Source organism: Pan troglodytes, chromosome 1 (assembly GCF_028858775.2).
Source record: "Pan troglodytes isolate AG18354 chromosome 1, NHGRI_mPanTro3-v2.0_pri, whole genome shotgun sequence".
Classification (NCBI taxonomy): Eukaryota; Metazoa; Chordata; class Mammalia; order Primates; family Hominidae; genus Pan; species Pan troglodytes.
The window spans coordinates 215,126,563-215,186,669 of NC_072398.2; the positions used below are offsets into that span (position 1 = coordinate 215,126,563).

Sequence of the window (60,107 nt, forward strand, 5' to 3'; positions counted from 1 at the left end):
CTCTTGTCTCAGCCCCCAGAGTAGCTGGGATTACAGGTGCATGTCACCACGCTGGCTATTTTTTTTTTTTTTTTGTATCTTTAGTAGAGACTGAGTTTTGCCATGTTGGCCAGGCTGGTCTCGAACTCCTGACCTCAGGTGATCCGCCCACCTCGGCCTCCTAAAGTGCTGGGATTACAGGCATGAGCCACCGTGCCCAGCCCGGAACACCTCTTTACCCATCAGGCTGAAAGCTCCCAGGGAGGGGGCTGGTCTCACCTCAGTGTCCCCATGCCCAGCACAGTGGCCGTGTCTCTTCTGTCAGACTTGGAGCTCCCTGAGGGCTCTGTCTCCCCCATCAGACTGAGAGCTTACCCTTCTCTCTCTTTCCCTAGTCCAGCTGGTTGCCTGGGGGTGAGGCAGGGAGATGACCTGACACCCAACTCCAGCCAGCAGCCCCCAGTCCTGAGCCTGGAGCTGAAAGTGGGCCCATTCTGAGGTCAGCCTGTGGCCTTCTTTCTCAGCCTCCACCAAAAGGCCCCAAGTCCTGGCCCCTGGAACCCCCCAGGCAGGGCCAAACCTCCAGAGAAAGCAGGGAATTCTCCTGGAAACTCATGTGCACCTCCATCTCACCGAGAATGAATGGAGGGGGGTTTGGTTCACAGATGAGGAAACAAGAGATGTGCTTTGGACAAAGACCAGATTCCACTGTGAGGCCCTGCAGGAGCTGCCACCTCTATCCTCCTCCCGGGACCTGGTCCCTCCCTCCCACCTCCGGACCGTGGCCATGGCCTAGCCTCTCTGCCCAGCCCCTCTGCCTTGGAGGCCCTCCCCTCTCTCTGCCTAGCTAAATCCCACCCATCCATCAGCTGTGGGCTCTGTCACTGTCATTTCTCTGGATGTGCCTTTCATGCCTGGGACCAGATGAAGTCCTCTTCTTCACTCTCAAGGGCTCCTTTCTGAGCGCTTCCAGGGCCGTGATTCTAAATGTATCTGGGTCATTATTGAATTAACACCTGCCTCCCCCACCAGAACCATAAGCTCCAATGAGCGGGGCCCTTGTCCGTCTCATTCATGCCGTAATCTCGGCACAGACTGCGCTTGTCACACAGCAGGTGCTCAGTGAGCAATTGCTGGATGAATGAAAGGTTGAATCAGTCCTGGCTGATTGAACCAGTCCCACGTTCTAGATGTGGGACCTTGGGCAAGTCTCACTTTCTCGCATTCATTCAGCAAATACTTATTGAGCATGAATCTACTGCATGTTGGTTTTGGCACAGGATTCAAACACAGATCTGGCTGGCTTCCGATGCTGTTCTCTTTCTGCTTTTCAAGCTCTGCCCTTCTTGCGATGTTTGGGGCCTGGGGAAGGGGTCCAGCCCCACCCTCTCCCACTGGTCCCTGGATGTCATATATGCCAGTCTGCTGTGGCCCCCTGCCTCCAAACCTTTGTGCACACAGAGCCTTCTACCACCCACAGCCCACTCGACCTTCAAAATCCGCTTCTAGGGTCACGATCACCTGAAAGCCATCCCCACAGCCCTTGGCAGAAGTGACTCTCCTGTCACACACTTGGCTGGCATGGAGATGCAGCACTGTCCACCCTGACCCAGCGCTATTTATGCACGTGGCTCCTGCAGCGTCCCCGCCCCACCCCCAGGGCTGCCAGGGCAGGGCCTGGTCTGATTCATCGCTGTAATGGTTGGCCTTGATTAATCTTTCTCTGATCAAACCCTGCAGCAGCTCCTCTTCACGCTCCAGTGCCCAGCCAATCAGGGCCAGGCACTCAGGGCTGATGCATGCTCAGAGCAAGGCCACCGGAGTGGGGGTTCTGCCTGGATCCCCGAAATCATGGCAAGAGAATGGGCTGCTAGGTGTGAAGGGCACAGCCTGGACACTCTCTCCTCTCCACTCTAGCCCAGCAGTGGCATGGCAAAGAGGGCCCTGGGGGCGAGCAGTGGAAGGTCACAGGGCAGATGGGCTATGGGGTGAACTGGGAAAGGACAGTGTGGCCCCAGGGAGGACAACCACACAGCTCAGAGCTGTCTGGACATCGTCCACTTCAGCAGAATTCCAAGGTGAATGTGAGCGTGCAAGGAGAGCCACCGGCCCTGCGTGGCCTGGTCTCAGGCTGGTGCCAGGGCTGGGCTGAGAGGCAGGAGACCTGGGTTCTAGTCCCCACTCTACCACTGATTTGCTGTGTGACCTTGGGCAAGCCCCTGCCCCTCTCTGAGTGCCAATGTGTACAAGGAGAGGATTGAGTCAATGTGGAACTGACCAGCATGAACACCAGAGGCTGGAGAGCCAGATCTCCAGCCCAGCCACATCTCTGAGTGGGTCAGCAAGGGACCCTAGGTGAGGCCACTGCCTTGCCCTGCCCTCCTGTCCCTGGCTTAGGCTAAATGGGGCACAGTGGGGTGACCAGGCATCCTCTCCCCTGTGAGCTGCCCTGTCGTCTTCTCAAGTGTCCTCCCTGTCCCATCTACCCCCAAAGCTGTCAGGCTGCCAGCAGGGAGCATCAGCTGCCATGACGGAGCATCCTGCGTCATAGTGAGTCAGAGCCCTCCTTCCAAGCCAGATCCAGTCACTCCGTGACAGGAAGAAGAGAAGGACACCACTGCCTTTCCAAGCCCAGGCCACACAGGACGGGACCCCAGAGCCTGGCACAGGCAGATCCGCCTTTCCTTCTCCACACAAGGGCAGGCACACACCTGGCACCAGGGCATCCAAGGTGATAGCAGGCTGTCCTTTCTGAGCCACCCTCTCCAAGGCCAGACCTGGAGGGTACAGTTGGGGGGCTCTGAGCAACTGTGAATGAATACAGCGCTGACTCAAGGATTGGCACATTTGTCTTGTTCACACTGGCACACAGTAGGTGCTTTATATGCATCTGTTGAACGGAAGTTCTCAGACTTCCCTGTGGCTGTTGGGAAGCTGTGGTGGAGTAATAACACATCATACCTGTTTGTGTTCACTATCACTATTATTTATTTTTAGTCCTAAGTTGAGTACCTACTACGTGCCAGTCATTTTGCATATATTCATTTCATCAGCCCTCACAGCAATCCCACGAGGTGAGATTTTTACCCTAAGTTAACAGATGAAAAATCTGAGACTCAGAGAGGCGAAGCAACTTACCCAAGGTCGCACAGCTTGTGTGAGCTAAGCCCTCATTCACCCAGGTCTGCTGACACCAGGGCCAGGCACAGAACCTCTCTCCACCCGGACTTTACTTGGCAGACAGCACCTAGCTTAGAGAAAGAGAAAGAAGTCAGCACCCACTCCCTGGCTCAGCTGCTCTGGCAGTGCGCCCTGGCCCAGATCCTGCCCCTTGAGAGGCCTCCAGCCCTATCCCACGCTGCTGCCTCAAACCTTATTCATTCTTTTTTTTTTTTTTGAAACAGAGTCTCACTCTGCCACCCAGGCTGGAGTGTAGTGGCACGATTTCGGCTCACTGCAACCTCCACTTTCCCGGGTTCAAGCAATTCTCCTGCCTCAGCCTCCCGAGTAGCTGGAATTACAGGCTTGTGCCACCACACCTAGCTTTTTATTTATTTATTTATTTATTTATTTATTTTGAGACGGAGTTTCTCTCTTGTAGCCCAGGCTGGAGTGCAGTGGCATGGTCTTGGCTCACTGTACCCTGGGTTCAAGCAACTCTCCTGCCTCAGCCTCCTGAGTAGCTGGGATTACAGGCGCCCACCACCACCATGCCTGGCTAATTTTTGTATTTTTAGTAGAGACGGGGTTTCACCATGTTGGCTAGGCTGGTCTCAAACTCCTGACCTCAGGTGATCCGCCCACCTCGGCCTCCCAAAGTGCTGTGATTACAGGCATGAACTACTTTGCCAAGCCCACACCCAGCTAATTTTTTATATTTTTGGTAGAGACGGAGTTTCACCATGTTGGCCAGGCTGGTCTCGAACTCCTGACCTCAAGTGATCTGCCTGCCTTGGCCTCCCAAAGTGCTGGGATTACAGGCGTGGGCCACCGCGCCTGGCCCCTCCTTATTCATTCTTCAAAACACTTCTCTGCTGCCACCAGTGAACCTGGCTGCCTCAACTGGAAAACAGACACAAGAGTGCCTGCCCTGCCTGATGCACAGGTGGGCATGAAGGAGAGAGCGAGATGCTATGTGTGAGTGAGGGTCTCAGACACTGACATTGAGTGCTATGTGCATGGGAAATTTTGCTAAAGGATCTTCACACCTCAGGAGCTGGGATGTGTGTGTGTGTGTGTGTGTGTAAATGCAAGCGTGCTTCAATGTGAGTGTATAACTGCCATTGTGTGGGTGTGAGTGGGTATGTACACATGGGAGACTGTGTATTCATGTGTAGGTATGTGAGTGTGTGTGCGTGTATGTAAATGCAAGTGTGCATATATATGTGTGTGTATGACCATCAGTGTGTGAATGAGGGGTATGTACACATGGGAGAGTGTGTGTGTAGGTACGTGCGAGTGAGTGTGAATGACTACAGAGGCCGTCCAGGGCTGGGGAAAAAAACCCGTGCCTCAGTTTACGCTGCCCTAGACAAGCCCTGAGAGGCAGCCTTGCCCCCCTCTTCAACCATCGCTGGAGACCCTTCATCCCGCCGCCAGGCCACCAGCGCACTATCTACCCGCACTCTCTCTACCCCACCTCTGGGCATATATTATTTTGCATATGTTAATTTCAATAGCTCTGAATGAGGCGCTGACAGTCAAAAGTCGCTGAATTCACAGCTTAGGGCTCTCAGGCAAGGCCTCTAACTTCTGCGAGCCTCACTTTCATCCTCTGCAAAATAGGCCCAATGAACCTGTTGTTCTTGCGCGCACCCCTCCTCGCTCCCAAGCCTTCGTGCCCAGTCGTCGTTGTTGTGGTTAAATTCATGTTGTTTACTTTGTGCCCCAAATGCCAGGAGTCTCCCCGCCCCCTCCGTCCCCTTCCCTGACCTTCAGCCCTGGCAACCCCGGGAGGTGGGGGAGCCCCGAAGGGACAGAGATGGCCCTCCCGCGCTCTGCGGCCACAGGTGCGCCCAAGCCTCCCGGCTGCGCTCCCCCGGGCCCCGCCCGCCGCGCCCCGCGGTGTCGCCCTCCCCTGGCAGCGGCGGGCACTGCGCGGGAGGCGGCGGCGCGGGAGGCGGCGGCGCGAGGCGAGCCGGGCGCGGCGGCAGCGGGGACGACCCAGGCTGGAGCTGAGGCCGAGCTGAGGGCGCCCGAGCCCCCCGCCCCGCGCGTCCTCTGGCTCCGCAGCGCTCAGCCCCGGGCCCGCGGAGACATGAACGCCCCGCGGCCCCACGCACCCCGGGCGCAGCGGCCCGGCCCCGCGGCCCCGTGATGGGCTCCTGCGTGTCGCGAGGTGAGGGGGCCCGGCCGGGGGCGGGGGGATCGGGTGCCGGGGACCCGCGCAGTCCCCTCGCCGCTCGGAGACCTGGGGGATGGGGCTGGCGACCCGCCCTTCACGGCCCCGCCGCACCCCCGGGGACGCGGCGTCCTGAGGGGGACAGAGCTAGGGACGGTAGGGGGCGGGGGCAGCGCAGAGAGCGCACGTGCAGAGGTCACCGCATCCCCGCCCCAGTTTGCAGCCCCGCAGGTGACACGAAGCAGGGTCCCGTGCCGTGCCGCGCTCTCATCCCTACAGCCACACACCCCCTGCCGGGTGCCTGGGAGGGAAGGGGGCTCTGGTTCTTCCTGGCTTCCCGGAGGAACTGCGGGCACCGGGAGAACTAGCAGACCCTCCCTTTCCCACCCCTCCCCAAGACACAGGTCTTACCAGCTCACCCCCACAGCCCCTTCCCACGTCTTACCGGGTGCCCCCATCTGCAGAGCCCCTGAACCCTGTTGGCAGGAAAGGGTTAATGGTGGGGCACAGGTTATAAAGAAGGTTCCCCTGCCCCCTAATCCTCCTCCCCACCCCCATCCTTGGACAGGGGACAGAAGGGCCAGAGCACAGCTGATGTTCCCAGTTACCCCTGGGCCTTTCTCTCTGTGTCTGACCTGTCACCCTCCACTCTCCCCCACGTGGTACCCAAGGAGGTGGAGGGGACCTGCCCTTGCCTGGGGGCCCAGGGCAGGCCCCAGCCTCTTCTATCTGTGAGTAGGGGACACACAGTCTTGCACAGAGATTGGGGGATGGGCAGTTTGGTCTTTGGAGCCCCCTACCTCTACCTCCACCCCCACCCATCACCACCAGCTTTCCAACAGGCGGTTGGGCAACATTTAGACAAGCGATTGGGCTGAGCCCTTCTCCCACCTTGGTCTGTTCACCCCACAGTGGGATCAGGGGGGTGTGACTGGGAGTGGGGGTGGCTTTGGCCTTGGTTCAGGCTCTGCAGGCTGAGGCCAAACCCACTGACCACCACCACACCCATCACCCCTAGTAGCTTACCCAGAATAGAGGGGACCTTGTCCTGGGGGTATTGAGCAAGGAGCACAGTGACCTTCCCCCATCCTCTGGACTCGAAGGGCTTCTGCTCAGGAGTTCCTGTGGGCATTCAGGTAAGTGGCTCAGGATGTCTCTGGGAGGTATCGGGGTGGAATCCCGGCTGGGGAAGGGGAAGGTACAGGGTCAGGCTGTGTGGGGTTCCTTTACTTATCCATGCATTAAGCTGATATTAACATGATAGCTGCCGTGTGCCAGGCACCGTGTGCATGCTGGGCATCCAGCAGCAAGGAACCCAGCACAGCACCTGGTCCGGGAGGCCTGCAGCCTAGCGGGAGGGGAAGGAAGCTTGAAGAGTGAGGAGTGCTGAGGGTTCTTTAGGAGCACCAGGCTCCAGAAACCCCAAAGGTTCTAGGCAGTCTCTGGCTGGGGCCAGCTCCAGGTGGAGGGGATCTGAGTGTTTCCTCAGTGGCCGTGTCCCTTCCCCTTCACTTGGCCACCCCATGTCAGGCACCTTGGGGTCCCAGCCCAGAGGGACTGGCCTTTGAACTGAGAACCCACTGAGCATGGGACAGAGGCCGGGGAGGAAGAGACGCCTGCTAAGGTCACCCTGAGAGGCTGGGGCCCAGGTCCTCTGACCCCACACCGGGGGCTCCCTCCACCGCCCCCTCTGCCAGGGCTCTTTGGGGCCACAGCAGCCAAGATACGCTCTCTCCACCCTTCCTTCTGCAGCCTGGGCTTCCTCAGCGCCCCCCAGATCTAATTGTATAGTCCAGCCTTGTCCCCCTCCTGAGAGGACGGGGCCCCTGACAGTCTCAACATGCATCCAGGAAAGTTGGGTTGAGGTGAAAGGAATATGGGGAGCCACGTGGGCAGGGGACGGCCAGGGTCCCAGAGACTCTGGGTGGCTGCATCACTGACCCACCCAGCCCTCTCCTCATCACTGATGCTCTCCGAGTGCATACTAGTCTGAAAGTTTTAGGCAGATAAAGCTAGTTTGGGTTATATATGAACACAGTCCCTATCTTACAAGTGGGAAAACTGAGGCAGAGGGCAGTGGAGTGACTTGTCCAGGGCCACACAGCTAGGATAGTATAAGCCAAGATTTAAACCATGGCATGCTGACTCCACAGCCTAGGGCCTCAGTCTCTGCACTCACAGCCAGCCCTCGGCCCTGGTGCCTGCACCTGTCTACTCTCCTGGAGCTGCAGGCTGCTGTGGGCTCCTGAACCCCCCACCTGGCCCCTGCACCAGCAATCAATTGCTAATCATAGCCTCTGAGCGCTCAGTGCCTCCTAGGCCAGGTAGGCACTGCTACAGAAGGAAGGGTGGAGGGAGTGCGTCCACCCTTGGCCAAGGCCAAGGATTGCAGGCCTCAGGCTGATGCCCATACTGAGCCCAGAGCTTGCACCCAGCTGGGGCCACCCAGCCAAACCCCAAAACCAAGGTCAGGCCACACCTGGGAAAATCACCCCATCCCAGCATCGGTAGCAGTTAGCGTCTGCCTACTTGGTAGAGAGGCTAGGAGTGCAGAATACGAAGCAGGGCTCCACCATTTACTAGCTCTGTGACCTCAGCAAGTGACTTGACCTTGTGTGTGTATCTCAGTGTTCCCATCTCTAAAATGGGAATTATAATAGTATTGATGTCATAGGGTTGCTGGGCGGACTAAATGGCTTAATTCATGTAAGGCATTCAGACCAGTACCCAACACATAGTAAGCACTCGTACATATTAGCTATTGCTCTCATTTTTACTTTTACTTTTAATATTGTATATATTATAATAGAGACAGGCTCTCACTATGTTGCCCAGGCTTATCTCGAACTCCTGGCCTCAAGCCACCCTCCCACCTCGGCGTCCCAAAGTGCTGGGATTACAGGTGTGAGCCACTGCACCTGGCCTTTAATTTTTATTACCTGTCTGTGCAGACAGCTAATGCGGGCCTTCATGTCTGGAAGGGGAAACCTACAGAGGTTTTAAGCCACATCCTGCCTCATGGGAAAGGCAGCGGGTGGCAGGCACTCGAGGTGCTGAGGACATTAAGAAAGTGATTGGGACCAGATTAAGGCAACAAACGCTGTTTCCAGGAGCTATTTTGTGTTCATTATCTATTTTTAAGCTACCGTTTGTTGAGCGCTTATCCTGAGCCAGGCTGAGCCTTTGCTCTCCTGACCTAGTTAGTTCTCATTCAACCCTGTGACAAGGGACGTGGGGCTCAGAGAACAGGAGGGTCTTCCCTCAGGTCACATGGCCAGGGCATGGAGAGGCAGGACTTGAATCCAGGTCAATGTGACCCCAGAGCCTGAGTGTGGAAACCCCGTCCTTTGCTTTCTTATGTCCCTATATAGAGAGAGGTGCTATGGCTCACGCTTATAATCTAAATACTGGGAGGCTGAGGCGGGAGGATCGCTTGAGCCCACGAGTTCAAGACCAGCCTGTGCAACATAGTGAGACCTCATCTCTACAAAAAACTTTTAAAAAATTACCTAGGTGTGGTGGTGTGTGCTGGTAGTCCCAGCTATTTAGGAGGCTGAGGCAGGAGGATGGCTTGAACCCAGGAGGTCGAAGCTGCAGTGAGCTGTGATTACTCCACCGCACTCTAGCCTGGGCAACAAAGACCCTGTCTCAGAAACAAAAAGAGGTGCTAAGTATATGGCCAGTGCTTAGAAAAACAACCTCTTGGAACACTTGAATGGTCCCTATTTGTTTGGGGCTCTGCAACCAGTGGCAGTCTGTATGGAACAGAGAGGAATATTTGCCCCCCTTCCCTCCAGTTCCAGGGGCTCAGTACCCGCTCCATGCCCTTGGTGCCATAACCACTCTGCCTCCTCACTCATGCCCCAGCCCTCTCCTCCAGGCCAACTGATCAGCCTCCTGGCCCCACCTTGGGGGTATCCAATGCACTGGGGGCCGGTGGGGTCGGGGGTGAGAGTAGAAATTAGAGACCGAGAATTTTCTTCTGGAAACTCAGACATCTGATCATGTCTGGGTGAAGGCACAAGCTCTAAGGGGGCCGACCAGAGCCACCCATAGTTTCCAAGTCCTGAGCAGTCCTACACCAGGCACTGAGGAAAGGGTAGGTGGGACCTTGCCCTTCGGGAGCTCACAGTCTGATAAGAGAGGTATAGCTTTGCCTGTGGAGTAGCCTAATGGGGGAGGCAGTATGCATGAACCCTTGGAAGGATGCCCCAAGGACCCTGTCTGGAGATCAGCACTGTTTAGTGGTTGGGGCACAAGCTTTGGAGTTTCACAAGGGCCGAAGTGTGACCCTCATCTCTGCTGCTTATTAGCAGGTGACCTTGCATAAGTGATTTATCCTCTCTGAGCCTCCGTTTCCCTATCTGTAAAATGGGCATAACATGTACTTTGCAGGATTGTTGTGTGGGTTAAATGAGAGATCATGGGTGAACAGGCCTAGGACAGACAGTACCTGACACAGTACTGTCACACCTGCTCAGTAAACAGTGGCGGCAAATCACTGCAGGCCAGACTTTGGCCATTAGGACCACAGGTGAGGTACCTAATCCAGCAGAGGCCAATCTGGGCAGGTCGCTTGGGGGAGGTGAGGCTGGAGCAAGATGTTCCCAGAGGCCAGGTCACAGGATGGGAGGGAGCCTGGGGAAGGAAGTGGGGAGGAGCTGGGGTGTGTGGAAGTCCTGGGGAGGAGCCCATTTTCTCTCTCCATCCTTGCACGGGGAGAGAAAGGGACCCCCTTGGATAGCTCTGAGCTGAGCCAACCCACAGATGAGCTATTGTCACGGCTCAGGTGACCTGTAAACAAATGTCCTGGGGAGGAGGGGACACTCAGTCCACTCGAGGCCTGGCCTCTGCCAAGCTCTGTGGCCTGCTCCCCTGGCAGTGACTCAACAGGCAGAGAGGCCAAGGACTCACCCTCAAGGGCTTCCCTCTGCGGAGCCTCCAGAGCCAGCTCCAGCCCTGGGGACAGGAACAGAGGAGTGGCTGACCAAGATGTGTCCCATTGTCCAGAGAGAGACACTGAGGGGAGAGGGGTGGAGCGGCTGCTGCTTACGGACTGCTTGCTGTGGTAGGTGCTTCCTCCTTGCTGCAGCCCTTTCTGGGCTGGTATTATTTCACAGATGAGAATCCAAGGCTCACAGGGGCTAAGTCCCATGCCCACCCCCTGCAGCGGAAAGTGAGAAGCGGGGACTTAAACCCAGCTCAGGGACCGTAAGAGGAATGCCTTGGCCGCTTACGTTCTCTTCAGAGCCAAGGGCAGAGCCCGGCACATCACAGCTGGGCAGTACACACCCGGGCAATGGTTGGCTAGAGGGGCCGCATCGGCTGCAGGTGCCCTGAGAAGCTGAGCAGAGAAGCCCGAGGCTGGCCGGGGAGGAGCATGAGGGGACGCTTTGACCCCAGGCTGCTGCTCAGTTTCTGTGTGGTTTTGAGAGGATATTTACCCTCCCTGGGCTGCTGCAGAGTCAAACACGGTCCCTCTCTGCCCTCTGGGGTGCAGAGCCCTGGGAGGCACTCTTGGGGTAGATGGCAACCATGGTGACTAATGGGTTGGGACACGGAGCCCCAAAGAACAGCTTAAAGGAGTTGGAAGGCCCTGAAGCAGACGAGAGGAGCCTGAGGGGTTGTGCTGCAGACTCACCCAAGGATCAAGTAGAGAAGACCAACCAGTATGGGAACTGCAACAAGAGGGGTTTAGGCTAGACATCAGGAGGAACTGTCTGGGAGGTTAGACTCTAAAGAAGATTGAAGAGGAGCTGGCATAGGAAGGCAGGAAGCACCCTCAAGATGCAGAGGAGAAGCTCTGGTTGAAGACAGAGGGATGAAGGAGACATCGGGTTGACACCCTCTCCTTGAAAAATCAAGATGGCCCTCTCCAGGTTGCCATGGCAGCCAGAAGCCTGTCACTTTTGTGGACAGAGGAGGTGGGGGAGGGAGCAGGTCTGAGAAGGGAATTCTGACCTTGAGGTCAGGAGAGTAGGGTGTGGACTGAAAGAAAGGGGGTGTCCTTCTGGGAGAGGGAGCCACAGGAGCAGGTGCTAGCGGTCCCTTCGGGCTGCCTCCCAGCCCCCACCCCACATGACACTCTGTGTTTTTCCAGTTGCCAGTGGTGACGTGGCCACCAGTCCCAGCTGGGCGAAGAACAGCCTGTGATTTCACCCTGGGCTGGTTCATTACCTGACGTCCCCATGGCAACCAGCCTGTGACATCATGGGGCCAAAGTCCTCACGGGGAGCAGGCAGCTTTGGTGGAGGCACCTGAACCCCAACTGAGGTGGGGAGCCAGGCGGGCTGGGGAGGGGGTGGGAGCCAGGAGTCCTCCAAGCCCACCACCGTCTCAACAAATGACCTTGTTCAAGTCATGCCTCTGCCAGGCTTTGGCATCACCACCAGCCTCCTCTGTGCCCGGCTCCCCAACTCGCTCCCTGGTCTGTGGCTGGAGAGTTGTAAAAAAGCTTCAGGGGATGGCCAGGGGTCCTAGAAATACCCTAACACCTCTCCAATTCCTAGGGTCAGCCTATGGCCAGTGCCACCTGTCTGCACCTTGGCGGGCCCTGGCTTGTCCAGGACATACAGAATTTCCAGAACCTCAAGATTGGCAACTTGCAAACTTTTTTGACTGGACCCATAGGAATAATATATTTTGCATCATGACCCAGAATACACACATAGAAAATTTTTACTCTGTGTGTGTTGTGCACACACATCTGCACAGACTTGTGTTTGCATAAACAGAAGCTTCATAAAATAATACTTAACCTGACTTGCAGTGGGCTCTGATATTTTCCATTCTATTCCATTCTATTTCATTAAAATAAGACCTAATTAATAAATGGCTGCATGGCCCACTGAAAGATGCACCCCCAGTTTGAACATTGCCTTTGAAGGGCCTGGACAACATGGCCTTTGTGGAAATGGAGGCCCTGGAGCCCAGAGAGGGGCAGGACTAGCTCAGGGTCACACAGCAGGGACTCAGGAAAAAGAACAAGATGAGCTGAGTGCTATGGTGTGCAGGTGCACGGCTCAGTCCACAGGATCCCGTGCTGCCCCAGGTGCTCTCACCTCCTTAGGCCTGCCTGGGTCATGGGTGGGGTGGTCAATAAGATCTTTCCTTGGCTCCAGTCTCTGCCTCCAGCCTCCTTGACTAGCCCACCTGCTTACCTTTGGGTAGATCCCAGAAACCTACGGTCTCTTCTGCAAACTAAGTCTAATCCAGTTGGGATGAAAACTTTAATCTCAGGCTGGGCGTGGTGGCTCATGCCTGTAATCCCAGCACTTTGGAAGGCCGAGGCAGGCGGATCACCTGAGGTCAGGTGTTTGAAACCAGCCTGGCCAACATGGTGAAACCCTGTCTCTACTGGAAATATAAAAATGAGCAGGTGCCCATAATCCCAGCTACTCAGGAGGCTGAGGCAGGAGAATCGCTTGAATCTGGGAGGCGGAGGTTAGAGTGAGTTGAGATCATGCCACTGTACTCCAGCCTGGGTGACAGAGCGAGATTCTGTCTCCAAAAAAAAAAAAGAAAAAGAAAAGAAAACCTTAATCTCACCTCCAACTGAATGCTTACCTTCCCCCTGCCAGCTGCCCTTGAAATGAGGATTTGGGTACAACTGATATGAGGTGAACCTTCCAGAGGAAGCCAGTAGGGAATGGAGTGAGAGGAGGATGGAGGAGGCCAGCCAGGCAGTGGGGTGGTCTCAGGCCTGGCCTCAGCCTGGCCCTGCAGGGTACTCCGGAGGGTAAGTGAAGGGGAATTTTTGGATCCCAGACAAAGGAGCTGGGGCCCTGCACCTGGTAGTCATTGGCTTGGGGCCACTCTGGGTGGGGCCAACAGAAATTTACCTAGGGCAGCCCCTGTAGAAAGAGCCACAGGTGGTGCCTCTTAGAAGCCATGCAGGGCGCCAGGGCAAAAACAGGAGAAAGGAATCCAGGGGAATTGGGGGCAGCACCCACATGGTCCCCTAACCCCAGTGACACAATCTGGCCTAGAGCATTAAGTCCCTCCGCTGGCGGGCAGAGAGTGAGCACAGGGACCATTGTCTTCCAGGGAGGGAGGATGCCTGCAGCAGGGGAGCCCTGGGAGAAGGGAGCCCGGAGACCTGGAATAGACCTAAGAGAGGGCTAACAGGATTTGCCGGTTGACTGCGTGGCCCCGGGGAGAGTGGGGGAAGGCAGGACCCTGAGAAACTCCCAGGGTTGTAGTTGGTGCAGTGGGGGATGGGGGGAAGGTGGGCCTGGAATTGGGAATCCTCTTTTGCCCAGGTGTGCTTGAGGTGCCCCTTGGGCATCCACGTAGAGAGCTGGAAATTCAGTTGGGAGCTCAAGTGAGGAGTCAGGGCTGGGGGTGTGCACATGGGCAGCGGGCAGCGGAAACATGAAGGTGAGACCTCCTGGGGAGAGAGGGTGGAGAAGGGCCAGGACAGAAGTGTGCCAGCCAACGGGCAGGGGTGAGCCAGGGAGGAGCCAAAGAGGGGACCCAGGACAGCAGCCAGAGAGGCCAGAGGCCAGGATAAGAGCGAGGCTCAAGAGGGCAGGAAGGCTGCACAGCTCCAGCTCCAAGAAGAGGCTGGAGCAGCCCCCATTGGAGTTGGCCCCACGGAGGTTCCTGGCAGCTTGGCAAGGGCTGCCTCATGAAAGCCTGCTTGGAACGGGTGGAGGAGAAGTGGAGGACGAGGAAGTAGAGGGGGGACACAGCTCTCTGCACGTCCAGCGAGAAGGGAGCAGAGGAACGGCCAAGTCGCTGGAGGGAAACAGTGGTCACAACAAGCTTCTGAGAAGACAGGAGATGCTTGGGTTGCCAGGATGCTGACGGCCCCACCCAGTGGTGAAGGGGACAGAGGAGTGAGAATGCAGGAGAAGGTCCAGAGCCCAAGACGCATCGCAGCATATGAGATCCCGGCTGAATGCTTCAAAGTGGACAGAGTGGAGAGGGCACAGTGACACCGCAGGAGGGAGAGCAGAGCCTCTGGGGGGAGGGCAGGGGCAGGACCCAGCCCTGGGTGGATGGGCCAGAAGGTCTTGGGTGCAGCAGGAACAGCTCTTCCTTTGTTGCAGGAGGGAAAGGCGATGATGTGGGCAAAGGTGCAGGCAGGCTCTGGTGATTTGGGTGGAAAGATCCGGGTGACACCTTTCCAAGGATCCTGGACCCAGTGAGGGAGAGGCAGAAGCCCCCAGCAGTGTGTGGGGTAGGGGAGGGGGTGTGTTTCATGTCTGAGAAGGAAGGATGGGGTGAAGCTGTCAACCTGGCAGGAAACAAAGACAGCAGGAAATGCAGAAACAGAGAAGGATCCGGGCAGCGTCCCACGGGAGGCTGGGGCTACAATCTCGCATGCAGCGGTCACTTTCTCCAGCAACATTCAGCTCCTCAGATCCAGGCACAGGGCAGGAGGGTCAGACTCAAACCGGGGTGAGAGGTAAGGGCGTCTGTGAGAGAGAGCTCAGAGGCCATGCCAGGGGGTCAGCCAGGCCAGGAGCGAAAGAGGACGGGAGGATCTAGTCTGGAAATATGAGGGTAAATGGATTAAAGATCTCCACGAGGCCAAAAACATGCTGGAGTGTGGGTGCTAGAAACTGCGAAAAGGGAGTAAAAAGAAGATGAGGCCAGTAATTCCCGCTGAGGGGCACAGGCAGGAGGGCATCTGGCTGGACCCCTTCCCTGCTGTGGACTTGAGTCTGCTTCCTCTACGATGTTGTTGGATAAAAACAAGGCCATACTCACCTTACGGGGGGGCCTTGAACATGCTTTGTAAGCAAGAGAGGGCTGGGCTTTGCTGAGTTCCTCCTCTTGCTCTTATTTCCAGACCTGTTCACAAGTGCCCACAAGAACTGCCCCATGCCCCAGGGTGCGGACCCCTTGAACCCAGATCTACCCTCGGGCCGCACTCCCACCGTGGCTCCAGACCGTGTCATTGGCAAGGTAACTGGCTGCTCCTCATCCCTGTGCTACCTGCGCCCCGGTTCCCGGCCTGTCTCCTCCCCACAGGGAGCAGAATCCATCCCAGTCTCTTCCTTCCCTGCCAAACCCGCTTCTCCCTGTGGGACCAGGGGCCCTAAGGCCTGGTATTCAGCAGCATGAGGGGCTGGACTGGACTGAGCATCCAGGGACTGGACCAGGCTTGTTTAGAAGACCACGCACCCTGAAGGTCTTCCCGCGCAAATTAACTCTGCCTTGCAGACAACACATGCCGCTACCAGCCCGCTACTCCTGAGCAGCCTCACAAATTTTATATGTTATGTTATACATATAATTTGTATATAAATATATAATATATAACTTATATATATAATATATAATTTATATGAATATAATTTATATATTATATATATTAAAATTTTATATACGTTTCTCAGTCCAGATGGATTTAGAAGATGTCACTAAGGGTCACAAGGGACCCCAAATTCTGGTGCATAATTTCCACCCTTGCTCCAGGGTCTGTGGCATGAACCCACTGGATGATATAATTACCTTCTCCCCAGCGGCACACCCCTCCTGCGAAGCACTGCACTCAGCTCTTCTCAGCCTCCGTTATGTTATTTAGGCCTCACCACAACTCATGAGGTGAATGAAATTGTCACCATTTTGCAGAGGAAGAGACGTGTTCGGAGCTGTTAGGAATAGTCTAGGGATACCAGCTGGGAAACAGCAAAGTCAGAGCCCACACCCAAGCCTGCTCTATAAGCGGCACCCGAGGCCTGTCCTCCCAGCACCACTGTTGCCCCCTCCTTCTTCCTCTGCATGCCGGGGGACACCAGAGCATGACCCATGAGAGGGCAGACCCCAACCTCACACAGCACCAGAAGAAGGCTGACCCCCACCCCCACCCAGGGCCCCAGGACTCGGGCCATCTGCTGGCACAGCGTGCCAGGCCCTGCCTGATCCTCTCTCTCCTCTTGTTTTAGGACAAACAGATGGATTTCTGTTGGGATCCTTGGCAGGTCAGTGCACTTGTGTGTCCCCATTCTAGCCGGCCCCAGCTGACACCACGGCCCCTCCATCCTTTGTGCCCAGCCCAGGCACACAGTCCTGCTGGCCCTGGGGCGGGGGGGGGGGGGGCTGATGAAACAGTGGGTGGGGGTTGTCCCATGGGAGTTAGTAGGATCTCCCTGGCTTTAGCTGCCCTGTTCCTGCCCACTGGCCAGAGGACCTGGTGAGCTGGGAGACGGGGATGGGTGGTGCTGGAGGGATGTCGGCCGGCAGCCTGGCCCACCCTGCTCACTCCTCCTGCCACTTCCTCCAGAGGTGCTTCCAGACCACCAACGGCTACCTGTCCGACTCCAGGTCCCGCCCTGGCAACTACAACGTGGCAGCCCTGGCCACCTCGTCCCTTGTGGGTAGGTTCTGGCCGCAACTCTCCTGCCGGTGGAGAATGCACGGCCCCACCCTAGACCCTGGCTGTGGGAAGGGCATGGCTGAGTTGCAGGTGGGAGGATGGCAGCCCTGTTGGATTCTCCATGTTCTAAATGCCAGAGTCCATGCTGGGTTATGCGGGTCACAGGGGGACCAGTGGCTCAGGGTTCTGCTTCCACAGGTTAAACTGCTGGGTTCTCAAGAAGCTCTGAGGGGGTGGGGCAGAGTTTTTCAGATGTCTGTCTGGCATGGTCTCCCTGCCTCTCTGCCAGTCCCATCACATTAGTTCAGGTTCCCTGGAAGCAGAGCCTGACATGGGCATGACTGTGCAGGTGATTCCCTGGGGAATGGCCCTCAAGAGAAGCCAGCAGGCAGCGGGGGAGGCAGAGGGGCCTTCGGAAGGGGCTCTGCAGGAGTCTAGCCCTGCCCACCTGGTCCCACTGGGAGCTTGGGAGCACAAATAGCACCCCAGAATTGATGACACCCCAAGGCAAGGGGGCTGGACTTTATATTCCCCCATTGCTGACTCACTGGCTGCCCCCGGGGAGGACTAGGTAGCCTCCCGGCCTCTCTAGGTGCCCAGGAGCTCAGGGCGGTTCTCCAGATAAGGGTGTGAGCTGACAGCAGCAGCACCTGAAGCAGCTGGGCATGGGCTCCCAGGCCTGTACAGCAGGTTTCGGTGGCCACCACAGCATCAGGTGGCCCCAGCACTAAATCCCACCCAGCTCCCCTGAGGCCCCTGGGGCCCTCCCTCCCCACATTGGCCTGTGCCTTTCCTCCATCTCCAGTGCCTTCCTCCACCTCACCTGCCCTTCAAGGGCCACTTGAACCCCCACTTCCTACAAAACACCCTCTCCAATTGCCAACACTCCCCAACTTAGTGGGTGGGAGGGAGAGTCTCCCCTTTCTTCTGCACCCCCATCTTTCCCATTTTCCCCACTCTCTAATTACCTTTGTGGATATTTCCTCCTACTTAAATATTGCCATTCCTCACATTATGGCTTCGGGGACCCGGGTGACTCCCAGATCTATTCTCAGCCTTGGTTAATGGTGATGCTGAACCATTCCTGGCAGCCCCCTCTCCATCTTCCGCATACAACAGCTCTACTCCTAAAGCCCCCGACCCCTCCTCTCTGTCTGCCCAACCCTTGCCTTGTCTGTTGCTGGGTCCCTGCAGTAACCCCTAATCCTCCAACTGGGTTGCTCTTCCTAAACAGCTGTTCTAACTGGTCACTCTCTTGCTCATTACCCTGCTGGGGCTCCCCATTGCACAGGAACATATGAGCCCTCCACCTGGTTCTGCCCAACCCTGTTCTGTCCCTGATCAGCTCCCAGCTTCTCCTGCCGCCCAGTCCTAGTGTGGACCCCATGTTTCGCCCCAGCTAATCCTGGACTCACGCCAGACACTTCCATGCCTTCATCCTCTTCTCATCTTTGAAATGAAACCTCCAGTCTTGCCTCTGTCTGTTCAAAACCAACCCACCTTCAAATTCCAATCCCAGGTCCCCTCTTCCAGGAAGCCTTCCCTGCCTGCTCCACCCACCCAGGTCTCACCTCCAGCAGAGCTGGCAGGCCACAGAGATGCTCTCTCAGAATGTGTTTAGTGGATCATGGAGAAAGCTGGGGGCTCATGAGTGGTCCTTGGGTGGATCTCCTTGGATGGAAGGGTCTGAACTTGGTCAGAAAGGGAGTGAGGGGTGTGGGCGATCTGGGGAAGAAGCACCCAGTGGGCGGGAACATGGACTGGGAGTAGGATGCTGGGAGGAAATGTGGATGCCAGTGGGTGGGGGCATTAAGGGAAGGGGGCCACAGAGCTCGGAGGGCTCAGGGCAGGAGTGAGCAGGAGGCTTTGGAGGGCGTGAGGAGTTAGATGGGTACAGGCCCCTGGGGAGTTGTGGGGCACTGAGGGAGATCATGGTGCACTGAGGAAATGTGGGGTACAGGCCACTGGGTGGGCCTGAGGCATGGGGGCCAGGCCCTGCGCTGAGCCTTGTGTCAGGACAGTCACCCAGATGCCCTCCATGCCCCAGGGGTGGTGCAGAGCATCAAGGACCACATCACAAAGCCCACGGCCATGGCCCGAGGCCGCGTGGCCCACCTCATCGAGTGGAAGGGCTGGAGTGCCCAGCGGGCAGGCTGGGAGCTGTCCCCAGCTGAGGACGAGCATTACTGCTGCCTCCCGGATGAGCTGCGTGAGGCCCGCTTTGCTGCAGGTCAGCGAGGAGGGGGACTGGCCAGGGCTCTGTGGGGGTGAAGCTGGGTCCTTGGGGGGCCCAGGTCACTGCATGGGCATTGTCTGGGCAGGAAAAAATAATGGCATAGGGTGGGTGGGTATTAAGTGAGCACTCTTGACCACTGGGGTGTGAATGGGCAGCCCAGAGAGGTGGCCACCCTCCCGCCTGTCCTGGAGCAGCTCCATCAGGCACTGAGGCCGTCCCCACCCATGCCCCCCTGAGCTGGATCTCGCTGTTCCCCCAGGGGTCGCCGAGCAGTTTGCCATCACAGAGGCCACACTGAGCGCTTGGTCCTCACTGGACGAAGAGGAGCTGCACCCCGAGAACAGCCCCCAGGGCATCGTCCAGCTCCAAGGTACAGCCCAGGGGGTCCGGGGGGCGGGGGTGGGCAGAGTGGAGCTGATTCTGGATGGCTGCCCATCACCAAATGCAGTGTGACCTCGGCCAAGCCCCTTCCTTTTCTCAGCCTAAGTTTCTTCATCTGCAAAATGGGGCAGTGATCCTTGCCTTGCCCATTGCCCAGCAGTGCCAGGAGCAGGAAGGAGAGAGTGAGCACAGTGGGGGCGGGAATCGAGCGCTTACCACACCGAGGGCTGTGCACGAGGCACCTCACAGAATCCTCACAGCAGCCCTAGGGAGTGGGTCCTGTTGTCCCCATTTTACAAATAAGGAAACAGAGGCACTCAGAGGTTCAGAAACTTACTCCAAATGACAGCTAGAAGCGTCAGAGCCGGATCTGAAACTCAGCACCAGGCACGAGCAACCACCTTTCTAGAAGCCCAGGTTACTACTGAGGTGACAAGGAGCCTTGGCCCTGGGGGAAGCCTGCACTTAGTCCTCCTGCCCCAAGAGGGACGGGGAGGGGACAGAGGCCCAGGGGAGCACTGGTTGTCCCAGTTCTCAGAGAGCACAGGCTGGCTCCAAGCCCACTCTTAACTCCTCCGTTTACTGCCTGGAGGAGAAAGCTGGGGCTCAGAGTTTTGGTGACTTGACCAAGGTCACAAGGCTCGGCAGTCACACAGCTGGATTTGGAGGCAGGTCTTCTGCCCCTTGCCCTTTCTCACACCCCCAGAGAGGGCAAGGAGCTGGATCTGGGACGCCATTCCCCCATCACCCCGTTGCTTTTCCAGATCTGGAGAGCATCTATCTTCAGGACAGCCTTCCCAGTGGCCCCTCACAGGATGACAGCCTTCAGGCCTTCTCCTCGCCCAGCCCCTGCCCTGACAGCTGTCCCTCACCTGAGGAGCCCCCCAGCACCACTGGCATCCCGCAGCCCCCCAGCCCAGAGCTGCAGCATCGGCGGCGGCTGCCCGGGGCCCAAGGACCCGAGGGTGGGACCCACCTGCCGGGCTCCCTCCCCTCCATGGACAGCGGCTCCCTCTGGGAGGAGGACGAGGTGTTCTATAACTGAGGCGGGGGCTGTGCTGGTCCAGCACCTGCTCTCACCATGACCTCGCCTGGTGGGCAGCCCAGGCATATCTGGACCCCGGGGTCCAGGGCAGGGCATCCCTTGACCCCTCGGGTAGGCACAGGGTAGGTGCGGCAGGGATGGGGCCAGCGCTCATGGTGGCCTCTCTGTGCCTCGGTGGACCTGCCCCAGCAGTGGGAGCCATAACCCCCTCCCCCTTCATTACTTCACTCAGGTGGGCACCTTCCCCTGCAGGGTGTCTGCCCTCAGGGAACTCAAGGACTCTCAGAGACACCAGGGCAGCCTGGCCCAGGGGAGCAACAGCCAGGCCCCCAGGAGGACAGCCATGGAGAGAACTGAGACCCACTTACAGTGGGGTCTGGGAACCCTGCCTGTACCTGGGGTTCAGTCCCTCCTCACTCTCTCTGTGTGTCTGCCCACCAGCAAAGGTGGGGTGACCACTTCTGGTAGCTAAGCACCTGCTCCCCGGCTCTCCTCACCCAGGACATCTGTCTCTCTGGAGTGTCTGTCTGTCTGTCCCTCCCTCTCTGAACCTGCTTCCTCCGTGTCCCCTGCTCCTCGCCCCTGGGAGCCCACTCCCCCTCCTTGCGGCTCCCTCCCATCTCACTCAAGGTTCTCTGAGGACATTAAAGTGGTGGATTCACCCTGGATGACCTTGGCCTGGTCTCTGCTGGGGAAGATGTGACCTTGGGCCCCTGGACAGAGTCCGGAGGGAGTCAGGGAAGGTCCCTACTGCCAATGCTCACACAGCTGGTCAACCTGCTCCCACCCAGCCAGAGAGGGCCCATGGAGGATGCCTAAGGCTCTGTGGACTCCCCAAGGAGCTACACTTGGGGACCCAGCTTTATGAGCTGTGGCTCAGCCAAGCAGGAGACGAGGGCTTGAGCAACACAGGGTCCTGCTTATCCATGAGGACAAGCATCATAGACCTGGTGGGAGACCCTCTCTCCCTGGCATCTCCCTGTCAAGAAATGGAGCATGAGGAGGAGCCCAGGGGCCCGAGCCTGCAGTGCCCACGTGACCACGGGAAACTCACTCTGGGCCAGCGCAGGTAAGGAGCTCCAGTCCCAGACCAGCAACCTTGCAGCTGAGATGAGGGATGGACAGCAGCTCTGGGAACCAGCTTTATTTTTCTCAGGAGCCTCTCACTGGGAACCAGACAACCCCAGAGGGCATCTGTGCCTGCCCTTGGTGACAGTGTACTCCAATCTCGTCATTCATTAATGTGATGGCCAGTCACTGAGCACCTGGCAGATACTGGTTTTCCATCTTCTCACACTCAGCTCTGCCCAAGGTGGGATTTTTGTCTTTCAAGGCAGGAGCCATCGTCCCACCCAGGATGAGCCATCCTCTTCTGGGCTAGGTTAGAGTTGCCTGTTATGCCAAAGAATGGAGCTGGGCTGGAGGGAGGGGCAGGTGGTGATGGGGGAAGAGAAGCAGGGTCTCAGCCCAACCTCAGTACCAGGGCAGCTGGGGTGCCCTGTTTCATCTTGCTGGGCCGGCTCACTTTGGGGCTGGCGGATTTGTCAGGTTGGAAATTGCTTTCTTCATCTAGAACAGAGAAAGGGGGTGGAGATGCGGGGGGATGTAGAGGAGGTTGTGAGGGGGGCTCCAGCATTTTTGGTTCCCCTAAGGGTGGTTTCTGGGTAAATAGTAGAGCCTGTGCCACCCCATTGCACAGATGGGATCACTGAGGCCGAGAGGGGCAGGCTGGCCACTGGCCAGAAAACAAGGTAGGGGAGCCAGGCCCAGTGGCCAATCTGGGCCAAGAAGAGGGACTCATCAGTATCCTCTGAATCCCCCCAGGTTTGGATGGGAGCATGCTGGTGTCCCCCCCACCCCACCTCCCCACCTCCCCAGTCTTCTCAGGCATAGGTCCCCTGCTTTGCTCTGCCCCCGGGACCCTGGTACCTCCATCCAGGACACGCAGCCCACAGCTCTGCCCCGCGACGTCACAAAAAGGGAATGAAGGTTCAACAGCTCAAAGAGGTTGTGTGCCTGGATGGGGGATGTTAGGAAACACTGGAGGGTAGAAGGCGCCCAGCCCACCCTCTAGCCCACTCCACCACGCCTCTGAGCCAGGAAGAGGGGCGGGGCCTGATGTGTGTGGGAGACAAGAGACCCAGGCCTGCAATGTCCAATGTGGCCACTGGGGGATGCCAGAGTCCATGCAAGGGTCTGGGCGGGGCCGCAGGTGAACAGGACCTAATATCCAGCACCCTCCAGCAGCACAGAGGGGGCGGGGCCATCTCCAGGTCCCCTGTCGGCCTCTGCCCCTCCCCAACCCGTGTGCCAGGCTCTGTCCTGAGTGGCTAAGTCGTTTGTCCAAGATCACACAGGGAGAATGTGGTGGACCTGAAATTGAAGCGCACGTGTGCCTTGGTGCAACTCCACTGTCTTTCTCCACCCAGAGATTTACATTTGCCACTCTCCCACTTCCCTCATCTCTCTGCATCATCCCCACAACCCTGGCAGTGAGGGGCAACAGGGCAGGAGCTGCTTTGCCCAGTCTGCTGATGAGGACACAGGCCCAGGAGGAGCAGGAAGCAGCATAAGACGGGCAGGGCGGGGTTGGGAGGGGAGGCTGGAGCATGAGCTCCTCATCAGCTCTTCCCCCACCCAGAGGCCTCATGTGTCACACGCCCCAGTTCTCCCCGTTACCTCATGCAGGGAAGTCTCTGGGGACAGCTTCAGGGTCACTGGTTCTGTGGGGCAGCCTGCAGCCAAGATGTCCTGGAGACACTGCTGGGGGTGGGGAAGGGTTATGGGTGCAGGGCTGGCCTCCCCAGGATGCCTCTCTCAGACCACCTCTCCCTCAGGATATCAGCGGGCCCCTCTCCTCCCATTCCTGCTGACCCACCCCCGCCCCATCCCCATGCCCCTCAGGAGTACCCACCTGGTGTCCAGGAGCCCAGGAAGGAGGCTCAGCCTGGAGGGCCTGCACCAGCTGGGCCCTTCGCACTATGCCCACCAGGATCTGGGACTCTGGCAAGTGGAGAGACAGCCAGAGGGAGGCACATTAGGAGGAAACAGGGACTCACATTTACTTAGCACCTACTTAGCCAAGAACTGTTCTGGTGTTCCTATGGGGCTATTGTAACTATTGTCACCCATTATAAAGGACAGGAAACTTTGGCTCAGAGGCACAGAGAGGCTAATTGTCTTGCCCAAGGTCATTCAGGTGTGGTAGCTGAGGGTGGCTGAGTGAGGCTGCCAGGGAGCCAGGAGGGGCCCTGGCCACCACTGAGATCCCCCACATTGCAAGGCCTCAAGACAGGAGCAAGCTAGGGACGCCAGCACGATGAAGTCTGTGTGTCAGGTCTGGGCTTTCTCCTTCATTTCCCAAGAGGCTTCACATTTGGCTCAGCACAGTGAAGGTGTGAACCCAGGAGGACACTGTGTTCTGAGGTCCTACTGTGTGCTGGGGCCTTGGCAACTTCACTCTGGCCCTGGGGCATCAATGGCATTGTCGGATATTTAGTTTTGAGGGCCCAGCTTGGTGTTTTTGCTTTCTGTTGAGTGGAATAAAAACTTGACACCTAGACATATAAATGTCCCCCTTCCCTTTTAAATGAACACTGAAGGCTATTTCTTGGGTGAGCAGTGGGGTCCCACAGCCTGGGCCTGTGTTGGTTGGAGCACTTTGCTGTGGCTCTGAGGGTAAAAGAGGACTTTGTCTTTGTCTTTGAGGCTAATTCTTTCTTTGCTCCAGGAAGTGAAGGCTCTTGGTGGGGTCATCCGAATGCAAACATTTTCAGATGAGATATTTGGCATATTCCACAGCATAATGCTAACGGTCTTCCAGTTAGTGGGGGAAAGAAGGGCCTAGCATTTGGAGTGAGAACGTCTGGCAATCCTATATTCTCTTGATCCCTACTTTCAAGATGATGAAAATGCAGTACATAGAGCTTAAGTGGTATACTCACAGTTCTTTAGCTCATAAATGGCCTTATCCCTCTTGGGGTGGGCATAGGGGTGACCCATATGGTTGTACAGGTTGCTCACTGCACAAGGTGCCTGCCCAAAGTGCAAGTGGAGACCAAAATCCAGCTGTGGTGTGCTTGCCAGGTGTGCAGCTTGTCTCATTTGCACAGGGGGACACATGGGCTGACAGCAGCCTTGAGTGAGCAGGGTTACCCCCCAACCCCGCCTTATCTTCTAAATGCAGATACTGGACTTGTACCCACAGGAAATGACGCTCTAGTTAAGGTTTCTGCAAGAAGTGAGTTCCATGCCTTTTAACAAGAGCCACCATGCTTTTGTCTCTAAAGAGATGTTTTCCTTGTGGCAACAAGGATTTGGAGGAGGGGACTCATCTGGGGAATGCTTAAAGGGAGGCCTGAAGGGAAGCTTCTGGAAGACCCTGGTGGTGTCCCCATGCTCCTACCCCAGCAGCTGCCCAGGGACTGCCTTACAAGCACCCGGCCGACTCTCTTTAGACATGTCAACCACCCCAAGAGAGGGTGGCCATGATTTCCATTTTACTGATGAGGAAACTGAGGCTCAGGCGAAGTGACTTGCCCAAGGTCACACGGTTGGTTGCTAAGTCACAGAGCCTGGATGCAGATCCTGTCTGCCTGACAGGTTCAAGAAGGAGGCAGACGGCCTCCCCTACCCCCGACTTCCTCCTCCCTTCCGGCTGGGCACCTGTGCTCTCCACCAGGGGATACTCGGCCACGTCTGTGGAGGTCACAACCTTGACCACCTCCTCCAGCGGCATGTCCTTGGCCAGTGTGGTGATGCTGTGGTTCATGAAGTGCTCCACCCTCACGCGGTGGGAACTGCAGGCAGAGGGGCTCCCATCAGGCCCCACAGTCAGGGATGTGAGACCCAGGCTGGCAGGGGGATCTGGGGGGAGCTTTGCTTGAACCGGGGACCCACGGCTCTGGAGTGTGGGCAGGGCTGGAGAGGTTCCTGGAATGAGGGACTCCTAGAACCCACAGTGAGAGGAAACCTGGGGACCACATCACCGATGACCCAGTTGCGAATTCCCAGCCCCCTGGACCCCCGTGTCCCCCAGACCAGCTCCACTTTAGCCTGTTTTACCCAGCAGCCTTCCCTGGAGGATTTAATTTGAGTAAAAAGTATATGCGGCTGGGCACGGTGGCTCACGCCTGTAATCCCAGCACTTTGGGAGGCCAAGCCAGGTGGATCACTTGATGCCAGGAATTCAAGACTAGCCTGGCTGACGTGGTGAAACCCCGTCTCCACTAAAATTACAAAAATAATCTGGGCATGGTGGCACATGCCTGGTCTGAGCTACTTGGGAGGCTGAGGCAGAAGAATTGCTTGAACCTGGGAGGTTGAGGTTGCAGTGACTGAGATTGTGCCACTGCACTCCAGCCTGCGAAACAGAGTGAGATTCCATCTCAAAAAAAGAAAAAAAAAAAGTATATGCCTCCCCCAGGGAAAAAAACTTGAAAGTCTGGAAACCACTGGGGTAAGCAGCCCCATTTTCCAGATAGGGAAACGGGTTCAGAGCAAGGCAGCAGCTTGCTTGTGTTTGCAGCGGGGCCTCAGACCCAGGGACTCTCAGAGCCTCTTCGGTCTGCTTTTCTGGTGCCAGAAGCTGCTCTGGTCCTATCTGGTTGAGTGAAGACCTCAAAGCCCATTTCCATTCTCGTTCCACCTCCTGCTCCCAAAGTCCCAGCAAGGACAGCAGGAGTGGGGAGAGGGGAGGAGACCTCTCGGATCTGGTGCTGACTCTCTGTGTCACCTGGAGCAAGACACGGCACCTCTCTGAGCTCCGGTTTCCTCAATCTGTACACGGGGCAATACTCATCCTCCTGCTGTGAAGCCCAGCTGACCCCTAGACAGACACTGAGGCCTCAAGGCCAAGGACTTGCCCAAGGTCACCTGGGGCACTGGGGAGAGTGGAGAACAGAGCACAGCTGTGTGTCAGCCCCTCCCAGCCCCCATGTCCGAGGTCAGCTGCGGTGGCGTTTCTTTTTGGAGGTGCCCTTCACCCCAGCCCTTCCCAGACACTATGACCCTTTCAGCCAGCCTGAGGTGGGTGCGCTGCTCACCCAATGTTGCGGCCCAGAATCCATGGCAGGTATGGCAGCTTCTTGACAATGATGGTGCCATCATAGAAGGAGGGCTGGCAGCTCTGTGCAATGGCGTTGGCTGCCAGCACCGCCATCAGCACGGGCAGTGCATGCACTATCTGGCCGGTCACCTCGAAGGCCAGCAGTGCCGTGGAGATGGAGTGGGTCACAGCCCCTGAGAAGGCTGCAGCCCCTGCAAGGGCAGAGTCAGGCAGGGCAGCTCAGGCCAGGGGCCAGCCTCATGTTAGGGCAAGGCTGGCACGGCTGCGACCAGGGGCTAAGGTGTGATTTGTAAGAGGCTACAGCCTGGGCACTGTGGGAAGTGCCCAGTGCCTGGGCTTGGTGAGAGGAGAGGGATAAGGGAGGCCGCAGGGCTGGGGACAGGACAGGAGCCATGAGGGAGTGATGGGCCCTGGGGAATTGTGGGGCTCAGGAGGGACAGACCCCCATGAGGGGTAGAGGGTTCACTGGAGGACTCAGTGACTGCTCCGTGCCCTGGGGAACCACCAGCCAATTCTCCAGGTCCAGCCCAGCCCCACGACATTGCCCACCCAGCAGGGCCCTGACCCACTCACCTGCCAGAGCATACCCCCCGGGCATGATGGGATTGGTGATCCCTCCAGCCACGATGCCCTCAGGGAAGATAAAAGAGAGAGTCTCCCCAAAGAGGCGCCCGATAGCAGCTCCTGGCCACAGACTTAGGGTGAGGGGGAGCCAGGCTGACCCGGCCCCCACAGCCCTTCATCCCTGAGGACCGTCCTCAGTACAACCTGGGGAGGGTGAACCAGGAGCCATGGCCCTGCCCCAAGAACCCTGAAACTCTCAGAACCTCAGGACCCCAGACTCACCATAGACAAAGATGGGCATGAAGTACCCGGCAGGCATGGGGACGGTGGTGGCCAGAATCAGCATCCAGAACTGTGGGAGTGGGGAGCCCAGGGCAGAGGTTAGAGGCCACTGGGCAAGGTGTGGACAAGGGAGGACAGGACATGGGACAGGGGAGTGTCCTAGAGAGAAAGAGGGTGCCGGCCATGCACCCACTGCCAGAGTCTGGCATTAGGGGAGGGTCCTCACCCTGAGAAATGCCCACTGTATGCCCTGGCACTGTGCCAGGTACATTCCTTTCTTCCTCTTTAGCCTTCCCAGTAAACACCCCATTTTAAAGATGAGAAGACTGAGGCCCAGAGAGCTGAAGCCGCTTGTCCAGGACCATGCAATGGGCAGGGGGCACATCAGGAAATGTGGGTGGAAGGCCTGGGCTCCATGCCACCAGCTGCGATGAGGTACCCCCCCCCCCACCACCAGAGCTGGTCCCAGCTCTGTGCACACCTGGGGACCAGGGGGCCCACCTTCATAACCAGGAAAAAGGCAAGGGTCCCAAAGATGGTGAACTGCGGGTGGTACCATTCCCACCACAGGTGCTGGGGGTCGAGCTCCTCGGGCCAGGGTGGGCTGGAGTTCTGGGTCATCAGCGCCCAGGAGTGGTTGTCGAACAGCGAGTCCAGATGCTGCTTCATGGACAGCTGTGGCGGGGCAGGTGGGAACTGGACATGAGGGGCCCCCAGCGGCAGACCCCAGCCTCCCCCGCACCGCCTGACCCCGCCTGGAATCCTCCTCTGCCACTTCCCAGCGGGGGGCCTTGGGCAGGGCTCTGACCTCCCGAAGCTGTAGTATCATCTATAAAATAATGCTGAGGCAACTCCCTTATGGGGTATTGGGGGGATTAAGTGAGATACACGCAAAGGAGGCAACAAATAGGGCTTCCCCACTCCTGCCACCCCACTCAAGGCCCCTTACCCGAGCAGCTAGGAAGCGGCCGGCGCTGGGCGGGTAGGTGATGGAGGCGAGAACCAAGGTGGCCAGAGCGGAGTACACAGGCTTGCTGTGGGGGGTGGGTGGGCTCTAGGGCTGGCCCTCCCTTTCCCACATCCCAAGGAGAGGGAAGCAGGGCCTAGCAAGGCAAGGACTGGGGAGGAAGAGCAGGAATGGGGGACATGGACTGGGCCAGCTCCAGGGGACAGAACCTGTGGGGTCAGCCCCACACTCCTGGGTATTTTTAGGGGTAGAGGCTGATAGGAGAATTGGGGCACAGGCAGGCTGGGAGGGAGGACAGAGTGGGGCCAGGCTAGGGCAGGGCTCATGCACCTGGGGCAGGAGGGCTTGGCCAATGCCACGGGCACACATGGTTTAAAGGGAGAGAGGGACCAACAAGGGGTTAAAGGTCAGTGAGGGGGTTGGGGTTCACTGAGGGGGTATAGACTCCAGGAGATATGGGGGTTAAATGGGGAGGTTTGAGGCCAGTAAGGTAGTCGGGCAGTGACTGTGGGGACTTGTAGGGGGTGTTAGGGGCTCCACATGTGGGGCATGGGCTAGGATGGGCTTTAGGGGCTCAGGTGGCGGGTAGAGCTTTCTACATAAGGTTGGGAGTACGGTGGGGGAAGAGCTCGCTGAGAGGTCCCCAGCCCTTAGCCCGGAGCCTACCTGGTGGCCAGCAGTTTGGAGCTGAACCTATTGTTCCTGATGAAGCCAAAGAAGATTCGCTGACAGAAGAGGTAAGCGCTGCCCAGGATGCCGCAGAGACCCCTGGGGAGCATGGAGACATGAGTCCAGAGCCTGACCCCAGTACCAGGGGCCGCAGTCCAGGCCTAGGGGGAATGCCATATTGGACTCTCAGGGGCCCAAGGCACCCACTCACCCCAGCACCACAAAAAAGAAGATCTCAGGCAGGTCGAAGGGAACGTCCACCCGGAAACTGGTCTTGTAGAGGGAGGTGATGGTCTCTGGGGAAGGAGGGCAGTGGGGAGCCAAGATGGCGCTCCCACCCTACTCAAACTCAAGTCCCAGACTAACAGCCCAGGGTGGAGGGGGTGCCAGGTCCTGACTCGGAATCTGTGTCCTGGCATTCCAGGCCCCCACAACCAGGCTCCTGCCTCCCTGCCCAGCCTCATCCCTTCTACCCTCAGGGCCCCTGCCCTTCTTGCTCAACACAGGTCAGCCCCCTCCATCCTCCCAGAAGGAGGTGGGAACAAGGAAGAGGAAAAAGAGGGAGAGAGAGGGAAAGGAAGAGCAAGGGGTGTACACAGGGGAGAAGGGAGGGCCCCCTCGCCCCGGCCCCCAGGCAGGGCCAGGGTCAGGCAGCCCAGGGGGCTCACCCTGCTCGCTGTTGAAGACCGCCAGGAGCCGGAACATGAAGGCCCCGCAGGTGGCCGCAAAGAAGCCCCTCCAGTAATCCCAGACAGAGAAGTGGGAAGACATGACCTCGATGCTGAACAGGACGCCTGGGGGCGACACTGATCTCAGGTGGGCCCTCCACCCCCACCCACCTGTGACTGTAGGACCCCCTCCCCATGTCACCTCCTCCCTGACTCATCTGTCCTGCTCTCCTGCAGCCCGGACAGGGACAGACAGGAGGGGAGGGCAGGGCATGCGCCCTGGGCGGGGAGGAGCCCGCTGCCCAGAGACCCGTCCAGCCTGGAATGCGGGTGTGCGCCCTCTCGCTATCGGGTGGGGACGGTTGCGATCTCCATTTTGTAGAGGAGGAAGCCGGGCTCAGAGAGGCCAACGGGCCAGGGTCATACGTGGATTTCAAACCCAAGTCTGTATAATGTTACACTGAAGCCTCTTAGCACCGCCAATCAAGTCACCCGCCCCCCCTCCCCCCGGTGGGGGGCGGTGGCTGTGCCCAAGGCGTGGCTGAAGTGAGAACTAGAATGAGCCTCACCCCCTCCTCCAGGCTCTCAGCTGGGCCGAGGGAGCCCAGGGTGTGAGGGGAGGAGCTTGAGGGACCCAGGGGGCGGGGCATGAAGGGGTCTCACCGCTGAAGGGAGCGCCAAAGACTGTGGCCACGCCCACTGCTGCCGCTGCCACCAGCATTTCGTTTTGCTTGCTCTTGTTCTGGGGGATCCGAGTCCAGGGCTCAGCGTCAGCCCCCTCCCTCCCCACTCCCATTTCTCCAAGGAAGCCCCCGAGTCCCTAACCTCAGGCTCCCCGATGGTCGTGGTGCGCACACGGCCCAGGTAGGCAGCCATCATCACAGACAGGTGCACGAAAGGACCCTGCAGAGAGAAGGGTGGGCCCAGGGCCCAGGTGAGGGCAGCAGAGATGGTCTCACCCAGGGTCAGCACGGCTTCCCCCCAACACCCCCTCCTCCATCTCCCAAGCCCCCACGGCCGTCCTCAGATGGCTTTTGTCACACTCCGGGGACCTGGCCTGCCTCTTCCCCCAAGACTGAGCTCCTGGAAGGCAGGGACCAGCCCAAGTCCCCTCTGACCCAGCTTTCGTGGGGTGATGGGGGTGAGACTGGGGTGGCTGGGGTGGGTAGGGTAGTTGGGGTGCCCTCACCCCTGCCCATACCACTTTGCCGAGGAAGAGGGTGCTGCCACAGGCCAGGGTGCAGGAGATGCCCACCACCTTGGCCCCAAAGTTCTTGATATCCAGGTAGTCCTCCAAGACCACACCCGCCAACATGGTCTTCACCTCCGGGATTCCAGAACCTTGGCGGGGGTGGGCAGGGCCAGGAGGGGGACAATCTCTAGATTAAAAATCTCAACACCCTACCTGCGCGATGTTTTCACATTACGATCTCGCCAGATCAGCAGAACCCTCTGAAGTTAGGATTATTTTCCTTTGGGGACAAGATCTTGCTCTGTTGGCCAGGCTGGAGTACAGTGGTAGGATCATAGCTTACGGCAGCCTCAGTTGCCAGGGCTCAAGTTATCCTCCCACGTCAGCCTCCTGAATAGCTGGGACTATAGGTGGAGACCACTTCGCCCGCCTTATTTTTCTAAAGAGATGGAGTCTAGCTATGTTGCCCGGGCTGCTCTAGAACTCCTGACCTCAAGCGATCTGTCCACTTCCGCCTCCCAAAGTGCTGGGATTATAGGTATGAGCCAGTGTGCCCAGCTGGGTTAGGATTCCTTTGTTTGTTTGTTTGTTTGTTTCAGACAGGGGTCTCACTCTCTCCCCCAGACTGGAGTACAGTGGTGCAAACATTGCAAAGTGCAGGATCAAATTCCCCAGCTCAAGCAATCCTCCCGCCTCAGCCTCCTGAGTAGCTCGGACCACGGGCACATGCAATCATGCCCAGCTGATTTTTTTCTATTTGTCGTAGAGACAGGGTCTCCCTGTGTTGCCCAGGCTGGTCTCAAACTCTAGGCACAAGTGATCCTCCTGCCTCAGCCTCCTAAAGTGCTGGGATTACAGGCATGAGTCACCGCACCCAGCCTAGGGTAAGGTCCTTAAACTCATTTAGCAGATTTGGACACCGAGCATCACAGAGGGAATGTGAGTTGTTCACGTTCCTCCCGCCAGGCCTGGCAGAAGGCTGTGGCAGGATAGGGGAAGCCCGGATGAAATCTCAGGCCACCACTGAGTGAGCTTTGAGCTCCCCTCTGCTGGCCTGGAGCAGGAGGCAGGGCTGAGAGGCCTGGGGGAGCTGTGCCTCCTCCACCGGCCCCTCCCTGGCACTGGCCATTGGAACAGGCTTCGCAGAAGATCCTCCCACCAGGCCTCCCATCAAGTCCCAGCGGAGCCCCTGGAAAGCAGGTAGGGCCAGCAGTGACCCAAAAGTCAAGATCTGGCCTTCTTGCTGTGTCCCTTCGGGCAAGCCACATGACTCTTCCTGGGCCTTTGTCTGTGAAATGAGGCTGCCCCTTCCCGACTCCCCCCATCAGAAGCCCCCTGGGATCTGAGAAGGTTTTGGCCAGTGGGGACTGGCGTAGCGACTGTGGACTCACCTCCAGAGGAGGGTGTGATGCTCTGAGAGAAGCCTGAAGAGAAAGAGACGAGGGCCACAGGGTACACAGTCCAGGAGAGATACCGGAGCAGGTGGCTGTCCCCAATCTCCCTGTACAGCCACTGGTGCGCTGGGGACAGCCGGGTATCAGGGAGGCACCCACAGCCTCTGCAGCCCTCGGGGCCAGACGCTGTGGTGCTCACTTACTGACCAGGAAATGGAGTCACGAAGAGGGGAGGACCAGGCCACACAGTGAGGGGCAGACCCCCAAGAAGAGGCAGGAGTACGACCCTGGGTCCATATCCCAGGTTTACCACTGCCTAGCTGAGTGACCTTGGGCAAGCCACTCAGCCTCTCTGAGCCTCAGTTTTCCCATCTGTCAAGTGGGCTAGTGATGGGCTCTTCCTCACAGGCTCATTGAAGACTAAAGACGTTAAAGACTAAAGGGCCACTGAGAACTACATGACACAGGTGTGAAGCACCAAACACTGTAACACCATAGTAGGTGCTGCTTCTGGCAGCTGAGGGTCTCCAGAGAAAGTGTCTTAGACCCTTCCTGCCCACACCCCCTCTTCTAGGGAGGCCTCAGGGTGGAGGCAGGCTGCTGAGGGATGGGGTGGGATGGGGAGGAAGCTCCAAGCTTAGTGTTATAGGGAAGTGCCCCCACTCTGCCCCAGGGCATGGAGGAGGGAAGGAGAAGAAACAGGGTGGCTGGAAGAGGAGGCAGAGAGCTCAGAGGAGGAAGAGCTCTTGGGAACATTCAGGCCTCTCTCCCTTGTGCAAATGAGATGACTGAGGCCCAGAGAGGGGCAGGAGCCTGCCCAGGATCACAGAGCAAGTCAGGAGTAAAGCCAGGACCAGATCCCCACCCAGAGCCCCCCCCGCAACCTCCGCTGCACCTGGCGACATCCACCTGGCATCCCCAGAGCGAGCTCAGAATCCCTTGGCCCAGAGCAGCACCTGCCATGGAGGGGTTACCTCGGACCACACTCTCAACAGCCAAGTCCATGGCACAGCTGACCAGGGCCATGAGCACCCCGAGGGTCATCAGGAAGTACCAGTCCTCGCCCAGGCGGAAGAGCTTCTGCTTCAGCCACTCCAGGCCACCTGGGGCAGGGCATGGGGTCACGGCACAGGGTGGGGCAGGAGGCACAGACAGTCCCATCCTTGGAGGCCTGCTGGGCATCAGGCAGAGAGGCTGGGGCAGGGGGATGGAGCGTGGTGGTGGACTCTGGGGTAGTCCCGAGGGGGCCCTGCCTCACATAAGTGGCCGGGCAGGATTTGTGGCAGGTGACAGTGGTAACACAGTGGGTGCCAGGACTGCTGCCCCTACCAGAAAGCCGTTGACCTGCCGACCCTCCGCATCCCTGCCTGTACTGGGAGGTTCCTGGGGGACAGGGAGTATGGAGGGGGCTGGCAGCTACAGCTTTCACCTGCATCCCCGCAGAGTCCATAGCTTAGAGAGCACCAGGATCTAGCAGACTCCTGCATGTCCCAGGACCTGTGGCGCCAGGTATCCTCTGGGTCCCCAGCAATGCTCCTGGCCCACTGGCTGCTAGCCCAGCCTGGGAGCTGGCCCTCACTGGCTGTGGGCACCAGCCCCTGGGGTTGCAGTCAACCTCCTTCTGTGGTCCCTACTTGCTCTGCCCCGTAGCTGAGGGGACAGTCAGGTCTCAAAGTGAACAAAGCACATGGGGCTCCAAGGAAAGGTGCCAAGTGTAGGCTGCCCCAGCCCCTTGCTGTGGCCCCAGCTGTCCCAGCAGCTAACCCCCACGTCCCCTCATTGGCACAGGTAGGTGAGGGAGAGGCCTGGGTGGAAGATGGGCACAGTGACCAGGCCTTGGGCTGTATCTCCCGAAAGGCAGAGGGCAGATGCCCGGCCCATCTGACCCACAGACAGCTGGACAGACAGACCCCTTCCCTCCCTGCCACCCAGGAGACTTTGGGCAGTCATGTCCTGGACAAATGCCAGGAGGAGGGTGGTTCCTGGGCAGGGAGGTGGGGTGGGAGCTGGGCAGGAATGATGTCCTGAGTGGTCCTCCAGGGGGAAGAGAAGAGGACCTGGCTCTCACCTCGGATGCCTCGGCGGATGCGGGGACAGGGGCCCCACAGCTCCTGCAGAGTCACAGGGTTCCCTGAGGAGCCTTCACGCAGCCCCACAAACTCCTCCATCAGGCCCCTGGAGAAGCGGATAGAGGGAGGGACCGCGGTGAGCTGCTGCACGTCCTCGCACTGCCCCTAGGCCCTTCCAGTGCTCTCCCCACCCAAATGAAGAGGAAAGATTGTGCGTGTGCGCGTGTGTGTGTGTGTGTGTGTGTATGTGAAGTTATCACACTAGGTCTGTGTGTGCCCTCATCCCTGAGTTTCCGTCACTGAGGGTGTGTGCCTGTGTGTGTCATTGTGTGGGATGGGGGTGGGATTCCTAGGTGTCCCCCTGTGTCCAGCAGCAGACTGGGCACAGGCCAGAGCCCAAGCCCTGCTCAGAGCCCCTTCCCCTTCTGTGGCCGCCGCTCCCACCCTCCTGGGTCACTTGGCGCTTCCACTGCTGGGAGCAGTCTCTGCCCAGGGCTGTGACACTCTCACTGCAGAGTCCCATGGATGGCTCTGACTCTCCCTGTCCACCTATGAGCACCCCTGACCCCAGCTCAGGCCACAGAGGCAGCAAAACCCCAGGCCCAGAAGAAGATCCCGCCAGGGCCAAAGTGAGGTGCTGGCTCCTGCCCTTACCACCCCCCAGCCCTGCCTGTCTGGCCCTGGCAGGCCCCAGCATCTTGCAGCAACCCCTCACCTGTCAGTCCTCCTGCCGTGGCTGAGCTGGCCCTCCTCTCGCAGAGCCTCCAGCTCCCCTGCACCTGGACAGGTGTGTGTTCCAACAATCAACATCCTCCCCCCTTTCCCGCCTGGGCCCAGGGTTTATGGCGAACACTTAGAATGTCCTTGAAAACCGACCAGAACTGCCCAGGCCGGAGCAGAGCAGAGCAGAGCTGCCAACAGGGAGGGGAACAGGAGCCTCCCCACCCACCATAGCTGCACAGAGGGTGGTGCCCAGCTGTACTCAGGCTCCTGGGTGCTGCTGGACGGGGGCTGGGAAGGGGGAGCTCACGCACACAGCAGGACAGAGAGGGGTCATCTGCCAAGGCTGAGGCTCAGGGTCCAGGGGTCTCAGAGCTGGACATGGAAGGTTTGGAAAAGCACAGAGGGAGAGGGGAGGAGGCTGGGCAGGGAAGGAGAAAGCAGGGGGGCAAAGGTGAGTGGGGCCAGCATGACCACAGCCTCCCTGTGTGCCAGGTAGAGAGTCAGCCTTCCCCCAGATTAATTACCCTGAGTGCCCACGGAAATCCCACGAGGCAGGCAGCGTGATCCCGTTGTAGAGAAATGGTGTCTCAGGGAGGTGGGGCTGCCTGTCTAAGATCACGGAGGCCGAGGCAGAGCCAGGATTCCCAGCCCAGGTTTGCCTGGCTCCAAAGCCCGCAGGCTGTGCCACACGGTCCCATCCTGATGACCCATCTTGTCCAGGGCTGGCGAGGAGGCCGACACCTGGGTCAAGGCAGTGAATTGGGGTCAGGAACTCGGACTTGATCCTGTGTCCAGACCCTCCAGGCTCAGGAAATGCCTCTCAAAGCACACGTCCAAGGGCCAGCGGCTCTGGTGGGGACTTCTGGGTAATTCCACAGAGTTTGTCCCACCCCAACAGAGGATGGCAGCACAGGTGTGAGGGGACATGGCGAGGAACAAGCACGTGCCGTGTGCCTGCGACGTGTCAGGAGCGTCACATCTGCAGCTCAAGTCCTCCTCCCCACACCCTGTGAATGGGGAGAGCCTCGCCATTTTGTAGATGGTCGGAGAGGTGAGTCACTCATCCAAGGTCACACAGCAGAGGCTGAACCCAGCCCCACACTGTGCAGCTCTTCCCCTGCCCAAAGCTCCTCCAGCTCCTGAGGCTGAACCAGGGCAATGGTTTGGGCACAGAACAGAAGAGTTGTGTCTGATGCCACTTTGAGGCAAGACGTTGGGGGCAATTGCCTCCAGTCCTACCCAGACAAAGCCACTCTCTGAATAACATGATGGCCCTTGGATGATTGTTAAAATCTGGGACCCTGGGCCACCCTTTGCCCCTAGATGCCAGGCAAGTCAAATCAAAATCGAAGATGTGTGTTGTGGGAGGTGGGATGGGGGTTGCCGCTCTGCATGAACCCGAGCCCACCTTCGTCTTGGCCACCCTGACCTGTTGACTCTGCACAGCACCAGAACTGGCTGCCCTGTCAACATCCCGATCCCCAGTGTCTGGTCTGGGGCAGCTGCTGGCTACTGTCCCACAGCCGGCACTGCATGTCCACATCCACCCTCACCCCCCAGCCCTGTGTGCACCAGGAGGCTGAGAAGAGGGCAGCCAGGGGGCACAGGACCCAATGCAGGTCCCTCCCAAACCCACTGCCTCCACATCAGCCCTAATTTCTCCCCTTCCATATTAGTCGCCTGGCAGCAGTAGCGGGGGCTCAGTAGAGAGACAGCAGGGGAGAACCCAGGGCGGCTCTGTGACCCTAACACCATCACCATCCGGAGCCTCTGTTTCCTCCTCTGTCAAATGAGCTGAGCCTGAGACCTGGGTCTCTGTCTCATGACAGTGGGGATCGGGTGCCCAGGACCTGCACAGCCCCCTCGCCTCAGAGCAGCTGAGGACAGAGGATGGAGGACAGGGCACGCTGAAAGAGACAGGGCAGGTATGGGTGGGAGCGGGGCGGTACAGAGAACCCACATTCAGAGGTCACTGAGTCCCCACACTACTTTGCGTCCTGGCAGGTGACATGAAGCAGGGTCCCCTGCCCTGCTTTTATTCCAACGGTTACACCCCTACTGCCAGGTGCCTAGGAGGGGAGGGAGGCTCTGGTTATTCCTGGCTTCCCAGAGGAACTGTGGGGACAGCTGGGGAGCTAGCAGACCCCCCATCTCCCACCCCTCCCCAAGACAGAGGCCTTACCAGCTCACCCCCACAGCCCCCTACCATGCCTTACCTGGTCCCACTGTCTTCAGCGAGAGGGGAAGGGAGTTTGAAGAGTGAGGAGTGCTGGGGGTTCCTTAGGAACACCAGGCTCCCAGAGTCTGAGGGTGGCTCCAGAAACCCCAAAGGTTCTAGGCAGTCTCTGGCTGGGCCCAGCTCCAGGTGGAGGGGATCTGAGTGTTTCCTCAGTGACCACGTCCCTTCCCCTTCACTTGGCCACTCCATGCCAGGTGCCTTGGGGTGCCAGCCTAGGTGTACTGGCCTGTGGGCTGAGGACCCACCAAGCACGGGACAGAGGTCGGGGAGGAAGAGACGCCTGCTAAGGTCATCCCGAGAGGCTGGGCCTGACACAGACTTCTGCACATCCAATGAGAAGGGAGCAGAGGAACGCTAGAGGGAAACAGTGGTCATGACAAGGATCTGAAAAGACAGGAGATGCAGAGCCAGGCACAGTGGCTCATGCCTGTAATCCCAGCACTTTGGGAGACCCAGGCCAGCAGATCACCTGAGGCCAGGAGCTCGAGACCAGCCTGGCCAACTTGGCGAAGCCCTGTCTCTACCATAAATACAAAAATTAGCTGGGCAAGGTGGCACACACCTGTAATCCCAGCTACTTGGGAGACTGAGGCAGGAGAATCGCTTGAACCCGGGAGGCAGAGGTTGCAGTGAGCTGAGATCGTGCCACTGTACTCCAGCCTGGGTGTGATTCTGTCTCAAAAAAAGAACAAAACAAAAAGATAAAAAAAAAAAAAAAAAGAAGACGCTTGGGCTGCTGGGGTGCTGACGGCCCGACCCAGTGGTAAGGGGACAGAGGGGAGACACTGCAAGACAAAGTCCCAAGCCCAAGAGACATGGCAGCACGTGCGATGCTGGCGGGATGCTTCTGGGCTGATGGAGCAGAGATGGCACGGTCATACCGCAGCAGAGAGAGCAAGGCCCCCCGGGGGAGGGCAGGGATGGGAGCCAGTCCGGGATGGATGGGCGAGAAGGTCTTAGGTGCAGCAGGAAAAGCTCTTCCTTTGTTGGAGAAGGAGGTGATGTGAGCAAAGGCGCAGGCAGGGTGGTGATTTGGGGTGGAAAGATTTGAAAAAAGAAAAGAATTCTCAGTCTAGATAGATTTAGAAGATGTCACTAAGGGTCACAAGGGACCCCAAATTCTGGTGCATAATTTCCACCCTTGCTCCAGGGTCTGTGGCATGAACCCACTGGATGATATAATTATCTTCTCCCCAGCGGCACACCCCTCCTGCTAAGCACTGCACTCAGCTCTTCTCAGCCTCCGTTACGTTATTTAGGCCTCACCACAACTCGTGAGGTGAATGACATTGTCACCATTTTGCAGAGGAAGAGACGTGTTCGGAGCTGTTAGGAATAGTCTAGGGATACCAGCTGAGAAATGGCAAAGTCAGAGCCCACACCCAAGCCTGCTCTATAAGCGGCACCTGCTGCCTCTCCTCCCAGCACCACTGTTGCCCCCACCTTCTTCCTCTGCATGCCGGGGGACACCAGAGCATGACCCATGAGAGGGCAGACCCCAACCTCACACAGCACCAGAAGAAGGCTGACCCCCACCCCCACCCAAGGCCCCAGGACTCGGGCCATCTGCTGGCACAGCGTGCCAGGCCCCGCCTGATCCTCTCTCTCCTCTTGTTTTAGGACAAACAGATGGATTTCTGTTGGGATCCTTGGCAGGTCAGTGCACTGTGTGTCTCCAGTCTAGCCGGCCCCAGCTGACACCACCACCCCTCTCTCCCCTGTGCCCAGCTCAGGCACACAGTCCCACCAGCCCTAAGACCAGAATCTGATGAAACAGTGGGTGGGGGTTGTCCCGTGGGAGTTAGCAGGATCTCCCTGGCTTTAGCTGCCCTGTCCCTGCCCACTGGCCAGAGGACCTGGTGAGCTGGGAGATGGGGATGGGTGGTGGTGCTGGAGGGATGTCGGCCGGCAGCCTGGCCCACCCGGCTCACTCCTCCTGCCACTTCCTCCAGAGGTGCTTCCAGACCACCAACGGCTACCTGTCCGACTCCAGGTCCCGCCCTGGCAACTACAACGTGGCAGCCCTGGCCACCTCGTCCCTTGTGGATAGGTTCTGGCCGCAACTCTCCTGCCGGTGGAGAATGCACGGTCCCACCCTAGACCCTGGCTGTGGGAAGGGCATGGCTGAGTTGCAGGTGGGAGGATGGCAGCCCTGTTGGATTCTCCATGTTCTAAATGCCAGAGTCCATGCTGGGTTATGCGGGTCACGGGGGGACCAGTGGCTCAGGGTTCTGCTTCCACAGGTTAAACTGCTGGGTTCTCAAGAAGCTCTGAGGGGGTGGGGCAGAGTTTTTCAGATGTCTGTCTGGCATGGTCTCCCTGCCTCTCTGCCAGTCCCATCACATTAGTTCAGGTTCCCTGGAAGCAGAGCCTGACATGGGCATGACTGTGCAGGTGATTCCCTGGGGAATGGCCCTCAAGAGAAGCCAGCAGGCAGCGGGGGAGGCAGAGGGGCCTGGGGAAGGGGCTCTGCAGGAGTCTAGCTTCACCAAGCTGGTCCCACCACAGCTTGGGAGCATGAATAGTACCCCAGAATTATGGCACACTATGGTGAGAGGCTGGACTTTTTAAATTTTATTTTATTTTATTTGTTTATTTATTTCTGAGAGATGGTGTCACTCTGTCACCCAGGCTGGAGTGCAGTGGCATGATCTCGGCTCATCGCAACCTCCGCCTCCCGGGATCAAGCAATTCTCCTGCCTCAGCTGCCCAAGTAGCTGGGATTACAGGTGTGTGCCACTACACCCAGCTAATTTTTGTATTCTTAGTAGAGACAGGGTTTTACCATGTTGACCAGACTGGTCTTGAACTCCTGACCTCAGGTGATCTGCCTGCTTCAGGCTCCCAAAGGGCTGGGATTATAGGCCTGAGCCCCAGTGCCCGGCCAGGGGCTGGACTTTATACTCCCCCATTGCTGACTCACTGGCTGCCCCGGGGGAGGAATTTGCAGCCTCCTGGGCATCTCTGGGTGAGGCGGCTCCCATTGGCTCAGGGCGGTTCTGCAGATACGGATATAGGTGTGAGCTCACAGCAGCAGCACCTGAAGCAGATGGGGATGGGCTCATAGCACAGTACAGGAGGTGTTGGTGATCACCACAGCATCAGGTGGCCCCCCACGGCATCAGGTGGCCCCAGGACGGCCTTCACCTGTCTGTGCATACCCAGCTCTGCTCCATGCCCTGCAGGCTCCACTTCACTGCAGCCCACCCACCTCCCCCGGGACCCCTGGGGCCCTCCCTCCCCACGTTGGCCTGTGCCTTTCTTCCACCCACAGCACCTTCCTCCGCTGCACCTACCTTTCAAGGGCCACTTGAACACCCACCTCCTCCAAAACACCTTCTTAGATACCCAACACCCCCCGCTTTAGTGGTTGGGAGCGAGATTGTCCCCTTTCTTCCACACACCCATCTTTCCCATTTTCCCAGCTCTCTAATTTCCTTTGTGGATACCTCGTCTTTCTTTTATTCTGTCACCCAGGCTGGAGTGCAGTGGTGCGATCTCGGCTCACTGCAACCTTCGCCTCCCGGGATCAAGCGATTCTCCTGCCTCAGCCTCCTAAGCAGCTGGGATTACAGGCCACCATGCCCAGCGTGTGTGTGTGTATGTTTAATAGAGACAGGATGACAGGATTTCACCACATTGGCCAGGCTGGTCTCAAACTCCTGACCTCAAGTGATCTTCCTGCCTTGGCTTCCCAAAGTGCTGGGATTACAGGCGTGAGTCACCACACCCAGACTTGTCTTTCTTAAATATCGCCATTCCTCACATCATGGCTTCGGAGACTAGGGTGACTCCCAGATCTGTGTTGGCAGACTTGGCTAATGACAATCCTGAACCGTTGCTGACAGCCCCTCCATCTTCCACATCCAACTCCTCTCCTCCCAAAGCCCCCAACCCCTCCTCTCTGTCTGCCCAGCCCTTGCCTTGTCTGTTGCTGGGTCCCTGCAGTAACCCCTAATCTTCCAATTGGAGCACTCTTCCTAAACAGCTGTGCCAATTGGTCACTCTCTTGCTCATTACCCTGCTGGGGCTCCCCACTGCGCAAGGAGAACATCTGAGCCCCCCACCTGGTTCTCTCCAACCATGCTCTGGCCCTGATCTGCTCCCAGCTTCTCCTGTCTCCCAGTCCTAGTGTGGACCCCATGTCTCATCCCAGCTAATCCTGGACTCATGCCAGATTCTTCCATGCCTTCATCCTCTTCTCATCTTTGAAATGAAACCTCCAGTCTTGCCTCTATCTGTCCAAACCCAACCCACCTTCAAATTCCAATCCCAGGTCCCCTCTTCCAGAAGCCTTCCCTGCCTGCTCCACCTACCCAGATCTCACCTCCAGCAGAGCTGGCACAGCCACAGAGATGCTCTCTCAGAATGTGTTTAATGGATCATGGAGAAAGCTGGGGGCTCATGAGTGGTCCTTGGGTGGCTCTCCTTGGATGGAAGGGTCTGAACTTGGTCAGAAAGGGAGTGAGGGGTGTGGGCGATCTGGGGAAGAAGCACCCAGTGGGCGGGAACATGGACTGGGAGTAGGATGCTGGGAGGAAATGCGGATGCCAGTGGGTGGGGGCATTGAGGGGAGGGGGCCACAGAGCTCAGAGGGCTCAGGGCAGGAGTGAGCAGGAGGCTTTGCAGGGTGTGAGGAGTTAGATGGGTACAGGCCCCTGGGGAGGTGTGGGGCACTGAGGGAGATCATGGTGCACTGAGGGAATGTGGGGTACAGGCCACTGGGTGGGCCTGAGGCATGGGGGCCAGGCCCTGCGCTGAGCCTTGTGTCAGGACAGTCACCCAGATGCCCTCCATGCCCCAGGGGTGGTGCAGAGCATCAAGGACCACATCACAAAGCCCACGGCCATGGCCCGAGGCCGCGTGGCCCACCTCATCGAGTGGAAGGGCTGGAGTGCCCAGCGGGCAGGCTGGGAGCTGTCCCCAGCTGAGGACGAGCATTACTGCTGCCTCCCGGATGAGCTGCGTGAGGCCCGCTTTGCTGCAGGTCAGCGAGGAGGGGGACTGGCCAGGGCTCTGTGGGGGTGAAGCTGGGTCCTTGGGGGGCCCAGGTCACTGCATGGGCATTGTCTGGGCAGGAAAAAATAATGGCATAGGGTGGGTGGGTATTAAGTGAGCACTCTTGACCACTGGGGTGTGGATGGGCAGCCCAGAGAGGTGGCCACCCTCCCGCCTGTCCTGGAGCAGCTCCATCAGGCACTGAGGCCGTCCCCACCCATGCCCCCTTGAGCTGGATGTCGCTGTTCCCCCAGGGGTCGCCGAGCAGTTTGCCATCACAGAGGCCACACTGAGCGCTTGGTCCTCACTGGACGAAGAGGAGCTGCACCCCGAGAACAGCCCCCAGGGCATCGTCCAGCTCCAAGGTACAGCCCAGGGGGCCCGGGGGGCGGGGGTGGACAGAGTGGAGCTGATTCTGGATGGCTGCCCATCACCAAATGCAGTGTGACCTCGGCCAAGCCCCTTCCTTTTCTCAGCCTAAGTTTCTTCATCTGCAAAATGGGGCAGTGATCCTTGCCTTGCCCATTGCCCAGCAGTGCCAGGAGCAGGAAGGAGAGAGTGAGCACAGTGGGGGCGGGAATCGAGCGCTTACCACACCAAGGGCTGTGCACAAGGCACCTCACAGAATCCTCACAGCAGCCCTAGGGAGTGGGTCCTGTTGTCCCCATTTTACAAATAAGGAAACAGAGGCACTCAGAGGTTCAGAAACTTACTCCAAATGACAGCTAGAAGCGTCAGAGCCGGATCTGAAACTTAGCACCAGGCACGAGCAACCACCTTTCTAGAAGCCCAGGTTACTACTGAGGGCTTCAAGGAGCCTTGGCCCTGGGGGAAGCCTGCACTTAGTCCTCCCGCCCTGAGAGGGACGGGGAGGGGACAGAGGCCCAGGGGAGCACTGGTTGTCCCAGTTCTCAGAGAGCACAGGCTGGCTCCAAGCCCACTCTTAACTCCTCCGTTTACTGCCTGGAGGAGGAACCTGGGACTCAGAGAGTTTTGGTGACTTGACCAAGGTCACAAGGCTCGGCAGTCACACAGCTGGATTTGGAAGCAGGTCTTCTGCCCCTTGCCCTTTCTCACACCCCAGAGAGGGCGAGGAGCCGGATCTGGGACGCCATTCCCCCGTCTCCCCGTTGCTTTTCCAGATCTGGAGAGCATCTACCTTCAGGACAGCCTTCCCAGTGGCCCCTCACAGGATGACAGCCTTCAGGCCTTCTCCTCGCCCAGCCCCTGCCCTGACAGCTGTCCCTCACCTGAGGAGCCCCCCAGCACCACTGGCATCCCACAGCCCCCCAGCCCAGAGCTGCAGCATCGGCGGCGGCTGCCCGGGGCCCAAGGACCCGAGGGTGGGACCCACCTGCCAGGCTCCCTCCCCTCCATGGACAGCGGCTCCCTCTGGGAGGAGGACGAGGTGTTCTATAACTGAGGCGGGGGCTGTGCTGGTCCAGCACCTGCTCTCACCATGACCTCGCCTGGTGGGCAGCCCAGGCATATCTGGACCCCGGGGTCCAGGGCAGGGCATCCCTTGACCCCTCGGGTAGGCACAGGGTAGGTGCGGCAGGGATGGGGCCAGCGCTCATGGTGGCCTCTCTGTGCCTCGGTGGACCTGCCCCAGCAGTGGGAGCAATAACCCCCTCCCCCTTCATTACTTCACTCAGGTGGGCACCTTCCCCTGCAGGGTGTCTGCCCTCAGGGAACTCAAGGACTCTCAGAGACACCAGGGCAGCCTGGCCCAGGGGAGCAACAGCCAGGCCCCCAGGAGGACAGCCATGGAGAGAACTGAGACCCACTTACAGTGGGGTCTGGGAACCCTGCCTGTACCTGGGGTTCAGTCCCTCCTCACTCTCTCTGTGTGTCTGCCCACCAGCAAAGGTGGGGTGACCACTTCTGGTAGCTAAGCACCTGCTCCCCGGCTCTCCTCACCCAGGACATCTGTCTCTCTGGAGTGTCTGTCTGTCTGTCCCTCCCTCTCTGAACCTGCTTCCTCCGTGTCCCCTGCTCCTCACCCCTGGGAGCCCACTTCCCCTCCTTGCAGCTCCCTCCCATCTCACTCAAGGTTCTCTGAGGACATTAAAGTGGTGGATTCACCCTGGATGACCTTGGCCTGGTCTCTGCTGGGGAAGATGTGACCTTGGGCCCCTGGACAGAGTCCGGAGGGAGTCAGGGGGGATCCTTAACCCCAATACATACACAGCCGGTCAACCTGGGCCACCCAGGCATAGAAGGCTCATGGAGGATGCCCAAGGGTCTGTGGACTCCAGAAGGAGCCACACTTGGGTCCTGGCTTTATGAGCTGTGGCTCAGCCAAGCAGGAGACTAGGGTTTGAGTGACACAGCATCCCACTTATTCATGAGGACAAGCATCATAGACCTGGTGGGAGAACCTCTCTCCCTATCATCTCCCTGCCAAGATGTGGAGCATGAGGAGGAGCCCAGGGGCCCGAGCCTGCAGTGCCCACGTGACCACGGGAAACTCACTCTGGGCCAGCGCAGGTAAGGAGCTCCAGTCCCAGACCAGCAACCTTGCAGCTGAGATGAGGGATGGACAGCAGCTCTGGGAACCAGCTTTATTTTTCTCAGGAGCCTCTCACTGGGAACCAGACAACCCCAGAGGGCATCTGTGCCTGCCCTTGGTGACAGTGTACTCCAATCTCGTCATTCATTAATGTGATGGCCAGTCACTGAGCACCTGGCAGATACTGGTTTTCCATCTTCTCACACTCAGCTCTGCCCAAGGTGGGATTTTTGTCTTTCAAGGCAGGAGCCATCGTCCCACCCAGGATGAGCCATCCTCTTCTGGGCTAGGTTAGAGTTGCCTGTTATGCCAAAGAATGGAGCTGGGCTGGAGGGAGGGGCAGGTGGTGATGGGGGAAGAGAAGCAGGGTCTCAGCCCAACCTCAGTACCAGGGCAGCTGGGGTGCCCTGTTTCATCTTGCTGGGCCGGCTCACTTTGGGGCTGGCGGATTTGTCAGGTTGGAAATTGCTTTCTTCATCTAGAACAGAGAAAGGGGGTGGAAGTGGGGGGGAATGTAAAGGAGGTTGTGAGGGGGGCTCCAGCATTTTTAGTCCCCTAAGGTTCATTTCCGGGCTGAATAGTAGAGCCTGTGCCACCCCATTGCACAGATGGGATCACTGAGGCCGAGAGGGGCAGGCTGGCCACTGGCCAGAAAACAAGGTAGGGTAGCCAGGCCCAGTGGCCAATCTGGGCCAGGAAGAGGGACTCATCAGTATCCTCTGAATCCCCCCAGGTTTGGATGGGAGCATGCTGGTGTCCCCCCACCTCCCCACCTCCCCAGCCTTCTCAGGCATGGGTCCCCTGCTTTGCTCTGCCCCCCGGGACCCTGGTACCTCCACCCAGGACACGCAGCCCACAGCTCTGCCCCGCGATGTCACGAAGAGGGACTGAAGGTTCAACAGCTTAAAGAGGTTTTGTGCCTGGATGGGGGATTGTTAGGAAACACTGGAGGGTAGATGGCGCCCAGCCCACCCTCTGGCCCACTCTGCCACGCCTCTGAGCCAGGAAGAGGGGCGGGGCCTGATATGTGTGGGAGGCAAGAGACCCAGGCCTGCAATGTCCAGTGTGGGCCACTGGGGGATGCCAGAGTCCACTCAAGGGTCTGGGCGGGGCTGCAAGTGGACAGGACCCAACATCCAGCACCCTCCAGCAGCACAGAGGGGGCGGGGCCACCTCCAGGTCCCCTGTCAGCCTCCGCCCTTGCCCCATCCTTGTGTCAGGCTCTGTCTCAACTGGCTACATAATTTGTCCAAGATCACACAGGCAAAATGGGGTGGACCTGAAATTGAAACGCACGTGTGCCTTGGTGCAACTCCACTGTCTTTCTCCACCCAGAGACTTCCATTTGCCAAGCCCCCCAGTTCCCTCATCTCTCTGCATCATCCCCGCAACCCTGGCAGTGAGGGGCGACGGCAGGAGCTGCCCTGTCCAGGCCCAGGAGGAGCAGGAAGCAGGATAAGACGGGCGGGGCGGGGTTGGGACGGGAGGCTGGAGCCTGAGCTCCTCATCAGCTCTTGCCCTGCCCCAGGGGCCTCGTGTGTCACACTCCCCAATACTTGTTACCTGGTGCAAGGTGGTCTCTGAGAATAGCGTCAGGGTCACTGGTTCCGCGGGGCAGCCCCTGGCCAAGATGTCCTGGAGACACTGCTGGGGGTGGGGAAGGGTTATGGGTGCAGGGCCGGCCTCCCCAGGATGCCTCTCTCAGACCACCTCTCCCTCAGGAGATCAGCGGGTCCCTCCCCTCCCATCCCTGCTGACCCACCCCCGCCCCATCCCCATGCCCCTCAGGAGTAACCACCTGGTGTCCTGGAGCCCTGGAAGGAGGCTCAGCCTGGAGGGCCTGCACCAGCTGGGCCCTCTGCACGATGCCTACCAGGATCTGGGACTCTGGCAAGTAGAGAGGGAGAGGGAGGGAGGTGCATTATGAAGAAACAGGCCTGAGGGCCAAGCTTCCGGAAGACCCTGGTGGTGTCCCCATGCTCCTACCCCAGCAGCTGCCCAGGGACTGCCTTACAAGCACCCGGCCGACTCTCTTTAGACATGTCAACCACCCCAAGGGAGGGTGGCCATGATTTCCATTTTACTGATGAGGAAACTGAGGCTCAGGCGAAGTGACTTGCCCAAGGTCACACGGTTGGTTGCTAAGTCACAGAGCCTGGATGCAGATCCTGTCTGCCTGACAGGTTCAAGAAGGAGGCAGACGGCATCCCCTACCCCCGACTTCCTCCTTCCTTCCGGCTGGGCACCTGTGCTCTCCACCAGGGGATACTCGGCCACGTCTGTGGAGGTCACAACCTTGACCACCTCCTCCAGCGGCGTGTCCTTGGCCAGTGTGGTGATGCTGTGGTTCATGAAGTGCTCCACCCTCACATGGTGGGAGCTGCAGGCAGAGGGGCTCCCATCAGGTCCCGGAGTCGGGGATGTCAGACCCAGGCCGGCAAGGGGATCTGGGGGGAGCTTTGCTTGAACCAGGGACCCACGGCTCTGGAATGTGGGCAGGGCTGGAGAGGTTCCTGGAATGAGGGACTCCTAGAACCCACAGTGGGAGGAAACCTGGGGACCACATTACTGACGGCCCAGTTCCAAATCCCCAGCCCCCTGGTCCCCCATGTCCCCCAGACCAGCTCCACTTGGGTCTTGTCCCACCTTGGACAGAGCTGAGTGTGAGATGACGGAAAACCAGTATCTGCCAGGTGCTCAGGGACTGGCCATCCCTTAATGAATAATGAGATTGGAGTACAGACCCAGCAGCCTTCCCTGGATAATTCCATTTGATTATAAAAGTATATGTCACCCCCAAGGAAAAACTTGGAAGGTTGAAAATCACTGGTATAAACAGCCCCATTTTCCCGATGGGGAAACAGGTTCAGAGCAAGGCAGCAGCTTGCTTGTGTTTGGAGCGGGGCCTCCGACTCGGATTCTCAGAGCCTCTTTGGTCTGCTTTTCTGGTGCCAGAAGCTGCTCTGGTCCATCTGGTTGAGTGAGGACTTCAAAGCCCATTTCCATTCTCATTCCACCTCCTGCTCCCAAAGTCCCAGCAAGGACAGCAGGAGTGGGGAGAGGGGAGGAGACCTCTCAGATCTGGTGCTGACTCTCTGTGTCACCTGGAGCAAGACACGGCACTTCTCTGAGCTCCGGTTTCCTCAATCTGTACACGGGGCAATACTCATCCTCCTGCTGTGAAGCCCAGCTGACCCCTAGACAGACACTGAGGCCTCAAGGCCAAGGACTTGCCCAAGGTCACCCGGGGCACTGGGGAGAGTGGAGATGAGAGCACAGCTGTGTGTCAGCCCCTCCCAGCCCCCATGTCCGAGGTCAGCTGCGGTGGCGTTTCTTTTTGGAGGTGCCCTCCACCCCCAGCCAAGCCCAAACAATGTGACCCCCTTCAGTCAGCCTGAGGTGGGCACCACTCACCCGATGTTGCGGCCCAGAATCCGTGGCAGGTATGGCAGCTTCTTGACAATGATGGTGCCATCATAGAAGGAGGGCTGGCAGCTCTGTGCAATGGCGTTGGCTGCCAGCACCGCCATCAGCACGGGCAGTGCATGCACTATCTGGCCGGTCAGCTCAAAGGCCAGCAGCGCCGTGGAGATGGTGTGGGTCACAGCCCCTGAGAAGGCCGCAGCCCCTGCCGGGGCAGAGCCACACAGGTCGGCTCAGGCCAGGAGCCAGGGGCCAGCCTGATGTGAGGGAATAACTAGCCTGGCTGCTGCCAGGGGCTAGGGTGGGAATTGTAAGAGGCCACAGCCTGGGCACTGTGGGAAGTGCCCCAAGGCCTGGGCTTGGTGAGAAGAGAGGGATAAGGGAGGCCACAGGGCTGGGGACAGGAGCCACGAGGGAGTGATGGGCCCCGGGGAATGGTGGGGCTCAGGAGGGACAGACCCCCATGAGGGGTAGGGGTTTCACTGGAGGACTCAGTGACTGCTCCGTGCCCTGGGGAACCACCAGCCAATTCTCCAGGTCCAGCCCAGCCCCACGACATTGCCCACCCAGCAGGGCCCTGACCCACTCACCTGCGAGAGCATACCCCCCAGGCATGATGGGATTGGTAACCCCTCCAGCCACAATGCCCTCAGGGAAGGCGACAGCAAGAGCCTCTCCCAAGAGGCGCCCGATGGCAGCTCCTGGCCACAGACTTAGGGTGAGGGGGAGCCAGGCTGACCCGGCCCCCACAGCCCTCCATCCCTGAGGACCATCCTTAGTACCACCCGGGAAGAGGGTGAACCAGGATGCATGGCCCTGCCCCAAGAACCCCAAAACTCTCAGAACCTCAGGACCCCAGACTCACCAAGGATAAAGATGGGCATGAAGTACCCGGCAGGCATGGGGATGGTGGTGGCCAGAATCAGCATCCAGAACTGCGGGAAGGGGGAGCCCAGGGCAGAGGTTAGAGGCCACTGGGCAAGGTGTGGACAAGAGAAGACAGGACAGGGGACAGGGGAGTGTCCTACAGAGAAAGAGGGTGCCAGCCATGCACCCACTGCCAGAGTCTGGCATTAGGGGAGGGTCCTCACCCTGAGAAATGCCCACTGTATGCCTGGCACTGTGCCAGGTACATTCCTTTCTTCCTTCTCAGCCTTCCCAGTAACCACCTCATTTTAAAGATGAGAAGACTGAGGTCCAGAGACCTGAAGCCACTTATCCAGGACCATGCAGTGGGCAGGGGGCACAGAAGGAAGTGTGGGTGGAAGGCCTGGGCTCCATGCCACCAGGTGCAGGGAGGCACCCCCGCCCCTCCCCACCAGAGCTGGTCCCGGCTCTGTGCACACCTGGGGACCAGGGGGCCCACCTTCATAACTAGGAAGAAGGCAAGGGTCCCAAAGATGGTGAACTGCGGGTGGTACCATTCCCACCAAAGGTGCTGGGGGTCGAGCTCCTCGGGCCAGGGTGGGCTGGAGTTCTGGGTCATCAGCGCCCAGGAGTGGTTGTCGAACAGCGAGTCCAGATGCTGCTTCATGGACAGCTGTGGCGGGGCAGGTGGGAACTGGACATGAGGGGCCTCCAGCGGCAGACCCCAGCCTCCCCCGCACCACCTGACCCCGCCTGGAATCCTCCTCTACCACTTCCCAGCGGGGGACCTTGGGCAGGGCTCTGACCTCCCAGAGCCATGGTCTCCTTATCTGCAGAATGATGCCCAGGTGTCACCCTGGCGGGGTGCTGAGGGGATTACGTGAGACACATGCAAAGGGGAAAACAAATGGGGGTTCCCACTCCTGCCAACCCCGCTCAAGACCCCTTACCCGAGAAGCTAGGAAGTGGCCCACACCAGGCGGGTAGGTGATGGAGGCGAGAAGCAAGGTGGCCAGAGCGGAGTACACAGGCTTGCTGTGGGGGGTGGGTGAGCTCTAGGGCTGGCCCTCCCTTTCCTACATCCCGAGGAGAGGGAAGCAGGACCTGGTCCAGGCAGCAGCAGAGCTCCCCAGCTGGGGGCTGATACCGAGGCAAGGACTGGTGAGGAGGAAGGGCGGGAGCAGGGAACATGGCCCCCTCCAGTGGGTAGAACCCGTGGGGTGAGCCCCTCAACTGGGTATGACTGAGGGCAGAGGAATCACGCAGGAGATTGAGAGGAGAATTGGGGCAGAGGCAGGCTAGGAGGGAGGAGAGAGTGGGCCGGGCCGGGGCGGGCCATGTGCATCTCCGGGGCAGGAGGGCTGGCCAATGCCAAGGCCAACGCCAGGGGCCACACAAGGTTTGAAGGGGCACAGGGTTTGGGGCTCAGTGAGGGGGTGGGGTTTCGCTGAGAGATTGTAGAATGAAGGAGGGATGGGGGTTCAATGTGGGGTTCGTAGCCCAGTAAGGAAGGGGGGACAGTGACTGTGGGGACTTGGAGAGGGTTGTTAGATGCTCCATGGGCTAGGGAGGGATTTAGGGGCTCAGTGGGAGGATGGGGGTGGGGCTTTCTACATAAGATCTGGAGTCCACAAGGGGCTCACTGAGATGTCCCCAGCCCCTAGCCCAGAGCCTACCTAGTAGCCAGCAGTTTGGAGCTGAACCGATTGGTCCTGATGAAGCTGAGGAAGGTTCGCTGACAGAAGAGGTAAGCACAGCTCAGGATGCCGCAGATGCCACTGCGGGGTGAAGGAAGGTAAGAGCAGAGCCTGACCCCAGTACCAGGGGCCGCAGTCCAGGCCTGGGGGGAATGCCTTTTGGATTCTCAGGGGCCCAAGGCACCCACTCACCCCAGCGCCACAAAAAAGAAGATCTCAGGCAGGTCGAAGGGAACGTCCACCCGGAAACTGGTCTTGTAGAGGGAGGTGATGGTCTCTGGGGAAGGAGGGCAGTGGGGAGCCAAGATGGCGCTCCCACCCTACTCAAACTCAAGTCCCAGACTAACAGCCCAGGGTGGAGGGGGTGCCAGGTCCTGACTCGGAATCTGTGTCCTGGCATTCCAGGCCCCCACAACCAGGCTCCTGCCTCCCTGCCCAGCCTCATCCCTTCTACCCTCAGGGCCCCTTGCCCCTCAACACAGGTCAGGGGCTCAACACAGGTCAGCCCCTTCCATCCTCCCAGAAGGAGGTGGGAACAGGGAGGAGGGAAAAGAGGGAGAGAGAGGGAAGGGAAGAGCAAGAGATGTACACAGAGGAGAAGGGAGGTCTCCCTCGCCCCGGCCCCCAGGCAGGGCCAGGGTCAGGCAGCCCAGGGGGCTCACCCTGCTCGCTGTTGAAGACCGCCAGGAGCCGGAACATGAAGGCCCCGCAGGTGGCCGCAAAGAAGCCCCTCCAGTAATCCCAGACAGAGAAGTGGGAAGACATGACCTCGATGCTGAACAGGACGCCTGGGGGCGACACTGATCTCAGGTGGGCCCCCACCCCCACCCACCTGTGGCTGTAGGGCCCCCTCCCCCATCTCGCCTCCTCCCTGAGCCATCTGTCCTGCTGTCCTACAGCCCGGACAGGGACAGACAGAAGGGGAGGGCAGGGCATGCGCCCTGGGCGGGGAGGACCCCGCTGCCCAGGGATCCATCCAGCCTGGAATGCAGGTGTGCGCCCTCTCACTATCGGGTGGGAACGGTTTGATCCCCATTTTACAGAGGAGGAAGCTGCGCTCAGAGAGGCCAAGGGGCCAGTGGATTTCAAACCCAAGTCTGTGTATTGTTACCCTGAAGCCTCTCAGCACCACCCAACCACCCGCCCCACCCCGCCGCCCCCGGGGGGTGGCTATACCCAAGGCGGGGCTGAAGTGAGAACAAGAATGAGCCCCATCCCCTCCTCCAGGCTCTCAGCTGGGCCGAGGGAGCCCAGGGTGTGAGGGGAGGAGCTTGAGGGACCCAGGGGGCGGGGCATGAGGGGGGTCTCACCGCTGAAGGGAGCTGCGAAGACTGTGGCCACGCCCACTGCCGCCGCTGCCACCAGCATTTCGTTTTGCTTGCTCTTGTTCTGGGGGATCCGAGTCCAGGGCTCAGAGTCAGCCCCCTCCCTCCCCACTCCCATTTCTCCAAGGAAGCCCCCGAGTCCCTAACCTCAGGCTCCCCGATGGTCGTGGTGCGCACACGGCCCAGGTAGGCAGCGATCATTACAGACAGGTGCACGAAAGGGCCCTGCAGAGGGAAGGGTGGGCCCAGGTGAGGGCAGCAGAGACAGTCTCACCCCGAGGCATCCCCACCACACCCCCTCCTCCATCTCCCCAACCCCCAGGGCTGTCCTCAGGTAGCTTTTGTCACACTGGGGACCTGGCCTGGCTCTTCCCCTAAGACTGAGCTCCCTGAAGGCAGGCACTGGCCTGAGTCTGCTCTGACCCAGCTTTGGTGGGGTATGGGGGAGAGCTGGGGCAGGGTTGGGTGGGCGGGGTGGCTGGGGTGCCCTCACCCCTGCCCATACCACTTTGCCCAGGAACAGGGTGCTGCCGGTGGCCAGGGTGCAGGAGAGGCCCACCACCTTGGCCCCAAAGTTCTTGATATCCAGGTAGTCCTCCAAGATCACACCCGCCAACATGGTCTTCAGCTCCGGGATTCCAGAACCTTAGCCAGAGAGGACAGGAACAAGCCGGGGACAATCTCTAAATTAAAACTCTGTGCCAGGCGCAGTGGCTCACGCCTGTAATCCCAGCATTTTGGGAGGCCGAGGCAGGCGGATCACGAGGTCAGGAGTTCGAGACCAGCCTTGCCAACATGGTGAAACCCCATCTCTACTAAAGATACAAAAAATTAGCCGGGCATGGTGGCGGGTGCCTGCAGTCCCAGCTACTTGGGAGGCTGAGGCAGGAGAATTGCTTGAACCTGGGAGGCAGAGGTTGCAGTGAGCCAAGATTGTGCCATTGCACTCCACCCTGGGCAACAAGAGTGAAACTCCATCTCAAAAACAAACGAGCAAACAAACAAAAAAAACTCTCATAACTCTACCTGCACAGTGTTTTCACATTATGATTTTTTGTTTTTTCCTTTGAGACAGGGTATCACTCTATTGTCCAGGCTGGAATGCAGTGGTTCGATCTTGGCTCATTATAACCCCGACTTCCTCAGGCTCAAAAGTGATCCTCCCACCTCAGCCTCCCAAGTAGCTGGGACTACAGGCAGGCACCACCACACCTGGCTAACTTTTTGTTGTGGTGGTTGTTTTTTATTTTTTGTAGAGATGGGGTTTCACCATGTTGTCCAAGCTGGTCTTGAACACCTGGGTTCAAGCGATCCACCCACCTCCCAAAGTGCTGGGATTATAGACTGAGTCACTGCACCTAGCCCTATTATGATCACGCAGAACCCTCAGAGGTTAGGATGCATAAACTCATTTTGCAGATTTGGATGCTAGAGTCAGAGAGGAATGCGAGTTGTCCACGTTCCTCCCACTGGGACTGGCAGATGGCTGTGTCAGGATGGGGGAGCTCTGAACAGAACCTCAGGCCACCACTGAGTGAGCCTGGAGCTCCCCTCTGCTGGCCTGGAGCTGGAGGAAGGGCTGAGTGGCCTGGGGGAGCGGCACCTCCTCCATGGGCCCCTTCCTGGCACCAGCACAGGCCCCGCAGGGCAATCTCCTTCCAAGGAGCCCTTGGAAAGTGAGTAGGGCCAGCAGTGACCCAAGAGTCAAGATCTGGCCTTCTTGCTGTGTGCCTTCAGGCAAGCCACATAACTCTTCTGGGCTTGAGAAATGAGGCTACAGCTTCCCGATTCCCCCCATCAGAAGCCCCCTGGGATCTGAGAAGGTTTTGGCAGTGGGCACTGGCGTGGCGACCGTGGACTCACCTCCAGAGGAGGGCGTGATGCTCTGGGAGAAGCCCGAGGAGAAAGAGATGAGGGCCACAGGGTACACAGTCCAGGAAAGATACCGGAGCAGGTGGCTGTCCCCAATCTCCCCGTACAGCCACTGGTGTGCTGGGGACAGCCGCCTATCAGGGAGGCACCCACAGCCTCTGCAGCCCTCGGGGCCAGACGCTGTGGTGCCCACTTACTGACCAGGAAATGGAGTCACGAAGAGGGGAGGACCAGGCCATACAGTGAGGGGCAGACCCCCAAGAAAAGGCAGGAGTACGACCCTGGGTCCATATCCCAGGTTTACTACTGCCTAGCTGAGTGACCTTGGGCAAGCCACTCAGCCTCTCTGAGCCTCAGTTTCCCCATCTGCCAAGTGGGCTAGTGATGGGCTCTTCCTCACAGACTCATTGAAGACTAAAGACATTAAAGACTAAAGGGCCACTGAGAACTACATGACACAGGTGTGAAGCACCAAACACCGTAACACCATAGTAGGTGCTGCTTCTGGCAGCTGAGGGTCTCCAGAGAAAATGTCTTAGACCCTTCCTGCCCAAATCCCCTCTTCCAGGGAGGCCTCAGGGTGGAGGCAGGCTGCTGAGGGAGCAGGGGGAAGACTCCAAGTTTGGTGATCTAGGCAAGTGTCCCCACTCCTGCCCCAAGGCACGGAGGAGGGAAGGAGAAGGAACGGGGTGGCTGGAAGAGGAGGCAGAGAGCTCAGAGGAGGAAGCGCTCTTGGGAATATTCAGGTCTCTCTTCCTTGTGCGGCTGAGGAGACTGAGGCCCAGAGAGGGGCAGGAGCCTGCCCAGGATCACAGAGCAAATCAGGAGTAGAGCCAGAGCCCTCCCCGCACCCAGGTCCGTCCCTGCACCGCTGCACTTGGCGGCCCATCTGGTATCCCCAGAGCGTGCCTAGAATCCCTTGGCCCAGAGCAGCACCTGCCAGGGAAGAGTTACCTCGGACCACATGCCCGATGGCAAAGTTCATGGCATAGCTGACCAGGGCCATGAGCACCCCGAGGGTCATCAGGAAGTACCAGTCTTCACCCAGGCGGAACAGCTTCTGCTTTAGCCACTCCAGGCCACCTGGGGCAGGGTATCGGAGTCCCAGCTTATGTTGGGGCAAGGGGCAGAGACAGCCCCTTCCCTGGAGGTCTGCTTGGCTCCAGGCAGGGAGGACCCTGGTAGTTGAGTCTGGGGTAGTCCTGAGGGGGCCCCGCCTGAGTCAGAGAGGAATGCAAGTTGTCCATGTTCCTCCCACTGGGACTGGCAGATGGCTGTGTCAGGATGGAGGAGCCCTGAACAGAACCTCAGGCCACCACTGAGTGAGCCTGGAGCTACCCTCTGCTGGCCTGCCTCACACTGGGGGCTGGGCAGGATTTGTGGCAGGTGACAGTGGTGGCACAGTGGATGCCAGGACTGCTGCCCCTGCCAGAAGGCCTTTGACCTGTCCACTCTCCCCACCCGTGCCTGTACTGGGAGGTTCCTGGGGGACAGGGAGTGGAGGGGGCTGGCAGCTACAGCTTTCACCTGCATCCCTGCAGGATCCATAGCTTAGAGAGCACCAGGGTCTAGCAGACTCCTGCGTGTCCCAGGGCCTGTGGTGCCAGGTATCCTCTGGGTCCCCAGCAATGCCCCTGGCCCGCTGGCTGCAGCCCAGCCTGGGAGCTGGCCCTCACTGGCTGTGGGCACCAGCCACTGGCGCTGCACTTAGTCTCCTTCTGTGGTCCCTACTTGCTCTGCCCCATAGCTGAGGGGACAGTCAGGTCTCAAAGTGAACAAGGCACATGGGGCTCCAAGGAAGGGTGCCAAGTGCAGGCTGCCCCAGCCCCTTGCTGTGGCCCCAGCTGTCCCAGCAGCTAACCCCCATATCCCCTCATTGACACAGGTAGGTGAGGGAGAGGCCTGGGTGGAGGATGGGCACAGTGACCAGGCCCTGGGCTGTATCCCCCGAAAGGCAGAGGGCAGATGCCCAGCCCATCTGACCCACAGACAGCTGGACAGACAGGCCCCTTCCCTCCCTGCCACCCAGGAGACTTTGGGCAGTCATGTCCTGGACAAATGACAGGAGGGTGGTTCCTGGGCAGAGAGGTGGGGTGGGAGCCAGGCAGGAATGATGTCCTGAGTGGTCCCCCGGGGGAAGGGAAGAGGACCTGGCTCTCACCTCGGATGCCTCGGCGGATGTGGGGACAGGGGCCCCACAGCTCCTGCAGAGTCACAGGGTCCCCTGAGGAGCCCTCACGCAGCCCCACCAACTCCTCCATCAGGCCCCTGGAGAAGCGGATGGAGGGAAGGACCCGGGTGAGCTGCTGCACATCCTCGCGCTGCCTCTAGGCCCTTCCAGTGCTCTCCCCACCCAAATGAAGAGGAAGGATTGTGTGTGTGTGTGTGTGTGTGTGTGTTATCACACTAGGTCTCTGTGTGCCCTCATCCCTGAGGTTCCGTCACTGAGGGTGTGTGCCTGTGTGTGTCATTTTGTGGGATGAGGGTGGGATTCCTAGGTGTCCCCCTGTGTCCAGCAGCAGACTGTGGACACTGCTCCCACCCTCCTGGGTCGCTTGGTGCTTCCACTACTGGGAGCAGTCTCTGCCCAGGGCTGTGACTCTCTCACTGCAGAGTCCCATGGATGGCTCCGACTCTCCCTGCCAATCTCGGAGCACCCTCCTTTCTCCCCGACAGCTCAGGCCACAGAGGCAGGAAAACCCCAGGACCAGAAGGAGGCCTCTGCAAAGCCAAAGTGAGGTGCTGGCTGCTGCCCCTACCATCCCCTATGCCCTGCCTGCCTGGCCCTTCCAGGTTCATACCCCAGTCCACGCCCAGAGACCCCTCACCTGTCAGTCCTCCTGCTGTGGCTGAACTGGCCCTCCTCTCACAGAGCCTCCTTTGCTCCCAGCTCCAGTGCACCTGGACAGGTATATGCTCTACCAATCATCATTCTCTCCCTGCCACCCCCGCCTCCCCGCCGGCCGGGGTTTATCGTGGAGATTAAAAACGTCCTTGACAAACCAACCAGAACTGTGGAGGCCAGAGCTGTGCAGGGCAGAACTGCCAAGAGAGAAGGGGAGCAGGCCTCTCAGGGCCCAGGGGTCTCAGAGCTGGACATGGAAGGTTTGGAAAAGCACAGAGGGAGAGGGGAGGAGGCTGGGCAGGGAAGGAGAAGGCAGGGGGGCAAAGGTGAGTGGGGCCAGCATGACCACAGCCTCCCTCCCAGGTAGAGAGTCAGCCTTCCCCCATATTAATTACCCTGAGTGCCCGCGGAAATCCCACGAGGCAGGCAGCATGATTCCGTTGTAGAGAAATGGTGTCTCAGGGAGGTGGGGCTGCCTGTCTAAGATCACGGAGGCCGAGGCAGAGCCAGGATTCCCAGCCCAGGTTTGCCTGGCTCCAAAGCCCGCAGGCTGTGCCACACGGTCCCATCCTGATGACCCATCTTGTCCAGGGCTGGCGAGGAGGCCGACACCTGGGTCAAGGCAGTGAATTGGGGTCAGGAACTCGGACTTGATCCTGTGTCCAGACCCTCCAGGCTCAGGAAATGCCTCTCAAAGCACACATCCAAGGGCCAGCGGCTCTGGTGGGGACTTCTGGGTAATTCCACAGAGTTTGTCCCACCCCAACAGAGGATGGCAGCACAGGTGTGAGGGGACATGGCGAGGAACAAGCACGTGCCGTGTGCCTGCGACATGTCAGGAGCGTCACATCTGTAGCTCAAGTCCTCCTCCCCACACCCTGTGAATGGGGAGAGCCTCCCCTTTTTGTAGATGGTCAGAGAGGTGAGTCACTCATCCAAGGTCACACAGCAGAGGCTGAACCCAGCCCCACACTGTGCAGCTCTTCCCCTGCCCGAAGCTCCTCCAGCTCCTGAGGCTGAACCAGGGCAATGGTTTGGGCACAGAACAGAAGAGTTGCGTCTGATGCCACTTTTGGGCAAGAGGTTGGGGACAATTGCCTCCAGTCCCACCCAGACAAAGCCACCCTCTGAAGCTTATGATGGCCCTTGGATGATTGTTAAAATCTGGGACCCTGGGCCACCCTTTGCCCCTAGATGCCAGGCAAGTCAAATCAAAATCGAAGATGTGTGTTGTGGGAGGTGGGATGGGAGTTGCCACTCTGTATGGACTCGAGCCCACCTTCACCTTGACCACCCCGACCTGTTGACTCTGCACAGCACCAGAACTGGCTGCCCTGTCAACATCCCGATTTCCAGTGTCTGGTCTGGGGCAGCTGCTGGCTACTGTCCCACAGCCAGCACTGCACGTCCACATCCACCCTCACCCCCCAGCCCTGTGTGCACCAGGAGGCTGAGAAGAGGGCAGCCAGGGTGGCTCAGCAGGATGACGGGTTTGAAGCCAGCACAGCTCTGCTGACCCTAACTCTTTCATCAACTAGAGCCTCAGTTTCCTCTTCTGTATGATGAGGTGAGCCTGGAAGCAGGGGCCTGTCTCTGCCTTATTCATCTCTGAGTCCTTCAGAGCCTAGAACAGTGCCCAGCACCTATTTATAGCAAGGTTTCAATGAATACCTACTGAGTGATGAGGGCTTCATCACTGGCCTATGAGCTGGCTGTGTGGGGAGCTGATGGGAAGAGATGCGAGGTCCCTTCCCCAGATCCCAAATCAAAATCCTGCGGTCCAAGGAAAGGGTCTGTGTTTGTGAAAAGCTCTCCTGGGTGACTGGGATTCAAAGGACTGCATCATCTTTGTAGCTCCTTCTGTCTCTGTGATCTGAAAGTAGAGGCAGGAGAATGGCCTTGATGACCTTTTGAGGTCCCTCTGGGTCAGTGAAGCCAGAGGATCCAGTATTTGTGTGGGTGATGCCTCGGGAAGGGGGAAAAAGGGGAGGAGGAATGGTGGGCGGGGGTGGGTAACGGGATCTGACATCCAGGGGCAGTGACTCAGGCCCTCAGCACCATGACAGTGTGTCTGCATTTAGCCACCGGCTCCTGTTTCCCTGGCGAGCGGCAGGCTCTGGGCCCCCCACCCCGCCCCACCCCACCCCACCCTCTCTCCATCTCATCTCAGTGCTGGTGGCTTCCCAGCGGCCCTAGAAACCCCTCAGCCAGGCTGGGTGTCACAGGCCCCAACACGGGCAGGAAACTCTGCCAGAGGCAACAGGCCCTGTTGCTCCAGGCAACAGCCTGGCCTGCCGCTGTGCCCTGTGCCCTGCTCTGCTTCCACTCCACATACCACCAGCACCGCTAATACCCCTGTAGAAGGAGCTCTCCAGGATGAAGCTCCAGACCGGGTTGTAGGGGGCTCAGATAAAAGAGAAACTGCCCGTCTTCAAGAACCTTCAATCTAATGGGGAGACAGGTGAACCCTCACCCCTGTGGGAACTGCCAGTTGGATAGGGAAGAAGGGACACAGCAGAGAGTCACAGCACACAGGAAGACTATGTCACACTGCCAGGTGCTGTGGGAGGACAAAGACAGTCAGTGCTGGGGGCATCTGGACTGGGTGTGGGCCCATGTGAGCAGGAGCAGTCAGAGAGGCCTCCCTGGGGGAGGAGGCATTGGAGCTGATCTGGGACGGAAGGGACGGATTTGGAGAGGACAGCAGAGGCCCTGAACTGCAACCTGGGCAGAGCAGAGGGCCTGGCCGCCTCTCAGAATGGCCTCCACCCTGGCCCAGTGCAAGGTCAGTCCCGGCTTTGCTGAGCAAGCAGGTGGGTAGGGAGGGGCTTCTCTGGCTCTTCCGGGCCAGCCTGTCTCCACAGACACATGTTCAAACCACCTCGGCCTCTGAAGGGCTTTGGGTCCAACACATCTAGGTTCGAATCCCAGCTCTGCCACTTACACAAGTGCGAGCCCCGCCCTTTCCAAGAGGCTTCGCTTCCCCGTCCGTAACATGGGAAGAGCCCCTCCACCCTCCCAGCTGTGTGGGGATCAAACGGGGCCGTGCTGGACAGCTTGCAGCCAGGAGCCCATGCCCAGAAGGCACTCCAGAACTCAGGGCTAGAATAATTGTCTTCCGGAATTCTCTTTTACCTCTGACTGAAATCCCACCTAAGGCGCTCGCAGGCATCACCTCTGACACAGAGATGGAGCAGACAGTTGCCGGGAACATAACCTTCTAGACCTTTAAGGAGAAAGCTGCCAACTTTGTCCTCTTGGGGCTGCTAAATGTTCTGAGAGTCAGAGGGAGTGCAGGCACAGAATCCAGGTCCCCATGGGGGCTGGCAGGGGACAGCTGCACATTCTACACCCCCTGGCAGGGCTCAACCTTTCCTTAGAGATGGGCTGTGAAGGTTGTCTGCCTTGAGGGAAGGAGCTCCT

General features: G+C 58.7%; 4 protein-coding genes across 11 annotated transcripts; 2 read left to right on the plus strand and 2 right to left on the minus strand.

Annotated features, from left to right (window-relative positions):
- The first annotated feature begins 5,089 nt into the window (after positions 1-5,089).
- LOC107966262 (family with sequence similarity 131 member C) lies at positions 5,090-20,979 on the plus strand. Of its 4 annotated transcripts, none has more exons than XM_024356597.2 (7): positions 5,090-5,317; positions 15,120-15,235; positions 16,219-16,254; positions 16,557-16,650; positions 18,697-18,879; positions 19,145-19,255; positions 20,031-20,979. In XM_024356597.2, the coding sequence occupies exons 1-7, from the start codon at positions 5,296-5,298 to the stop codon at positions 20,309-20,311; spliced, it is 843 nt and encodes a 280-aa protein (XP_024212365.1). In that variant the 5' UTR covers positions 5,090-5,295; the 3' UTR covers positions 20,312-20,979. The 4 variants fall into 4 exon arrangements, with proteins under 4 accessions (XP_024212365.1, XP_024212364.1, XP_024212366.1 ...); XM_024356596.3 differs by lacking the exon at positions 5,090-5,317 and adding an exon at positions 8,125-10,388; XM_024356598.3 differs by lacking the exon at positions 5,090-5,317 and adding an exon at positions 10,442-11,593.
- Positions 20,980-21,440: 461 nt separating this feature from the next.
- On the minus strand, positions 21,441-35,044 carry CLCNKB (chloride voltage-gated channel Kb). Of its 3 annotated transcripts, none has more exons than XM_016954776.4 (20): positions 34,899-35,044; positions 34,183-34,289; positions 33,089-33,217; positions 32,112-32,240; positions 30,730-30,869; positions 30,354-30,431; positions 30,192-30,270; positions 29,529-29,654; positions 29,072-29,156; positions 28,858-28,959; positions 28,174-28,258; positions 27,726-27,899; positions 27,225-27,294; positions 26,952-27,062; positions 26,356-26,569; positions 24,977-25,110; positions 23,226-23,314; positions 22,991-23,071; positions 22,241-22,327; positions 21,441-21,880 (listed from the first exon to the last, which is right to left on the minus strand). In XM_016954776.4, exons 1-20 carry the CDS (start codon positions 34,991-34,993, stop codon positions 21,833-21,835), a joined length of 2,163 nt encoding a protein of 720 aa, XP_016810265.3. In that variant the 5' UTR covers positions 34,994-35,044; the 3' UTR covers positions 21,441-21,832. The 3 variants fall into 3 exon arrangements, with proteins under 3 accessions (XP_016810265.3, XP_016810266.3, XP_016810262.3); XM_016954777.4 differs by having other exon boundaries at positions 22,991-23,074; positions 28,174-28,198; positions 34,899-35,021; XM_016954773.4 differs by having other exon boundaries at positions 22,991-23,074; positions 34,899-35,020.
- Positions 35,045-35,831: 787 nt separating this feature from the next.
- On the plus strand, positions 35,832-44,276 carry FAM131C (family with sequence similarity 131 member C). The gene is made up of 8 exons (XM_054673857.2): positions 35,832-35,915; positions 36,736-36,831; positions 38,766-38,801; positions 39,098-39,388; positions 39,480-39,695; positions 41,919-42,132; positions 42,398-42,508; positions 43,286-44,276. Exons 1-8 carry the CDS (start codon positions 35,832-35,834, stop codon positions 43,564-43,566), a joined length of 1,329 nt encoding a protein of 442 aa, XP_054529832.1. The 3' UTR covers positions 43,567-44,276.
- Positions 44,277-44,693: 417 nt separating this feature from the next.
- Positions 44,694-56,858, minus strand: CLCNKA (chloride voltage-gated channel Ka). 3 transcript variants are annotated; one of them, XM_016954779.4, is made up of 20 exons: positions 56,668-56,856; positions 56,001-56,107; positions 54,794-54,922; positions 53,831-53,959; positions 52,473-52,612; positions 52,115-52,192; positions 51,953-52,031; positions 51,305-51,430; positions 50,835-50,919; positions 50,622-50,723; positions 49,896-49,980; positions 49,445-49,618; positions 48,944-49,013; positions 48,669-48,779; positions 48,070-48,283; positions 46,902-47,035; positions 46,454-46,542; positions 46,219-46,299; positions 45,489-45,575; positions 44,694-45,133 (listed from the first exon to the last, which is right to left on the minus strand). In XM_016954779.4, exons 2-20 carry the CDS (start codon positions 56,098-56,100, stop codon positions 45,086-45,088), a joined length of 2,061 nt encoding a protein of 686 aa, XP_016810268.1. In that variant the 5' UTR covers positions 56,101-56,107; positions 56,668-56,856; the 3' UTR covers positions 44,694-45,085. The 3 variants fall into 3 exon arrangements, with proteins under 3 accessions (XP_016810268.1, XP_016810267.1, XP_024212362.1); XM_016954778.4 differs by having other exon boundaries at positions 46,219-46,302; XM_024356594.3 differs by lacking the exons at positions 44,694-45,133; positions 45,489-45,575; positions 46,219-46,299; positions 46,454-46,542 and having other exon boundaries at positions 46,943-47,759; positions 56,668-56,858.
- Positions 56,859-60,107: the final 3,249 nt, after the last annotated feature.

Excerpts from the sequence above, each read along its gene's own strand:
- LOC107966262 (XM_024356596.3), top strand. The coding sequence starts at position 10,313 with ATGTGTCCCATTGTCCAGAGAGAGACACTGAGGGGAGAGGGGTGGAGC. Across the intron at positions 15,236-16,218 it reads CAGACCGTGTCATTGGCAAG|GACAAACAGATGGATTTCTG; the intron begins GTAACTGGCTGC and ends CTCTTGTTTTAG. Across the intron at positions 16,651-18,696 it reads GGCCACCTCGTCCCTTGTGG|GGGTGGTGCAGAGCATCAAG; the intron begins GTAGGTTCTGGC and ends TCCATGCCCCAG.
- CLCNKB (XM_016954773.4), bottom strand. The coding sequence starts at position 34,993 with ATGTTGATTGTTGGAACACACACCTGTCCAGGTGCAGGGGAGCTGGAG. Across the intron at positions 29,655-30,191 it reads CTTTGGCGCTCCCTTCAGCG|GCGTCCTGTTCAGCATCGAG; the intron begins GTGAGACCCCTT and ends TGTCGCCCCCAG. Across the intron at positions 27,063-27,224 it reads CATGCCCATCTTTGTCTATG|GAGCTGCTATCGGGCGCCTC; the intron begins GTGAGTCTGGGG and ends GTCTGTGGCCAG.
- FAM131C (XM_054673857.2), top strand. The coding sequence starts at position 35,832 with ATGGCGAGGAACAAGCACGTGCCGTGTGCCTGCGACGTGTCAGGAGCG. Across the intron at positions 35,916-36,735 it reads AGTCCTCCTCCCCACACCCT|TGGGGATCGGGTGCCCAGGA; the intron begins GTGAATGGGGAG and ends GTCTCATGACAG. Across the intron at positions 38,802-39,097 it reads TCTGTTGGGATCCTTGGCAG|AGGTGCTTCCAGACCACCAA; the intron begins GTCAGTGCACTG and ends CACTTCCTCCAG.
- CLCNKA (XM_016954778.4), bottom strand. The coding sequence starts at position 56,100 with ATGGAGGAGTTGGTGGGGCTGCGTGAGGGCTCCTCAGGGGACCCTGTG. Across the intron at positions 52,032-52,114 it reads CGACCATCGGGGAGCCTGAG|AACAAGAGCAAGCAAAACGA; the intron begins GTTAGGGACTCG and ends CGGATCCCCCAG. Across the intron at positions 50,724-50,834 it reads TTCTTTTTTGTGGCGCTGGG|TGGCATCTGCGGCATCCTGA; the intron begins GTGAGTGGGTGC and ends TTCACCCCGCAG.